Source organism: Fulmarus glacialis, unplaced genomic scaffold, assembly GCF_000690835.1.
Source record: "Fulmarus glacialis isolate BGI_N327 unplaced genomic scaffold, ASM69083v1 scaffold10969, whole genome shotgun sequence".
NCBI lineage: Eukaryota > Metazoa > Chordata > Aves > Procellariiformes > Procellariidae > Fulmarus > Fulmarus glacialis.
Genome location: NW_009231401.1, coordinates 6,284 through 74,255, shown reverse-complemented (window position 1 = coordinate 74,255; position 67,972 = coordinate 6,284). Strand labels below are relative to the sequence as shown.

Genomic DNA, 67,972 nt, shown 5'->3' with positions numbered 1-67,972 from the left:
GGGAAAGAGGCTAAGTTGTTTTCTTTCTTTCTTTAACGCTGTATCTGTTACCTTAATAGCAAACCCTGTATTTAACACTGCAAAAGTAAGAGACGTCAAAAGTAGCATCTTTTGGGGAAAAAAGTGAGTTATGATGACTCATGCTGTCAATGCTCCTGTGTCAAAATTCGGATGCACCGTTATTGTTCATAATTGCTGTGTATGCTTCAGCATTGTAAAGGTAATCCACAATGTATATTCGGAGCTAATGCTTTTCTCAGGCTGTAGTTTCTCCTGCTAGGTTACTCCTCTTTAAGCATGTGAATATATGCAGTATTTGGACTTAACTTTATAGATGTGAGTAGACCTGTTGTGTTTTCTTACTGCCTACAACCATGATTTAATCATCTGTTTAATTTCAATTGTGAATAAGGATTTACATAAATAATAATGAAATGAGAGCAGGCATAGTGCTTTCACGTGATGCTTTTTTTTTAAGATGGCGAACATGTGAAAATTGAGTCTTTTTTTCAATTACATGTTCCCTGTTTCCATTTCTGAATTTTGTTCATACTTTCACCTTTTTTCACTTTTTCTTCTCATATAATTTTTAACCTTCATTTGCACGTCAAGTGACAAGATCATTTCTGTTAGAACTTCTTATCTCCTCCTTTTCATCTCAAGAGCAGCACTGAAATTATCTATTCTAGTTGGGAAGTCCCTAGAAAGGTTCATATTTGCATGTTTGTATGCTTTTTTGCTCTCTTTCTCCCTTTCTGTCTTCAGTCACTCGTAAGGCTGTGGCTTAATCCCTCAGATGAAACGGTACCTTTGGGAATTTGATCAAAGTATCAAGGATATGACTTATTTTGCACATGAATACAAAAGTAATTCCTTACCCTGTTAGGTCCAGAAGAAGAAACAGGGAAGGGACAAAAAGTTCATTAACTCCAGTGTTTCACTGAACTGGAAGGTGTTAGGCTCCTAGCTAGGGGTTATTGCAGAAGTCATTTACCAAAAGTACTGTCAGACCATTTGAGAGATCACATGTTGGGTTGATATTTTTGATATGTTAATTCTATTGTATTAGATGCTTTTGTAATAATTTTGATATGTTGATCTCTTAACAAGATAGGAATCAAAAAGTTTGTAATAAAAAATGTCTGTAGAGGAACTGATTTAATCAGTTTTGTGTCTAGGTAGGTAGACAACTTTGTGTATGTCAATGAGCATCTTTATGTTCTGAGCTTTTATGATGTCTGTAAGTTGATAAAATATGCTTATGAGATAGCACTGTATATATGTAATAAGGTGATTTTTGATGGAGCTTGTTTGAAAGTTGCTTCATTATAGCTTTCTATTTAGATCTGAGCTTCTGCAACTTGTTTTTAGAATGAGTCAGAACCATAGCTTGCCTGAACAATTGAAATGGAAAAAAATGCTGTAGAGTTGAGAGTTTACGTACAGCGTTAATAGTATAACTAGAATTGAATTGTCCAAAATCATAAAAACGAAAACACAAAATAGGTAAACAGCCAGGACTTCCTTTGTTGAAACACACCGCTGACTCTTGTATATTGCTCGTTGTTACAGATCTGTTGGTTATGTCAAAGCTCTGGTGTTAGATAAGCAATTGCTTTTAATGTGGGATTACAGTACTTTTCATGATTCAGAATCCTAAAGTTCTTTCTGTTTTTGTTGCTAGATCAGATTTTCTTGCCAGTTTTTTTACCAGTTTCTTGCCAAATACACATCTTTCTGCATATTTCTTCTTGTTATGCGGTATAACTAAAGTTTTAGTCTCATCTTGTTTTTTTAATTCAGACCTCACAAGTTTTTCTTTTTGAGGGTATGAGACAGATGGTAGCATAAAGTGTTAAGTGAGTTGCCTTTACAAAGAGTCTTGGGCAATCTGATGTGCTACTTGCAGATAAAATGTATAAAATACACATCAAAATACAGTTAGAATAAAGCACAGAGGTCTCTCCCGTAGCATCCAGTTTTATGTTTCCTAGCACGTGCAGGGCCATGCGCTAGGCACCACTGCTGCACTGTGGTTGTGGACCAAGCCCTGCAGCTGTAGGGTGGTGGAGGAAAAATGTTGGGGAGGGAGGAAAAGAGAATGAGAACTGGCTTGCAAGTATTCGATGCATAAAGCAATTAATTGAATTAATGAGTACATTTCTGAAGAAAATGAGTAAAATACACTTTCAAGCAGCTGGTCGTATAACACAGAAACTAGTCTTATCATCATCTTCTTAGCATGCAGTTTGAGACTCTGATGAAAATAACGATGCAAGCCAAAATACTCTGCCAGATTTGTGAAATCATTCTGAAGGTCCTATATCATCATATCATCTAAAGATTAAAGCCAGATAATTTTACTTAAATTTAAAAAAGAACCAATCTTTCAAATAATGAAAGACTTCAAAACCCTTTTGGAATTTGCCTAATTTTTAGCAATCTGGAAAAAAATTGCCGCAAAGAAGTGCTAGGAAAAGATTAATTTCAATTGTTTTTTATTTCTGGTGAACCTGGATAAAACTTGTTTACCCTGGAGAGTGTGTTTCGATAAATTGTTTGGGGCAATTTTTGAAGAGATAGGAAAAGTAAGCTGAAGTGATTTAGAATTTTTTAAAAACTTTTTATCCTTTATTGCTATGTCTGAAATCAGATTGTATAAAATCCTGCCTTTTTGTTTGACTTTTTTTTCCAGTGCTTTGGAAACTGTGGAATGGTCAAGTTAGGAAATGTAGTTTTAGGGCAGTAAATTAGCTTTATGGTGTCTCAATGGTATATCCCATCCTGTTTGACCAACACAAGACTGTTGAAAACACACATCATTTTACCACTCAGGCCAGTTACTCAGCTGAGGCCTGATCTTACATGTGAAGCTACCAGGGCCCTTGTTTTTGCCAAGGTCACACGTGGTATCGTCTCATTAATGCTACTGGTAATTCCTGTACGCTGGTGTGTAACACCAGTGTTTCTACTGTCACGTTGGCAGTGAAACCTGTGGCAGACCAAGTTTTACTGCTGTGATCTAGAAGCTGTAGAAGCTGGACCCTTCTGGGAATGAGAGCAAGGTAGCCAACTGCCCTGACCACCATCATTAGGAGGGAATTTTCCGAGTCAGTTACAGACTTGGCAAAAAGCTGCATACCGAGGTTCTGAAAATGCTTTAATTGTAGCAAGACTTCAGAATTTCTTCAAAATGAACTACATAACAAAATCTTATAAATATTCATCGTATTCAAACTTGCCCGATTTGGCAGGATTAGTTCTTAATAACTTGGTAGCACTGATTAAATCATTGTGGGTCTTTGTGGTTGGAGCTTTTGTGTATGAAGTAGTATGCTGAATTCCTGATGAGTTTAAAAGTGATAAAACATGTTAACATTTTGAGTAGTTTATCTACTTATGCAGTCTGTCTGCCTGTGTATGCAATCAGATTTATTTAGATTAGCATCAGGAATGTGTCGGGATCTTATACATTCTCTAGCTTCGTGACAAGTAAATTCACAGAAGATTGATGCTTTATGGATGTTGAATAATGTGAACTGTTTTAATCTTTACATGTGTAAAAGAAGGATTGCTAGGTTTCTCTATTGATGAACCTGTAACCTGAAAGAGTTATGGATAGTTTCCTGAAGTATCCTTTATGGTAATGGTCACCTGAGTTGATTTAATTTAGATTTGGTTTTTTTTTTTTTTTTTTTTTTGAGACTGCTCTTTCTCTGCTCCTTTTTTTTTTTTATTACATTCTTGTTAACAGAACTTTGTAAAAAAATTTGTCTGATTTTAGGAGAAAACCTGTACTGCCTACAGTTTAGTCTAAAAAATAATTTTTAATTATAACATATAAATGAATCAAGAAGTTAAGAGAGGAGGTAGATTGTTGGTTGACTTATTGGTAATGTCACTGTTACACATACAAGGATGTCACAATGCCATCAAATTCTACTGCTATCATGAGGAGAGGTAGTGCACGAGACAAAGAGGAGGGGTGAAGACCTGTGGAAGAATGAAGCTTTATTTTATAGTTGCAAAGTCACGAGTTTGCAGCTAAAAAAGTTCATGGACTCCTCCAGAGTGCTCAGTTCAGTGCTATCATCCCTGTAGGAGAGGTGAGATAGCTCTGGCTGGTAGTTCTGCAGCACTGGGCCTCCTGCCGAAGCACACGGCACTTCTTTTGCTCCAGGCATTGGCAGCTGAAGAAATCTTCATGTAAGTTACTAAGAACTCTAAACCAAGATGGATTAGTAAATACAGAGAACACGTCATCAATGCTAGCTCCCTTGCAGGGCAGAGCAGAGAGAGGTTTTGGCTCCACAAAGGTTTCACTTCACTCTGGTAAATGGTAGGCAATTAAGTTTGGAATTAAAAAAAAAAGAAATTTAAAAAGAAATGGATATAAATAAAATACAGAACTTGGAACAGGTGCAGAATGTGAGTTTGAACGTTGCTGTGGTCTTTGTATAGTTTCAAAGATACACTTAGAACTTGAATAACAGTTGTATTGCAGTCAGCATAACATATCAAGTGTATTCAAAAGACAGATGAAACGAGTTGAAAATGAGGAACAATTCAGATCCTGGTATATACAAGTGTAAACTTAAAGTGAGTATGTTGCAACACCCACAGGTGTGTCCATAGAAGTAATTTGGGTTCAGTTGCATAAAAGCTTCAAGCAAACCCCAAATTTTAAGGCAACTGATATAAATTGAAAGCAAGCATCAAAATCTGCTGAGCTGGTAGTTTGTTGCGATTCATCTGGTTACTTCAAGCTGATTAGTGTTTATAGCCATTCATCTGGCTCAGACCTTGTACCAGCATTTGACTTAAATATGTGCAGCCTGTCATGGCAAAAAAAAATCTTGAAAAGTACTTTGGAGTTTGTGCTTCGGGGGTCATATTTTTATTAGCTAGTTACATTTTGCATTGAAGCAACCCTCAGGAGTTTCTGTTAATTGGTTTTCAAATATGGTCCTTTAATTGTTCAAACATTGAACTAAGACTTGACTACACTGGCTAATTTTTAATTAAAGTGAGTTTACTAAAATAACTTTGAAAGATTAAAATAGTTAGGCAGAATCATATATCACTTAATCCCACTCTGTAATACTCTGTTTGCAGGTAGAACCTGGCATCCCCAGAGAGCCTCGCTGGTTCCAAGGGACTGCCTGCCTGGAAATCATTACAAAAATGGGGCCTCAAAGAATAGAATATAATTTTACTTCAAAGTGCTATAGTTTAAAATTCAGCATCTGTTTTAACTGATACTTTTCTTGTACAAGTGAAGTAATTTTGATGAGGAGGAAGAATGTTTAATATTTCCTAGTGCTTGAATAGGGAGTTCAAACATCCCCATTATTTTTTCTTTTTCTTTCTAGCTCTGTCATCTTGCCACCTGTAATTTTTGAGCCAGCGGAGGAATTCCCAGTGCCACAGTAATGCTTTGTATTTGTTCCTGTTGTGTTTGCTTTATTGGGTCTTTCTCTGTTGCTTCTGTTTTGTGAAAGTAATATGACAATATTTCTTTTAATGACGTTTTTGTTAGAATATTAGCTCTGCAATAAACATAGTATCTAGTTTGTGGTTGAATTTCTTTGCTACTGACCATCAGCATTCAATGCTCACTAATGACAGCATAGCAAGTAGATCTAGCACATGTACTTCAGGACAACGTCTGAACACGACTTTAGGAATTAAGCTACTTCTCAAAAAACTACAAGAAATATAAGATTCTTTCTGTTTCCATTACTTTTTAAACTATGGTCAAAAGCAGTTCTGTTGTCAAAAAGTGGTTTGTAGTGTTTCAGGATTCTTGTGTGAAAGAATGGAACATGGTATTGTTATAAAGATTGCACTTAGAGAACTTAAAAGTTGCATAGAAAAGCAGTCATATGAGGGAATGTTTAATGTTATGTCTTACAGTTTATCCTTAAGAAAAAGTCATTGTATAAATACTCTATCTTAAGTGAAATATTCTTTTCTAGCTGTTGTACTGTAATAACATAGCACCAGGAGGAACAGTGCTAAAGCTGGAAGGTATTGGTCTTATTGTTTTGACACACTGCTTTCCGGAAGTATTGCATAGTTGATCTGCTTTTGCTTTTATATAAGTTGTCTGGTACTACAGTTTAGTTTGCAGGGAAATAATTGTGGGTTAATCGTGCAAATCCATTTGAAGTTGAGAGTGTTGTATTCACAATGCCCATTGAAATAACAATGAAGATGGAGATACAAGTTTAAGTCCTTGGTTTGAAGGGTTAATTACTGATTTTGACCTTTTGAAAATTGTATGTTCTCCCTGTACTGAAATTTGACTACCAAGCTGGAGGTAGCCTATGAAGGAGGCAGAAGTAGGGAGTGATAATAAAATGGAGGTGTACAGCTTCACAAAACATCAGTTGAAATCTCGTAAGATTTCACAGAAGCTGCGTAATTTGGTGAATCACATTGGAAAGATGAGTCATCTGAACAAACAGTAAAGTTCTGTGACTTAATGATGTGGTGTAGAAATAACAAGGAAATATCAGACGACAAGGAAATTGTATAACATTTAAAAAAAAAAAACTCGCGAAGTTCATAGTATATATGCATCTTATGATAAGCAACTAGTATCTTAATGAGATGGAATATTTTAGCTGAAAACCCAAGTGATAGGTGTTCCCTAGCAGAGGTGAAATCAGGAGATTCAGAGACCTCCTTGCTCTCCTACATACTTATATTTGTCAATCTAATAGAATTGTGTGCAAGTGAAATGCAATTAAGAACAGTTTAGTTACTGATTTTCATCTATGAGAAGTAGTATCTATTCTCACTTCCTAAATTTTACACAGTATCTTTAGTAGAGTATTTCTACTTAGGTCTCTGAAATTTGAACAAGGAGGCATTTTTTAAATCACAAGCATGGATTATATTAGTGCTGTTGATGCAGAGGAACATAGATGTTGGTGTACTTGGAATATCCTTTGGTTTTGAATGGTATCTGCTTTTTTTCAGAGGAAGGAAGCCCATAAATATCCCAAGCAGGATTAGCCTGAGTACAGTGTTAAACTATTGGATAAATGACAGGTTTAAATCAGAGTGTAGACATTTAAATTTAAATTCAGCATTTCAGTTACTGTTTAGTGATTACGTTTGAATGCACTTTTTTTTTTTAAAGTAATTCATAGAGTGAGAACCACATTTTACTAGTGGAAGTGTTTCCTTCCAAAATGCATTGAGCTGCACATTTAAAAAAGTTAGTTCGTATTGTTTATGGCTCTTGCTTAGAGACATTCAGATTCTGATTATTCATTGATGCTTTCTGTACACAGTGCTTCTATTTTTTATTTGGATTATAAATCCTGTTTGTAATTTTGCTTTCTTCCATATAAGGGTGTGTTATAATTTAAGTCTATTTAAAAGTTCAAAAGTAATCTTTTTACTTCTTTCAAAAGTATTCAAAGATCTAATGCTTACTTTACTGGGTTTTTTTACAATAATATCTTCTCCAGTTAACATATGTATCTCCTTCCTGAAGCATAAATCCAGTCTTATACAAACTTTCACTCTGCTACAGGTAAAATCTTGATTTTGTGTTTCTGAAACACTGTTTTTCACTGATTCTACTGTAGACATTATGTTCATAAACTTTCTATCCTTAACATGCTGTTAATAATGAGCTCTTTATCAGCCTCATTATAATATATAACACCAACACTGATGACTGTGCATCTGCTGTCTTCAAGTCGGCTGTTGTTTTTAGAATCATAGAATCACATGAATAAATGGGAAGGAGATAATCCAGAGGGACAGTAGCTTGCAGAACTGCTTCCCATTTTAAGAATGATACGGTATTTTAGGAAGGAGATTTTATTAGCTGACTCCCTTTTTCATTTGTAATTTTAAACTGTAAATAAATATACAATCAGATTTTCTTTTCTGAAGTTTTCTGTTGTGTATCAACATTGAGTATGCAGGTGATTTGCTAGCTAGAGAGTTAGTTAAAATGTCATGACTGACGACCTGAAACAATAATATGTTGAGAACTGTGCAGTCCTTCATGTTCCACATCCCCTAAGGTCTTAAAGCTTGTATGTAGTCTTAAAACTTGGATGAAGATCCTTGAACTGTACAACCTGAAAATGGAAAAGTAAATACTGTGAAACTCCTTGTTATCTATGTGATACCGACAGGACCATACAAAATTTCTCATGCCTCTGTGTATGTGTTGTGGTGGGGAGTTAGTCTCGGATCTGGTTTTCTTTGTAAGTGAAATTTGTTCAGCAACAACTAATGAAGCTCCTGTAGTAAGTTACTTGGTAATATGGCAAGCAACATTTCACCGCAGGAAAAGATTGAATTTGGTTGGTACTATATATTTATAACAGGGCCCGTTCTGAAACCCTTCCTTTAAAACAAGGTTAGAATTCAGTGGCTGTTACATACAGAAATATACCACATGATTGGCTCAGAGCATAGCTCTCTGATTTCCCGTTTCTGGGGTTTGCTTATTTTGTTTGTGTGTGTGTGGTTTGTTTGGGGTTTTTTATGTTGGTGTTTTTTGTTTGGGTTTTTTTTTAGCGTGCAGCCAAGTGGTTCCACTCTACCTCCCCAAATATCCAACTCTGAATGTCTCATCTTTTCACTTGGCATTTAAAAAAATTGAATAACCAGAGTTTATAATTTCAGAATCACACTTCTTAGCATTTCAAAATTGTGCCGTTAAAGAAGCATGTCTCGTAGCATGTCTGTTAAACTAATAGTAGAAGTTTAAACATGTGAGACAGTCTATTCCTGTTTATCATGGCAATTCTGCAGTGTGTTTGTATTTTTATGGCAATATTGTAAATGGTGTCACCCTTTCTTGCTTGAGTGTACAAATCCAGTGGTTTATTAGTAAAATTTTGTTTATCTGACAATTGCAAAGTTACAACATTCATAATGTAACCACCAATTCAGATACATGAAATACTTTGCTGAAGCCTGAAAGTATACTTGAGATAGCAACATATGCTTCATTTCATTTCATTTTTATCATAATTGAATAAGGGGATGATATTTCTTTACTAGGTTATTTTTTTAATTACTATTAGTATGAAACTTGAAACATTCAATTACATGATCTACAATTTTATCATGTTACTTGGTCTGAGGATTTTTTGTTTGTTTGTTTTAACAGCAGTATCTCTCAGGATCTGAACTATACTTTTAGGCCAGTTCTATGAGTTTTGCGCAGAACTAAACTTCTTGCTGTCAATATCACCCAGTATTCTCTAACATAATATTAAAATATTAGCAGGGCTTAAGTAAAAACAGTAAGTGAAATTTATTCTGTTTTCTTTAAGGTTTCAGAAGGAGACAAATAACAAAATGAACAATCCAGCTATTAAGAGAATAACAAATGAAATTATCAAATCACCTGAGGATAAACGAGAATATCGTGGACTGGAATTGGCAAATGGCATTAAAGCTCTTCTCATTAGTGACCCTACCACAGATAAGTCTTCAGCAGCGCTTGATGTGCACATAGGTATTTAATGCATGTTGTGTTCATTATGTCATTAATAAAAATGCTTTAAGTTTTAGTGTCTTAATTGCAAATAAACTGACAAGAGTGGTATCCAGTTGGCAGCCTAGCCTTTTATTGTGATTTATAGTTAGTTTAATTCTTTGACACATCAAGTTGAAAATTATTAGAGCTAATTAAATTCTCTTACTGCACTCTGTTTACTCAAGTGTAGCTCAGTCAGTAGAAAGACTTCTTTTAACCATTAAGTTTCATGTTATGAAAGATCTTTTGTAAGCAGAAAAGGGGCGGGTGTGAGTGCAATTATTTCAGACAGCTCCATCTGTCATGTCAGACTTTTTTTTTCTTCCCCCTCCATGTTAAGTTGTTGATGTGTAGAGGTGAGAAAATGCTGTAGTGCTGGAAGAGTTGGAGAGGCACTCTGCGGTATTTCTCAAGCTTGTGTAGTTGCTCAGTTGCTTGGAAAGTATGATGCACGCGCACGTTACCTAAGCATCCTTACTCATTACCTAAGCATCCTCTTGCCATGTTTGTAGTTGGGAGCTCTTGCTGCTGTTGGTGTTAGGACAGAAGTAGTAGAGTAACTTTGAAAACTTCTGTCCTTTTTTATTATGGAGATAGCTGTGACAAATCATCTAGTTCAGAGGATCCCAAATGTGGTTTTGTCAGGTACTGTGACAGTAATAGCCAACTGCAGCATCCAGTTCCTGCATATGTACTGGAGTTGTATCTGTTGCCTTCATCTCTACTCTCCCATTGCACATTGTTGCACACTCCGAAGCAGGACCGCCAGACTCAAACTTCTGGCTTCCATTCTTGGACATTGTTACAGTCTTTTAATCTGTCTGCCCTCACACGTACTAGCTGGTCATCAATAGCTGCTTGTGTTCAGGCAATTACAGGTTATCACTCGTCCTATAAACCACAGGATAAATAGCTCATTAGTTGTTGTTGGCAATTGCTGCCTTTTAACACAGTGCAGATGTTAAAGTCAAGGTATAGAAGTCAGAACATTGTGATCTGCCAGGTGTTTACAGACTATGAGTCATGGACTTCAATTGAAAAATTGTCTCTATAAGGCAATGTAGGCTGATCTGGAGAGGCAATTTGAGACACTAATTGGTTCAGTTGCTCATTCTAAATTTTTTTTTTTTTTTTTTAAGATTGAGTTTAGTTGGCTATAGCTGCACAAGTGTCTGCTTACATCTACAGAATTGATATAATTGCCTGAGGCAACATACTGTACTATAAAGCACTTTAAAAGACTTAACGTTTTAGTATTACTTTTTATGAATGGTTACATGAAACTTTTCCCTCTGCAGGATCCTTGTCTGATCCCCCCAACATTGCTGGGCTTAGTCATTTTTGTGAGCATATGCTGTTCCTGGGAACCAAGAAATATCCAAAAGAGAATGAGTATAGCCAATTTCTTAGTGAGCATGCTGGGAGCTCAAATGCTTTCACGAGTGGAGAACATACCAACTATTACTTCGATGTGTCACATGAACATCTAGAAGGTGCACTAGACAGGTAAATGCATTTTTTTTATATTTAATTTTTTGTTATATAGTTACTGTTTGAAACTGTACAAGTTTTTTGATGGTTTTATCATTATGGTACTAAAGAAAGGGTTGAGAGCACTATCTTTTGTTAAAACTGATACCAGATATTTTTCGGTTCAAAAGTTTTGTTCAGATTTTTTTCAGCTGGCAGAGTTCTTCACTGAGGCAGAATTTTTGAAGTTCAAAGGTTGTGTTTACACTGAATATTTTTGGAAATGTGGGGCACAGAATATGATAATGACCTTATGCATTGTGCAAATACTCTGATTGTATAATCAAATACTATGCTTCCCATAGGATGTTTATTTCATTGATAGCACAAGAAGGATGAAGTCTAGAAATATATTAGGATGCCTTTAGTAAAGGGAATTCACTGAAATCTCTGCCTTTTGTGGGAGGGGACAGAAATTGAAAGGTGCGTAGTCAGTGAGATAAAGAGTGGATTTTCCCTTTGGATTTTCTCTGGAAGTCTGACATGACTGATTTGATTTGCGAGATTAAGAGTCTCTTGCAGCTAAACTTCAAAACAGTAGAAATTTTCAGTGTGTGAATTATGATGCAAGGTTCTAGATCCTTGTTGTACCTTATATGAGGAATATGTTGTTGCCTGCATTTATAGATAAAGAAAATTGAGAAATAAAGATAGTGAATCAGTGTCAAAACTGTTACAGAATTTATAAGTTCTGCATTAAAAAATATATATATTCAGCTGTTTTCAGGAGGTACCAACTTTCATACTTTTCTGTTACCATTTATGTACAGTACTCTTGACTTGAATTAAAATTTTTCTGTTTAGATTTGCCCAGTTTTTCCTGTGCCCTTTGTTTGATGAAAGCTGCAAAGATAGAGAAGTGAATGCTGTTGATTCTGAGCATGAGAAGAATCTGATGAATGATGCCTGGAGGTTGTTTCAATTGGAGAAGGCTACTGGAAACCCCAATCATCCCTTCAGTAAATTTGGAACAGGTTTGTCCAGATATAATTATCCATGCATGGGAGTTCTGTGTAACATACATAGTATTATTGTATATATAAAATTGTTAAAGAGAGACTGACACAATTCCATTTTTTTCCTCTCCGTACATGTTTATTATGGTGCTTTATCACATTTTCCACATCATAGACCAAACAGAGCTAAACAAAACATAAGAAACAGAGTGATCCAAGACTTGCAGTACAGCGATGAAGCATCCTTTATGATTTTGATAATTACTGCAGTGAATGCTGTTTTCCAATTATGGGATTTGTCATAATTTGGTACTGTTAAATCTTTGTGCATAACAAAGTGAATGAACTGTGTTTAAATTGTTGTTAGCCACATGTTCTTTTTGCTAACTAGTATTGCATTAGGACTAGATGACAGTGACTAGGTTCAATCAGAAAGATCAGCAAAGTAACGTGAAAATTACTGAGTAAGAATATAACACCAAAATCTTAAGCATGAAACACAACAGTAGTAAATGGATAGATAAAACGGTCTTGGACAAATCCCAGGCTTTATTATTCACAGAACGCTTAGTAACAATTTAAAATAAACACCCCAAAACCTCAATTTAAAAAGCATTAAAGTAAGATACCATAGTTATGGTCAAAACCACAAATGTTTGATGCTTTCGCAGAAGTTTAAATGCTTTTTTTTCCCCATAGAAGTTATTTTTTGCATGTATTTATTTTTGAAACTATCAAAGTAACAGGGCTATTAATTCATGCACTGCACTGTTTAATCCTTGAGCGTGAATGTGTTTTGTGGCTGGGTCAGTTTGCTGGATGAATAGTTGATGCAAATATTGGGTATAGTAGGATGATGGGAGGGCAGATAATGGGCTTTAAGGACTGGTTTCTTCCTCTGTCTCAAGAAAGAGAAGAATATTTTTGCACCTGTTGGTGGAGGGCACAGTTGAGGGGCTGGTAGCCAGCTGCTACAAGAGCATGTATTGCTCTGTTCGCCAATAAAGAGAGGTTGTCTGAAACGGGGAAACTACAACTGCATTCTCCAAACAGGTAAATTTGAAAATAAAGTCTTGGGAACTATATATAGATACTCAGGCAAGCATCCAAAGCATATCCTGTAATTTCTGCTATTGAAGAGATTATTTAATTTTTATATAGCACTCCGAAAACATAAGTGGAAGTTGCAGAAATAGTTTTCTACAATTTAAGAAGGTTTTATAGCTGGCCACAAGTGAAATGTTTTCGTGGGGAGAATACCCGAAATGTGATCAAATTCAAAGCAGTAGTCATACTCATCTCTTCTTAGATTAGGCTCTGATCCTGAAATTAAATTATAGCACATAGCCTTCCTGTAGATCTGACTTTGCAGAAGTAGAGCCCACCTTTGATGGTTTTTATTTACCCAAAGAGATGACAACTGTGATTCGGTTTTCATGACAATTGCAGTTGACATCCTCGTTATTGTTTCCTTTTGATCAGCTGAGATGTTAGTCTAGCAAAATACAGGAACGACTCCATTTGATGCTTCAGGTCACTCCTCGTTGCTATGCAGCCTGTTTTGCCAGCAAACCTTCTATTACTCTTTGTCTGTCCAGAGAAACAAATGCACCTTAATCTTTCAGTTTTCTAGGATGTGCATTTTGTCCCCAGATACCCTTCACTCATCTCCCTGAATTCATGCCTATGATGGTAATTATTCTTCATCAGTACCCGCAACAGTGTCAAGTATTTTTCCAGGCACTTTTGCATGGTCTAGTGTCCATTTTCCTACATCTACAAGGTGTCTTCTGACTGTTGCCTCTTAATGTACTCCAGTACTGTAACAGCACAGTTACTGAGCCAAAGCTTTAGCTTTATTTTATTTTAACCAATGTATTGATTCTGTGGGAATAAACACAGCAGGGTATCTAAAACTTCTGCATTTCATTTGTCTGCAGATGGTGAGGAATATAGACAAAATATTTTAAACATAATACCCTAATTATCCTTTGTAGGTGTCATTAAGAATCCTTGCTTTTACTCACCAGTGAACTTTGAAAATTAAAGCAATATATTGCTTCAGGCAGCCTCTCTATGATAATTTGTGGACTGTTGCAGTTGTAATTAGAGTTGTATCTGATCACCAAACACCTGGACAATAAACTTGTCTATTATTTATGTGGCTAATTTTGCTTCATTGATTTGTATTAACTTGTATCTGTGATTGTAGAATTTGTGCACGGGGCATGTATATATGCATAGCAGGCATGCTCTCCCAGTCTTTTCTCTTTTTCTTGCTGTCAGCTTTTCTGCTACATTTTCTTGCCTTATTCTTCCTCCTCATCCATTGCTTTCTTCTGTACCTGGTCTGGTTGTGGCTTAAGGGACTTACTGATCTCAAAGTTAACAGACAGAGTATTAGTTTGTAGTTCTGGTCTGTAGATACTGCTGACCATTTTGTGTGTCCATGTAGTAATGGGAAGTGGAGTTGATTAAAGTCCAGTGTGCTCTTCGTAGACTCTAATTTTTCTGTTGTTTCAAATTCTTACTTTCACTAAACACGAGTTCTGCTTTGACTATAAACGTGGAGTGTGTCCTTAGAGTAAATTATTGAAAGCTTGATGTTGATGTAAAGATTGCACTAATTAACAGGAGAATAACTTAATGGAGAAAGTTTGGTATCTTCTGCTTATGGGCTTATTCAGGGAGAGCTGTAGTTCTCTTCCTCTCTAGTCCTGTTCCTCTACTGCAGCAACAGCTCGGCTGTTTATGAAGCAGAAGCTGAACAGTCAGAATTTACAAATCATGTTTGTAAATTAGTAATTATTTATTTCGTTTAATATACTAGGCTGTAATTTGTGGCACACAATGCCACAAATAATTTCACACAGTGATTCCTATGACAAGAGTATATGGGAGTAAAACCTACTCCAAATGTGCCAGAGAAAAACCTTTCTCCTGAGTTAGAGCATTGCTTTGAAATAACCCATTCAAATTAAAAAGATTAATTTGGAAGACTAAAACATCCTCGGTTCTTTAGGAATGTGCAAATTGAGAGTGGAAGTATTTATTGTCTCTGATAAGCTGAGACAGTATTGATCCAGTTTACTTATTATGCATAGTAATTATTTTTAAAATTACTAGCCATCTGAGGAAAGCAGATTTATTAATTTATATTTTTCTTTTTGATTTGTAAATCCATAAACATCAAGTATTGTTAACTTTTTTTTTTAATGTTACAGGGAACAAACTCACTCTGGAAACTAGACCAACCAAAGAAGGAATAGATGTAAGACAAGAGCTATTGAAGTTCCATTCTACTTATTATTCATCAAATTTAATGGCTATTTGTGTATTAGGAAGAGGTGAGTTTTGTTCTGTTGGTTGAGTAAGACTTTACATGTATTTATGCTTGAAGAAAATGAAGTGTATGCAAGTGTCTGAAAAGCTACGGAAGGGAAAAAAGTAAAACTTTTACAGTGTGACCAAACATAATTTTATGTTTAGTGAAGTCTCCAAAGCAACTTGCAATGTATACATTTATGTGTTTGTAAGCTTACAATAGAAAAAATAAGCTGAAAATTTTATATCCATTATCAAGTCATCAGTTGCTGTTATTGTATGTTTGTCTTACGAAGACTGACACCTGTGTGGTTTCAGATGTTGGGAGCACTTTTGATACTGTTTTCATATTTTAGACTTATACTTCCACTACAAAAATTTCTGTATTATCAAAGGATAAATCTAACCTAACATTTAGATAAAAAGTTTACTTCTGAGTTAACTTAACGGAGGTTCCAACTGCTTAAAATCTTCCACAGTCGAGATGATATTTTACATAGGTTTGCCAAAAGCTTAATAACAGTGTGTTGAAAACTGTTTGCTTTTTGAAAATATGCTGGCAGAGTGGTATTTGTGTGGTGTTTTACAGTAATGCTCGGATGGTGAGTACGAATGGAATAAAATTCATTAGCAAAGTGAAATCTTCCTTTACAACTATCCATTTACAGGATGCTAAGTATGAAGCCGATTAACAAAATGTACCTGTTTAATTTCAATCATAGCATATATATGAATCATTTTTTCTTGTAGATTTTTAAGGTGGGCAAACACAGTGAGGATTATACTTTTTAACGGAATCGCAAGTTTTGTGCATATATTCACTACTGAATCAGTTCCAGGCTCCCTAATTCCTTTCAATTCAATTTATTATTATATCTCACCTGCTGTAACATCACATATTGATTAGAATATGGTGAAAGGTTTTTTCACTGTTGCAAGCTGAACAGTAAAATGTATTAGTGTTTGGGTTTGTTTTTTGTTTTTTTTTTTTTTTAAAAGGTGAGGTATGAGATGTGTTACTAGTAGGTGTGTAGGTAGAACCACTAGGGCTTAATGTATCTCATGTGTGAAAATGCCTTGCTTATTCTCCTGGTAGCAGTGGAAACTTTCTGCAAGTAAACACTATAATATTGATGAAGATAGCTTGTAAATATTTTTCAATATTGTGAATTTATTTTTATTGCTATTTGAAAAAGGTGCTTCCTCCTTCTCAGTTTTTTTTTCTTCTGTTTATTTTACCTGAGCAAAATAAAAAAAAACCCACCCTTTTATTTTCTTTAAAAATATTTATTATTAATTGAAGGTAAATAGATATTGATCAGAGTTTAAAACAGTTGAATTAAAATTCTCTTCCTCATTTAACAGTTCTGTTTTCAAGGTTTCCAGGCATCTTTTTTTCTTTAACTAGTTCTTTACTTTGCAGGCAATATTCCAGGACAGACAAGATCTGCATTTCAAATATCAATAAAATGTAGAAAATAGTCTTAAAATCTGTTACCTTTCACACATTTCTGCAATTTGTATATATGGGTTTTTTTACTACAAAATACAAAAATTATTCTTGTTAAAATCCTGAATTTAGGTGGTTTTACCTGGTCACTTTCCACAGTCGAATTCTTTCAGTGTGAGTTGCCCCTGCAAATAGTTCAATATTTAGAAAAATTAGGAGCCTTTGAAACGTTGATCTTTGGGATTTTTCTTTTCAATCTTATAAAATAAATAAATAAATTTTTGAAAGGTAACTCTCAGGCTTTTTGTTCGTCTGCTTGTATACAAAATGCCATACAAGTACAGTTATTTGTCATATTTAATAGGTAGTTGTCACTGTAATAGTGAGGTGCTATCTGCACAAAAGTTGCATCTTAATTTCTCTGAAAAGACACATAGCTTTTCTCACTCTGTTATTGTGCAAGCAGGAGAATTATGCAATTGCTTTCCAGAAGGCTTTATATTAATGACTGATTTGGCTATTTGAGGGCTTGCCTCAAATTTGAAAATTTACAAGTTCTACGTCCTTCCTGGTTTGTTTTTTTTTTTTTTTAAATTATTTTCAGGGAGCTCCACACATAAAAAGCAAACTGCAGAAAACGAACCTTGTTAGCATTATTCCATAAATTCTTTGCTGAAATACCTTGCTGTCAATATAGCAGTACTGCTAATTAATACATAAATAAATAGTTAGAAATTCTATAACATAAAAATATGTTGAGTTACACACTGCAGGTCCCCCATGATCTCTCTCCTCTTGTGCATTCTAAAATAAATGTACAGCCTAGTAATTCTCTGACTTTCCCACCATGTTATATATGTAATGTAAAACAAATAAAAATATATGTCAGTAAAAAGTGGTGGGGGAATCAGAATATAATTTCTCTAGTAAATAGTAATAAATATTCAAAAGTTTGCTAAAATTAAATAATTAAATTCAATTAAATTTTTTACCTAATCAGACGCGAAGTTCACTGAGTAATCATAGAACGGCTTTAGTACAGCAGTTCACACATAGACTTTTAAATGGAAACTTTTTCAGTAAGAATCATCCTGGCAGCTGGAAATCTGTCCTAAAGAAAACCCTCTCAGTAGTTGTAAAGCATAAATGAATGTGTATTTTGCTGATGTGGATAAAAAATGGTGAATTAATAGAATTACAGGCAGTTCACAAATTTTATTATACAGTGACCCATTTTGGTTTGCATTGGTTTTTTTTTTTTTCCCCCTGCACGGTTCTCTCAGTGTAGTGTAGGAGCACGCATATGTTGGGCAGGAAAGATTCTGCTTTCTAAATCTAACTGGGATTGTTTTGACTAACAAGGTGACCGCTTTTTGAAATCTTTCAAGGATTAAGGTTGTACTTTGACACATCCAAGAAACGCCCATTTTTTTCTTCAACACCCACCCTTGAAAGGAGTGTGCTAAAAAACTTGACAGATGAGTCTTTCTTATCTTATTCTCACTTTGAGAAGTGCTCCAAAATGCATTTCTTTTAAGCAGATAGCTATTTTGAAGGCAGTATTTCAACAGAAACTGTATAGGTCAATTTAGGTGAATTCATGCAGAACATCAAATTCTTTCCGCAAATGGTCTTTCTCTCGTTTTTGGAGAGTACTAGAGTCACAGACTGGAACTAGAATGGATGTAAAAGTAGAAGTGCTTAAACAGGTCACAAATGTGTGTGAAATTTTGGGGCGCTGAGGACAGATGACCCTGGCTCACAATGTACATGAAGTACTGGAGGTGAGCTGAGGCTGAAGAAAATCCAAGTTTTGGCAAAGATGCTTTCACTCTGGAAAATTTGCAGCTGTAATTCCCTTAAGCTTTTTGTGGAATGTTTATTTTTGTAAATGTTCAATATCTGGTGTGTCTTTTTTTCAGTTCCAGATTAGATTCATCAGTAAAATTTAAAAATGTTTTTTCTGTTCGCAGGATTTATTTTAATCATGGTTGAAGCCTTCTTTTAATAAGCATGGTGCTTATAGCATGTTATAGTTCAAAACTTAAGTATTAATACAGATTTCCTTTCTGAAATTAATAATCATCATACCATTAAAACTACTTTTCTGTATAATTCATGTTTCCCCCAAAGAATATACAAAATCCAGATTTGCCAGAATCTTCAGATAATTATTATGCTTTTTCTAATGTTTCTTTATTCTAGAATCCTTGGATGAGCTGACTTGCTTAGTAGTAAAGTTATTTTCAGAAGTAGAGAATAAAAATGTCCCTATACCAGAGTTTCCTGAACATCCTTTCCAAGAAGAACATCTCCGGGTACGTTATAGAGATACATCTTCCATCAAGAGTGTATACCTTACATGATTTTTTTTGTTTGTTTCAGTATTACATTGTGCACTTCAATGCTTTTGTATCAGTGTCCCTGTTAAGTTCCATATTTCTTTCTTAATTTTCCACCCACCTTTCCATGCTGAGTATAGTATAGTTTTGTATAGTTTATAGTAAAGGTTGTACATTTGGTTGCAGCTGTAAGCAACTGAGAGATAATTAATTCTCTTTTTGTTTGGATCGTGAATGGCTAAAGTGTTGCCCTAAGTTTTACAGACCTTTACTTTTGAGATTTTGTTGATTTGTTTGTAATAAAATGTGTATGTGTGAAGGGAACATGGTATGTGCTCCTGAGACGAATAAAATAATGAGAGTTTCCTTTTGTTTATGGAGCTCCTTGTTTATTTTCCCCCTCAGCAACTTTACAAAGTGGTACCTATTAAGGACATTAGAAATCTTTATGTCACGTTTCCTATACCAGACCTTCAGAAGTACTATAAGTCAAACCCTGGCCATTACCTTGGTCATCTGATTGGGCATGAAGGCCCGGGAAGTCTTTTATCAGAGCTTAAAGCCAAAGGTAAGTCCTTTGAAGGTAAAGAATTAAGAAGTAATTTATTACATGATTTTTAAAGCTTAGCTACGTTTCATTTAAAATTGACCTCTGTATGTTAAATTTAAAGCCCCCAACTGTTTGAGTAATTTGAATTGTAAGTCATTTTGCACTTTATTTTTGTTTCTGTGGTGGGTAAAAAGAAATAAATAACAGGCACTCTGACTACTGAAGCTAGTATTTCTTCCACTGCCCTTTATCTACCCTGTTTAGAGAGTTATATGAACTTCGACATAATGATCTTGTCTCTATTCTGTCACTGACTTAGAGACTACTGTCAGGTCCCTTAATGTCTGGAAGACTACAAGAGTGTATCTTTTGCTATTTTTCTTTATATTACTGTGTTCCAAACAGAAATAAATTACCCAGTAATCAAATGATCTTGAGTTTGTCATATCACACTGAGCACAAAATCAGGTACGTCTGACTTGTGTTATGTTTAATTTGCACTGTTGCTATAGGCATTAGGGAAGAGAAGGAGAACATGTAAAGTAGTCAAAATGTTAAAAAAGAAAAAAAGGTAATTTAATGTTGCTGAAGCATACAAAAAGTAGCAAAAATTGTTACAGATTTGTTTATGTAATATATTTTCATTTTGATTTCGTAGGATGGGTAAATACTCTTGTTGGAGGACAGAAGGAAGGTGCTAGAGGTTTCATGTTTTTCATTATTAATGTGGACTTGACAGAGGAAGGACTTCGTAAGTGAAGCACTGTGTCTGCATTCCATGTTATTCCTGATCTGATGGGTTTGTGTTTGTATCCAAAGAGACTGTGTTTATAGCTTGAAAGCCAATTTATTTTAATTAACTGGTTGTTATTCTGTGTTTAGATCCTCTCACTGTGCTAACACACTTAATCTAACATAAGAAACCAACTTATTTGAGGTTATATTAAATTGAAGTATTTCATTACATATTTTAAGGTAAATTTCTTTAAAAGAAAAGCCTTTGTGTGCTACTTATTCTTACTATTTAGACCTGAGTTAAATGATATTATAAATCAATATCTTGTGTTAAGACATGTTCAGTGCAGTTCTCAGAATTGGCTGGGGACCTAAACACTTACCTTAAATTCATGTCTGAGAAAAACATGTTTAACTTTGCCAGTGGAATTGCATAGGTACTTAAATATCTTGATGTATCAGGGTGTAATTAAAAATAAAAACGTACCTATTTGTGTTCATCAGAATTTTTTCTTTGTGCAGAACTCAGTGAATTATTAAGCAAGTATTTTTTTCTTTCCAGTGCATGTTGAAGATATTATTTTGCACATGTTTCAATATATTCAAAAACTACGTACAGAAGGACCTCAAGAATGGGTTTTCCAAGAGTGCAAGGTACAGTGATTGGTACTTGAAATATGTGGTGGTTGTATTTTTACAAATTTTTGGATTATAAGTAGAAACGGATTCATTGTCTGTGGAAGTAGCTTTTAATAATCACATGATAATTAAGTTTATTAATTTTAAAGGTGCCAGCATGACACAGATGACAAGTACATTCAGAATATATTGTCTTAATGTAGATGTGAAATACTCTTACAGAGCTGTGAGTTGACATTTTATGCTAGTATAATGGAGGTGGAGGAAGAAGTGTCTTACTCTGTCCACAAGGATTTTGCATAACCTTCCTTAGTCTTCACTGAAGGTGGAGGCAGGGAAGCATTTGCTGTGAGGGGTAACATTGAATTGGAAATTCAAATGGCTGTTATTCTACCCCTCTCTTCTTTCATGTGTCAAATTGTATAGTTGATACTGTAAAAGCAGTAGGACATTTAATCTGCTGTTTGTTCTTTCATGTTTTTGAGAGGTGAACTAAAACTTTTCATGGAGTACTTTGGCTTTGAACCGTTCATGGTTCTTGTAAGTCTGTATGGTTCTGTGTGCACAGAGCAAAAATGTAAAGTATCCTATTAGAATTAAATAGTACTGCACTTCTCAGTGACAGTGTGAAATAACAGTTTTATTTGTATGTATAGTCTCATTGGTTCACTACAAATACTTGGGTAGAGATTTCTTGTTCCATCTTAGCTTTATTTGGTGAAAACTATTGAGTCTCTTCTGTCTAAGAGTAGAAATTCTGCAGATGCGTTAACTTTATTTCTTGCATTTTGACACTGTATACCTGTAAAAGAAATGTCTTTACCCCCTGCTAAAAGTCTCAATGGAATTGTTTCACTGTCATTGTAACCAAATAGAAGATTTGAAAGAGGTAGTTCCATCCTCCCATCTCATCCCTATGTCTTTCCCTTGCTCTTCTTGTATCAGCCCCAGCACTCCTGAGGCTGTGAGGTGAGTCAGAAGAGCTGGCAAACTAGTTTGAAAAGAATCTTCTTTTGAGTTTATTTTCAGCTGAATTGTTGAATTAACCAGACTCTCTCCATGGTTTCACAGAAGGATGGACTGTCCTTTTCATTGGCTTTATAGTCTTAGGTCTCTTTAATTCACTCTTGCCATTGTATTGTAAGAATGATGTGTTCTATTTCTGTGGCTAAGACAGCATAAAGAAACACACTTTTTCGGTTTTTAAACTCACCTTTTGTATGGCTGAACAAAAAAGGAAGAAGGAAAGGCTTCAGTTCATTAGCATACAACGAACATTGCACTGGAACACTGTGCATTGGTTGTATCAAAGTTAGTGTGTTTTCAAATTATCAGGAAATTTAAATATATGAGCTATGGGACAAATCTCTTACGACAAACAGGACTTAAAAGACTTGTATAACGCTTTACATTGTGAGACTATCCGAAATTGCTTGTGAGTTTTGTGCAATTTATGTTATAAAAAGGAATTAAGTAGCCAGTAATTATTCTTAAAATAGTCTTTAATATATGCTTTTCAACCCTTCCTACATTGTTTCCTAGGATCTAAATGCTGTGGCGTTCAGATTTAAAGATAAAGAACGACCACGAGGTTATACATCAAAGCTTGGAGGAATGCTGCATGTAAGTGTGTGTGGGTTTTGGGGGTTTTTTTGGGTGTTGTGTTTTGGTTTTGTTTTTTTTTTGTTTTTTGTTTTTTTATAATATAGTAATCATGTATGTTTGATTACATATAGTATGTTTGATTACACTCTTAATAAACAGAAGTACTTGCAAAGGTTCTTTGCACTTCTTGAGCTGAGAAAGCTAATATCGTGCTGCATAGATCTTAGTTTGGGCAGTCAGTAAGTCACATTTCCTTCATACTCTACCATTTTATACTTTTATACTTGGCAGGACTGATTTTACAGTAACTCGAGTTGCTATTTGATCTGTTTCAGTGTATCTTAAGACGTATGTACCTTGTCATTCTGTGTCTACCTGATAGCTAATGTTCTCTAGGGAAATATTAGAGAAATAATATTTTATCATAAACACAAGCACTATGTTTCTCAATGCTTCCATAGTTAACAATGTTGAAATACTCCAGTAAGCAGAAATGTTCGTATTAAGATAGCAAATTAGAAATGTTTGACTCTACTAATGTGATTACGTATTGGTACTGAAAGAATCATCATGTAGCTTATACTTAGTCTTTATACTTCTTGCAAAATTCAGTTCCCTCATTTTGCACTAAAGGAAGATATAGGCAGTTGGGTTTTTTTGTCTAGTGAAATTCATGCAACTTCTACACGTTGCAGCCATTCTCCATTGTACAGCTAACGTCTACATCTACTCAGAGGCATTTTTGGTTTCTTTGCAGGAATTCCTGTTAATGCTCCTACACCTTTAATTTCTAAAGTCTAAAATAACGATCTTTAATTTTAGAATTGTTTTTCTGTTTACTAAAAAGCATTAGACTTAAAACATTTAAATGGATATTTAAAGGAGCTCCTATTTGTGATGCTGTCTCTTGCTTTTGTTCTGTCAAAAGCATAAAATCTCTTTAACAAATGGCCTTCTGACTTCTGAAACAGACTTTCAGTGGTCTGTATTTGTTGGATCATTCCCGATTACAATTGCTGTCTCCAAAAATCAGGCCAGGAAGTTGCCAGCAGTGTTCCAAAGAGCAGGGTATTGATTCAGGGCTTTTTTTTTCACTGCTTTTCTTTTGCTGTGCTTTGCAGTATGAATAGTAATTTTGATTCTGCTGTTAGTTGCTTAAACACTAATAAAAAAATAACTTTTCTAGTTCTCTTTATGGCCTCCGAGTCATACTAAGTTTATGCTTTGAATTAACCAAGCTAGAACTGTTGTTTGCTGATTTCATGCGCTTACAAATGCTATCTGTTTTTCATAACTTGGAGAAGAACCCGTGTATAAGTTAGCATGAATAAATGCAATGTCGTAAGTTGTTACATATTTACCAAAAGGATTTAAAAAGCCTTTTTATTCAACAAAACAGAAGTTCATCTTTAAAGCACGTTTGTGCTGGTCTAAGGAGTCACCACTAAGGTCTTGCTGTCAAATTACATTTCATATTTGTCAGGTGTAGGCTTGATGTTTTCCAGGTAGTTGTTCCCTCGTTTGCAGTGCGCTGCTTCTTTTCTTTTGTTTTGTCTCCTTAATTGTATAATTTTTAAAATTTCATTTTAATCTGATTGTCATATGTAGATTGTTTTAGTCTGTTTTATTCTAGTTGCATTATGCTCTGACCTTGCTGAAAAGTAATCACAGAATCATAAAATGGTTGAGGTTGGACTGGACCTCTGGAGGTCATCTTGTCCAACCCTCCTGCTCAAGCAGTACAAAAATAACAAAGTAACCAAATACATTTTATGTTCAATTCCAGTTGGTGGGCAGACCGTGGCCTGTGTAAAGGAAATAAAGTGTAGGCTGTTGGTCACTAAATCTGTATTGCCATGGTAGAAGTGCACAGATTACTTAAAACGTCTCCTTCAGGGTGCTTAGTCTGCTTAGCCGTTAATGTAGAATGTAGTTAAATGAGTGTTCTTCAGTATACGATGAATCTTTTGGACATAGACCTTTCAAATTCTGAATCTTTAGCATTCACATTTGAATTTTTTGTAACACAGGTTTGGTTCATTGTCCTTGGTCTCCAGCCCGACCCCGGCCCTTTCTCTTTTCTAAAATCCTTTGTGTGAGTTACTCTGTGTTCTGGAAGTCGTTCCACTGTAGTTTTTTGTATAATGTATGTGATTCAAAAAGCCATTTTATAATAATTCTGTACATTTGTATGGCAAACTGCAGGTACTTGGTGCTTAGGTCACCTAGTTTTTTTCCCTTGGTAAACAGATGTTTATCAACAAAGTTTTCCTGTCAACCACACTGATCATTTTCAGAGGAATTGTAACTGTTTTTTCTTCTTGAATTGCGATGTACCTTAAGAGATTTTCCGTTTGATCCTAAATAAAAAATGTGAGAATTAAAATTGTGTAAATTTGTATTATACTTTTAGATAATTGAAATATACTTTTAAATTACTGTAAATAAAAATGGAATTCTTAGAGAATGCTAAAAACCTTAGTGGGTAGGGGGTTTTTTTTCCTTTGTTATGTTTTGTTTTTCCCAAATGCACTCTAGCGAGTACTTGGTGTTCTTTTAGCGAGTACTTGGTGTTCGTTTAGTGAGTACTTGGTGTTCTTTTATCTTTAAAAATATCCTCCAGGGGTCAGCATTTACCATGTGATTTTTGCTTCAGTTGCTTCTAAACAGTATTTAAAGGTGGGTGACTTTTTATATTGAGCCATAAAATATTTCAAGAGAAAAGAATGGTAATATGCAGTGTATAAAATTACCTAATGCAGGAGAAATATGATTGCATAGTTAGAATACTACTCCAACTTGTTTAGTTTTAAGAGAAAGATTTTAAGACATCTATGCACTACTGATTTGAAATTACCAAGGTAGTAACAGATTCAGTGACCAGAAGTATGCACTTTTATTTTCTTTATAAAATAGTAGTTTTTTCATGCTTAGTTTTTGTTTAATTCATGTACCTGTTTCTGGGCTTTGTTTTTTAGTATTATCCTATAGAAGAAGTATTGGCTGCTGAATATTTGCTTGAAGAATTCAGGCCTGATTTAATAGAGATGGTACTGGATAAATTGAGACCAGAAAATGTTCGGTAAGTTAAACTGTAATAACTTGTATTTTAATCCAAATATAAGAAAGCAGATGAACTAATAGAAACACAAATTCTTAGGTGTCTCTTACAGCTCCAAAGTGAATGTCACTGAAAAAGAGCTAGTTGTTCTGTGTGTTAATGTCTCTGCTCCCCATTGAAAATAATCACTCTTAAGTGCATGCAACTCTTCCTGTTCAGACAGAAACGTCCTTTCAGTCCTTTCTATGCAGGATGTCTTCCTCAGCCTGAAATAGTTTTTAGGAAGATACTTACTCGGAATAGCTCAACTGTTACTGAGAAAAAGCCTAGTAAAGTTATCCTGCCTCACTAAATTCTTGGGACATTTTATATAGAATGCTCTAATATTCATAATTTGGGGCTAGGTCTGGAAATCTGTTAAGAGGATGGCTTTTATCTGCTGTATGTATTTTATTTTCCCTATGGAGAGCTACGAAACTTCATGCAGATTAGCAGACCCTCTGAAAAATACCAATTTATGTGGGTAGAAAATAGCTATGTCTTTAGCTGCTAAAATCTCTCAGACTTCCAGAGCATCTCTTTCATGTGAGTGTAACCATACTGGACATGTGCTTTCTTTGCAGAGTGAGTGTGCTGCAGTACAAATTTCAGGGCTCAGTAATTGGTCAGACTAGATGTTGAACGGAACGGGGGAAGCCTCTCTCTCCTGTGCTTTTGAGGATCTTCTGTTGGCACCCAAGCAGGATACAAAAGGGAGGCTGAAAGAACAAATGTACCTAATGTGTACTTGAATACCTAAAGAACAGTAGTGTGACCATGATGAGGGAAATAATACTTTGCTGAGATGATGATTTACAAGTGAAGGAATCTGGAAGACGTAGAGAAGAAAATGAGGGCAGGTGAAAAAAGGGCGTATTAACTGAGGAGGAGGAAGGGCTGGGCAAATGATTAATGAAGGGAGGAAGAGCCTGGGACAAGAGAGCTGGCAAAGGACATAATGGGAGTAATTTCTAGGGGGGATATTGGTAGCTGTGGGGAACTGGTATCTCAGACAAGAATGGATAGAGAGGCTGACTAGTGGAACTTCTGGGGATGACTAAGTGCAGATTGGACAAAAAAAATGAGAGGGGGTTAGGGATTGGGACTAGCAGGCAGAGTGGAGGTAAGAGAGCAAGTCTAGAAGAAAAGATTATGTCAGGCTTAGCAAGGATATTCAACGGAGAGTCCTGAATCATGGAAACAGGGCAAACAGAAGAGGCAAAGAGGTCCGAGACAAGGAGTCTGAGGTAGGACAGCAGCAGAACTGATGGGACCAAGCTTGGAGGAACTGAGCAGAAAAGCCTGTGCAGACTAAGTGCAGTATAGTCTACAAAGGGCAAAGAAACAAAAGTTTGCCAAGTCTTGCTATTTTTGTTTTTTTTCTCTGCAAATGTATGCTTTTTTCCCTCTTTTTCCCCGTACAACTTCTGTTTCAGTTCTTACAGAATAAAAATGTTCTGGAATTACCTGATAAGATACCAGTACCATGTATTGCTCTGCCTGCCCTACTAATGTAGTTCCAAAGTGTGTAATGAAAGTAACAGGAATCTGCAGAAAGAGAAAAGTACAGACTCAAGGTTAGGACTGTTTAATGCTGCTCAGGAGAACTGAATTCCTTTGCTTTGTCATAAGCTTCCTAAATGGCACGAGACAAGCTCCTAAAACAAACTTTTCACAGCAAGCACTGTTTATCAGTGTTTTGGAAGCCAGGTATATGGTACAAAAAATAATGATTTTTTGGGGAGTCTGTTTCTGAATATGTTCCACACTGAAATTTTTAGATGGTGTTGGATATAGAAGGACAGCGAGGCATGCATTCATATATTTCTAGAGTTTATATATTTCAGCCGTCTGAAATGACTGTGAGTTACTTAAGTTTGGGCACAAATCTTCACTATGTTTGCTCATATGACAAAATCTGTCTTGTATATTCATTTAATTTAAGATGCATGTTACTCTATTTTCAAAAGATGGTATATTTCAAATAATTAATGGATAAAGTAGGATAAAATTGGATTATGAACTGTATTTGCAAATGTCACGGGATTCTGGTCTTTCTAGGGGTATACGAGTAATGATAAAATAAATGGAGCTGCCTATGTTAGTGACTGTAGTTGCCATAGTAATTAATGCCCTTTAAAGAAGGGCCTATATCTTTGTGTGTGGGTGTGCACCTATGTGTAATGTGTGTGGGATACTGCAACTGAATATTACGAGAGATCATATTTTGAACAAACAATACTTTAAAGAAAATTTCCAGGTTCTCTTTCTATTGTATTAAATACTTCTATTTTGAATGTATTTTCATGACTGCCCAACTTCTTGGAAATTTGATACAAGAACTTATCTTTAATATAAGGGCTGTTTTTAGTAATTAAAAGAGAGAATATATAATTATTTCTTCTCTGAAGAAAGCTTAACCAAATTCCACATGAATCTGAACTTCTAACAGGTTTTAGAATTGCTTGCAAGCAAAAGGTAAACCATTTTTTTATACTGATTTAGTAAACAAGCTACAGGTGCTTAATCAGGTCTGATGTTTTATTATAGCTTCACATAGCTTTGAAATGTGGCTCTTAACATTGCAAGAAAACATTGTCAATATTATCGTAAGGAAGAATACCTTTCGTAATGTAAATTGGCTCTTTGTTATTAGCCAGCGAACTTCCAAAGCATCTGCTTGCTTAAATTTTCAAAAATTGCTAGAGGAAATTAATACATGTAAGTACATTCATAGACTCCTTAAGCTTATGAGATGCTGCTGGATGCCACAGACCACTCATCAGTTTTCTGTGTTACTCCTGTTGCTGGCTATGCCAGCCTTTTGGCATTCCCTTCCGGTTGACAGCGCTTCAGAATAAAATAGCCATAATTAACTTGTTCAAAAGTTATTAGTGTGAGAAAGGAAAGTGTAGAGAAGGCAGGTAGAGGGAGAAAATTCAAGTCTATAGAATATGGTCAGAAGCACAGGAATAGTGGTAACAATTTTTAGAAGAATTTAGAATGTTACATGGTGTGCTTTTTTCAAATATGTAGTAAACATAGCTGTTTCACAATGTTCTTTTATTTTAGTTAATAGAAGCACATATTTGTACTTGCAGTTGCAATTCTGCATTCCTCTTTGTCCTCGGTTTAAAAAAAAAAAAAGGCAAGAAAAGAGCAAGATGAGCAAGAATCTAAATAGAAAGAGAGGAAAAAGTACTTCTAAAAAGACACGGGATTTAGCTGTAACTTATCTGAAGCATTAGTAACCAGGGAAAATAATTGTTTACTATTATATGTATCTTTTACTTCTAGTAATTTTGTAGGGTTATGTCAGTCGTCTCACATTTGACGAAGTGAGTTGCTGGAGATGGGAATATTCTCTATACTTGGTAATTGTGAATTAATTTTAAACTAAAAAAGGATTTATTTTTTTTTTTTCAAGATGGAACACATCTAGAGCAAATACTAACTGAAGATGATCAGCTGTAGTATTTGAAGCAATTGGGAAGCATTGATCCTTCAGATAATGGAGATGATTGTTTCATCTCAGCTTTTCAAATTCAACCTGTTTTGAATGCTGTGTATGTGACTTTTCAAGTAGCAAAGTGTAGTACATTTAGACTGGAGAGGCACAGTGGTGGGGGTGTTTTGGAAACTAAGTTTGATAGAATAGGTATGCTTTTCTGTACAGGAGGGTCTCAAAGTTTTCATAATGGAAGAGTGATGGTGGCATAGTGACTGAATCAAGAAAGCTTGTGATCAGAGAGGGATGGTCATCTAGTAACTTCTGTGTATGTGGGTCTCCATGTAATCTTGGGCTTTAAATGTCTTAGATCTCATCCTGCTTTCTTCTAGCTTGTTGTTACTGTGCTTTCTTTTTGGATGCTGGAAGAAATATGTTGCATTTAATCTTCCCTCAGGACTAACTACATTGTCTCTTCACTTTACCTGGCTTAAGAAATAGATTATAATGATTATGTTATTTTAAGCATTTGAATAAAAAAGCTAAATATTGGTAGATAAAGGGACTTTCAAAACTGGAATATACCTGGCCTTATGGCCTCTTCAGTTTATTGTTAAAGAAATTATATATTCTTTTTGTGGCGGAGATTTTAATAGGGCTTAAAGATAGTAAATAAATGTAGGTTAGTTCTCTGAAGCTTAAATACAGCTGTCCTGTTAAGGCTTAAATATAAATACATACATGCAAACTAGAGAGTGACCAAAGACTGATTAAATGCAGTTCTAACAGTGGAATTAGCAAAGCACTGATATTCTAACATAGATCGAATGAGGCCTGCAGGAGGCCTATAATGATGTAGGAGCAGGCATACTTTGAGTTTGAATGGTATATGGTCAAAGTAATGATAAATGTATTGCTTATTATGTGTAGACTAAAACCATGCTAGCGTTTGCTATTGCCATAACAACGATATATTCACATCTTAGTTCTCTTTATGTTCAGACTATTTGTCCTCTCCAGAACTATAACTTATAAAAAGAAACCCAAAACATCAAACCAAATTTAAGATTCTTAAGTGTTGATTCATGTTGCCTTTCCTGCTTCTCTAAATGATACATTTTTTCAGCATAGACTCAGAAGTTGCAGTTGTGCTTCTGTGATAATACTGCAAGTTGATTTTTCTCAGATGTAAAAGTATAAGTCCTTTTATTTTTTTTCATCTTTTACTTAACTAAAATACTTCAAAGTGTAGTAAAATATAACAAGGAGTATAATTTTATAGCATCTTTTATTTTAAATTGCTGACAAGATAAAATATGTTGGTGGGGGGGGAACTTAGTTAAATATTACTAAAAGTGATTTCATTGTATGTTACAAAGATTCGAGAAAGCCACTGTGGATTTGCATTTTTAATGGGCTTTCTTGAAAGAATGAGTTGAGATTATAGATGCTAATAGAAGTGTCCCCTTGTGGTTTACTTTTTTTTATTACCTCTGTATCTATATGCATGTAGTAAACTATGAATCCAGTAGCTCATTTCCTTCTTTGGTCTTTGCTTGAGCAAATTGTGTATACTAATAAAAAACTGTGGACATGTGCTTTTAAATATCTATGTGTGTTCTGGTTATCCACCATTTACTGATATTTATGCTCATGTTTACCTTTCTATTCTTCTTTTTTATGAAAGAATTAGTATGTGCCACATCATCCTAACTTTGCCTGTTGTTTTTTTTTCCTGTTTTGTTTTGGTTTTTTTCTTTTTATGCCTTGCATAAATTGTGTCTTGCAATGGTTTTGTTTCCATTGATTTGAATTTTTCTTTTGTATCGTGGTTTTATTTGTAATTTCCTTTTCATAACCCTATTGGAATTCACCTACACTAAGGATTTTTCTTGGCATATCTATATTGGGGTAGCTGCATTCAGAGTTGGAGACTACTGTTCAATATCTTTTTAAAAAGGGTAGCTTTTCGACTGTTATTTTCTTAAGAAACTGTGTTTTTAAAAAGTATGGAAAAATATCCATACTCACAGATGGTAGCAAGTATCCATATGTGCTTCTATTTGACTGAACCATAACAGGAAGTTTCCATATTCTCCTCCCTCCTCCCGCCCCTGCACACTACTTGTTGCGTTTAGTGGCTTAATTTCCCTAAGAGAGAAACCTTTTTAAGATGTAAGTAGCATTTTTACTTGTTCAGACTGCATTGGGTTTTGCCAGCCATCTGTGAAGATAAGGGAATAGACTTGGCACGTGTTGCAATCTTAGCTGAAAAATGTAATTTTCCCATAATTTCCAATACAATTTTTTCCCCTCATCTGCAGAATAAATGCTCTTATTAAAATTTAAGAAGGTAGTGACTCATCAGATTAAGCAACTAAAGAACATTTTCCCTTAGATAGTAAATGGACTTTTTTCCTCTCTTGATATCTGAAGTGCAGCACTAGTACTATCCTAGAGGGAAGAAAAATAAAATGAATGCCAAAAATGTTGATAGAGAAATTTTTAAGGGCTGGAATTTCACAGATACTGAGCGAACAGTTATTTCAATGCAGTCGATGATGCTCATCCCTGATGATAAACATGTTACAAATATGGAATGTATGTGTTGATTTTTTAATTGCATTGTATCTGAGTAAAAATTTGTTCACTTACTTGCCCCCAGAAACCATTGTGTTTATAGAGACTTAGTTTTATTGAACCCTAACAAATAACTTGTGCTTCTGCAGAATTATTAGAATGCTGCACCCCAGCAACATCTCTCTGCATGTAATTTCCCCTCTTACTACTCTGTTTTCTAATGAGATTTGTGTGGAAGTGGCTTTGAATAGCCTATATTGTCTCACATTGGTTTTACTGATGGTTTTGGGGGAAGTTATAAACAAATCTAGGCTTTTGCTGGTTTTGTCTCAATCATGTTATTTTATGCATTTGAATAAGATACGTGTAAATTTTTCAGTTGTTTGACAATATCATCATTTGAAAGACGAAGTTTAAATTAGTTCCTAAAAAAAGCAGTTGTTCCTTTTTAGGTATAAATTCATTTTTTTGCAACCAATTTGCTTTGACGTGTCTGTTACTAATACCATAAATACGGTGGTCTCAAAGTCTATTACTTTTTCACCCTTAGAAGCTTGAGTTTTGTTATGTAAATCTGGAATATAATAGTTACTTTCCTGGAAGTACCTTCGTTGTAAAGCACACATTCTTTTCCCAAGTAACACCCTGCTTTGGATCTGTTGCTTGTAGCTTCATTTTAGATTTCAGGAGAGTGAAAAACAAGATGGTATCTAGTAAATATGTATCACGTTACAGAAATTGTGCTTGGTTTTGAAAATTGACCATAACTGAGGACTGCAACAGTTTGCATGTACAAGAATGTACATACAGAAGTAAATTGCATTTATAGTTTCAGCTCTGTTCCATGTTCATGAATGGCTTGGAAGCCTAACTGCACTGGTTGAGTTTAAATATGTTATAAGCAGGTCCTATTAAAGATTTCCTGATTGCCTGTCTTGCTTTTCCAGTGCATTTCAATTCTGTTTTAAACCACGTGGATGTTCATAGTGCTATACAGCACAACACATAAATGAAAAGCAAAAGTAACATTACATAACTGGTATCTTTAAAGATGCATCATGATACTTTTATCTGCATGGCATTGTATTTCTACCTGTGGTGCTGTTTTTCCCCTCTTCTTTTCCTGCCCTGGTGTTCATTGCTGTTGGTGCTTGTATCTTGGTTTAGGTTGTAAGTCTCAGGCAGATTAAGTGCCTTTTGGTTTATTTCATGTGGTTGTGGGTATGTTTCTGAGAGCTAAAAATGCAAATAATCATTCCAGTAGTGATTTGGGGTATAGGGAGGGCAGGAGGATCCCTTGAAGCAGAACTGCTTGAAGAATTGCAATGCTGATTTCCACAATTTGATTTTCTATATGTTGAGCAGACAGAATTATTTTTAGCTCTTTAATTTTAGTATGTTCCTACGGCAGATGTTTGGGTGCTTGGATTGTCACTACTGCTTGACCATCGGTATGTTCGAGAAGTGTAGAAGGAGTGAATGTCGAGTAACAGAGATCTGTGTATTATAGTATGAAACACTTCTGTCTTGTTGCTCAGACAGCATGATTATTGGAATTTTATCAGGATAATCTTTTAGCTTAAGACTCATCTTTTTTTGGTTTTTTATTTTTAATTTTTATTTAATGGATGGAAAGGCCTGGTAGGTTGCTCTGAAATTCTAATAGACTTTATGATTTTTATAGTCTCCTAGCAACTTAATTTGTACATGATAGAGCTTTTGCTCACCAGCTGTCCAAGTGCAAAATGCAAAACATAATAGAATATTTCTGCGTCTCATTTTAATAACGTCTCATTGTAAACAACAATCTCTCTAATAGATTTCACCTTGTTGACTGAGCTAGTGTCTGCTGTGTTGCAAGAACAAATACTTTCTAGGATTAAAGTGCTTAGTTCTTTGCTGAATATTTGTTTAGTATTGTTCCTTTTGTGTAAAAAATGAGATAGATGTGACATGCAAACAGATATGAAACCATTTTGTATGAAGTCACAATAAAAATGTTAGCCATTTCTATTGCCATTTGCAATGAGAGATGAAATAATGTATCTCTTAGAGATGAATATTCTTATTCCGGTTTGGATATTGTGTAACTTTTACAGAGGAGCAGGGGTTGTTTTGTGTACGTGTGTGCGTGTTCATGCTAATCATGTGGTTCTTTCAAAGGTAGGGAGTAAAAATTTCTCCCTTCCTCATCCCAGAGGAAATCTGCATCCCTGAAATGTGAGATTTGATTGCTCCTCTTTAGTGTGTATGATTTAAAATATTGTCTCAAAATGACACAGTCTGTAGCGCAAGTTCCGCTTCAATTTTTGAATCTACTGCTAGCGAATGTGTCTTTACAGTCCCATGTGACTCTGAGATGTACTTGTCGTTTATTTAAATGCATCTAATGCTAGCTATTTACCCCACTGTTCTCCTGCTACTTGAACTGCAATGCACAGATTAAATTATTAATAATTTGAAAATCTTCATAATAGGGGAATCTAAAACTAAACACAGCAGAATCCTATTTTCTTCAACCTTCTTGGATCATTTAGTCATTTATGTGTAAACATTAGATTAAAAAGGAGGGATGAGGACATAGGCATTTACAATATTAATAGTCCACATATTTAAACTTTTCAACGTATTGCAAAATTCATCCCAAGAGTATTCTCCAGTAGCATATTTGTAAAGTAAAATACTATAGTTTGAGGCACATCCATATGCCTGTTTTGATTTACGCTCCACTTTGCCATGCACATTAGAAATACACAACAGAATGTTCCTGGCCTGAAGATATTGTGATTAAAAAAAGAACACTTACATTCTATATATTTTTATGTTTTAATGTGCATTTTAGCCTTCTGCACAAGATTTGACAAAGTTCGTTACTGTGCTATTCAGCATCTAGGGATTGTTAAATATATGTTGGAGATAATTGTGCTACTTCTTTTGACCATTACAGAATTCTTATAAACATCTACTTACTCTTAAAGCTAGCTACTTACTTCCATTGAATACTCTTTTGTGTTGTAGGTTGTTAAAAAGAATTAAAGGAGTTTTCTTGATACCTGTTATGAAGACTACTGAAAAAATACTGATAGTTTTGTAATTTTCTTTATTCTCGATTTCCTCTTATTTAGGTGTATTGTTTAGTTCAAGGAGTGTTTGGACGATGCTCTTAGTCATATGGTTTAGTTTTAGGTAGTCCTGCAAGAAGCGGGGAGTTGAACTTAATGATCCTTACGGGTCCCTTCCAACTTGAGATATTCTATGATTCTGTGACTTAGGTTTCTAATTGAGTATAATTCTGTGATATTGACTGTAAAATACATTAATCTTCCTGCTTTTCTTCCCTTCTCCTCAAAAAAAACAAACCAAACCAAACCAAAAAAAAAGGGGAGAAACAGGTATCAATCTGAAATGAGAATATGAGAATGATATGAAATGAAGAAACTCTCTTACTATCAGACGATGAATGGGAGAGTGAAACTGCAATAACATAATCTAAAACACTAGGTCTGGAATAAAATTTCTGTAGTCAGTATTTTCACATATCAAAGTGTTGATATAGGTGGTATGAAAAATCTTGTAGTCACTTCATTAATTTTGTAGAAGATTTCAAGGACTGCTTTCTGTGTTTTTTGTGGAACAAGGACAAAGTCTAAAAAATAGAAATTGCATGCAACAATAATTGTGTGTAACTCTAGGTTGTAACCCTTCAGAAAAACAGTAAAATTAAATGATGCCGATAACCTGATTTCATGGTCAACCCTAGAGTGTAGTTCAGTATATGTATATTTGCTATTCAAATGTACCGTGTAATTGTCCAGGGACCATTTCCAGAAAGAAATGCATTTTAGTGATGGAATAGAAATAGTGCTCTGAATCATTTCTCACAGTCTTTTCTCAGTCACATTCATGACAAAGTGCTTCGTCTCTTTGTTTTCAGAGTTGCAATAGTTTCCAAGTCTTTTGAAGGAAAAACTGATCGAACAGAAGACTGGTATGGAACACAGTACAAGCAAGAAGCAATTTCTGATGAAGTTATTAAGGCAGGTTAAAACTTTTAATATATTCTAATATCTGCAAGTGAAAGACAGTGGTAAATTCTTTGTCTAATTTTCCATTTAGTTGAAGGGAGGACAAATCTGTTGCTCTACATAGCATGGAAATTGTACAATGAGTCTGTTAATATTAAGAGAAGTAAGGATCTTGTGTTAGTCTTCAGATTTCAAATATTTATTACATGGACAGATACATTTTAATGGTTTTAAACCGTGTTAAGTACATGGAATGTTATACCATTTTTGCTATAAAAGATCCATAATATGCAGTGGCTATTTAAAAATGTAAGCATTAACTTTTTAAAACTTAGTCTCTATTAAATGTTAATGAACTAATCTGTTCTTAAGAAAGGAATCTTCTTACAACTGCTATATGTAACTATTTCTGAAACTGATTTTTGCAACTTAGAAAATGAGTATATTTTGCCAATTAAATGAGCTTCTAAAAATCAAAACTCCAACAAAGGCGGTGGGCAAATCCGTATTGAAACTTGTTACTGATCTATTCTTTTAAGAAGAGATGACTGTAAAATACAAGCTGGAGCTAAATTGGACCTGCCGAGCATGCTTTGAACAGACATTGCATAGGAACACTTCACTTACTTTAAATGTCCGTACCTATGTTCTTGATTAGAATTCTTGCTTATGTAGTTAGTTTAATATCTTCATTTAGAGTTCACAGTAGCAGAAAAGATGAGACATAGAACCACCTTGTACTCCACTGTAAACTTTTGAAAATTATTTTTTATCTTTTGTCTTCCTCCTTGGACCACTTCATCCTGTTGATAGCCTACTCCAATTTGGTTTCTCCTGTTATCTTAGTAGTATTTACATATAAGCTAGTGGAACACATTTTAAAATCTTTTGTAACAGCATAAAATAAATAAGTATGTATCCATTAATTAAGCAGAAATTCTACTTAGCCTCATTATTTCTGCTATTTATCTAGAAATGGCAAAATGCTGACCTGAATGGGAAATTCAAGCTTCCAATGAAGAATGAGTTCATTCCTACTAACTTTGAGATTTTGCCATTGGAAAAAGATGCGACACAGTACCCTGCCCTTGTCAAGGTAAGCTATCTGTATTTGTTCTGTTTGCTAGCTAACCTTCTGGGAAGTTAGCGGTTAATTCCTGTGTGTTTTTAAAATACAGATCATGTCATATTCTGAGGTATAATAAACAAAAAAGTACAAAACTTAAAGATACTGCTAGAAAGACAGTAGAAAGTTCATTCTTGCTAAACTTTGGATTATGACTATTTGGCTTCCTATGAAAATGAATCTACAAACAGCTTGAACTCTCTTTGCCCTTTTGAAAGTGTGTTAACAGTTGATAGAAATAGTATTAAAGCTGTTTATTCAGCAGAAGGGTGACTGCCACTCTTGTGGTTTTTTTGAGTAGCGTTCAGTAAGTTGGGGGTGTAGACAGGCTATTCTTTTGTAACTGTGAATGGAAGAAGCTTGTGATTGCATGGAGAAAGGGAGAGAGAGATGTAAACGTGTAAATAAACATCACTCTCCAGTCTCCTGGAAGCATCATTTAATGATCCCAACATGTTTAGCAAATCTCAGTTTTTCTGAGTATTTAAAATATGCTAAAGCGTAATTGTCTTTGCTAACGCTCATCTCTGTTCGAGGTTTAGTTGGGGGATAAATAGGAAAAGTCTTCTGCAATTACATGTTGTGCTTCAGCTTGAATACTCAATTCAGGAATACTTTTTGTACGCTAGATTAGTATGTCTACTTCAGTGCAAAGACATCCTTCAGGAAAACATACTTGTTCTGCACAGGGCATTTTAGGTATATACTTGAAGCAGTATTACTAACAGAGGAGGACTTTGAGCCTATGTTTATGTTCATCCTGAATGGAAACCCTAAACCTCGGCAGGGACACATACTACAGCTCTATTAAGTAACACTAATTGGTTTGCTACAGAAACTTGATGGTCCTTCGGTGTCTCTGTAGCAACTAGGCAATTGATCCACACAAAAGCTTTGCTTTAAGGCATCATTGCTGTAGAAATGTATTTGCCTTTAGTTTTTGCTTTCCCTTTAAAATACGTTTTCTGAGGGAAAATGTTTTTAATCATCTGTACTTGATGAAATAGACATTATCTATTTCGCCTGCATCTCTTCTACTTTCTCCCCACCTGTATGTCTGTGCCATTTTCCTTTTGTGGGCCCTGGCATTTGTCTGACCCCACAGCAAAACATTGCAAGAAGTAGATCAGCAGAGATTAGCTGTCCAAAAAAAGCAATTTTTCTGCTGTTTTGTATGCCTAAGTGAGCTTACTATGGACTGGACCAGTGTTGTGGAGAAAGGGAGGGACAGGAACATAAGTGCAGGAACAGGATGGCCATTTTCACTGGCAGCATGTCACTAGGTCACCTCTGTTGTAAAGGCACATCTTGTCCTGAAAAACCCTCAGGAAAGAGGGCAGTTAAGATACGGGCTTTGGCCTGAGGGTCAGGTTGTTACTATGGACTGCAGCTAGCGATCTCCAGCTATTGGATCAGGTCTCCAGTACTACAGACAGGCTCTACTGTTTATCATTCTGTCCCTGATGTAAGATGTATTCTGAATTGCGTAGTAGCAATTTAACAGAATAAATATTCTGTTGTCTCAGAGAGAAGCTGTAATTTGGCTTTTTAGTATGAGTCAAATACTGTGTAGAGGAAGGTGTGCTGTAAGAGATGAGACTTACTTCTTTTATGCAAAAAGGAGGAGGAAAATACCATGCCAAATCCCTGAGAAGCAAAGAACATCTGCTCAAAAATATGAGAAAGAGAAGTAATTTTACATTTAAAAGTTCTCTCTTATTATGTATAGCAATTTAAAGAAAAGGTGTTGGGGGGATAAAGTTAACTAGAATTGGAACAGAGAGAGAGTATCTATTTCACAGCTTTTGTGGGAGAAGAAGCAATAGGGGAGGTTGTTTAGATTCTTCCCTGTACTAGGAGATTATTCTAAAAAATTCTGGTGACAGATCTTTTAGCTAATTTCAAACTAGTTTCATTACTTTTTCTAAATGCGTATGTGTTTTTTATTACCAATGTTACTTTAAAACAACATACAATGCATTAATATTTTTTACTAAAAGCATTAAATACACAATTATATTCTTAGTCTACAACATGTAACCATATGCTGCTGTAATGCTCCATAATGGCACATCTTTTAATGCCAGCATTAGCAGGGAATTTTGTGACACTAACTCTATATTTGTCTTTGATCACTCCTGCTCTAGAAAAGTAGTTCCCATTTTGATCATAAACTTGTTCACAATGCTGCAGCCATTTAACTGCTTGTTAAGGTGACGTATGGTAGGTAAGAAGAGAGTCTCAGTAAGGATAGATAGATGTATACACAAATGTATATAGCAAGAATATGAATTTAAGGGGACAACACTAAACTGAGATTTGAAGTGGTGAAGAGATTTTTTAAAAATAGCGTAATATATTGCAGTTAAAATTTAGGTGACTTAACCTCTTTTCTTGACACAGGACACTGCTATGAGCAAACTATGGTTCAAGCAAGATGACAAATTTTTTTTGCCAAAAGCTTGTCTCAACTTTGAATTTTTCAGGTATGCAATGTTAAGTATATCACATAAATTGCTCTCCAAAACTTTCTTGTTTGTTGGGAATCTGCACTTCTGTGGCAAAAACTTTCTTGCATGTAATGAGGCTTTAAAACGTTTGTCCTTACTTGGGAATATGCAATAAAATACAGGTAGCAGGAAGGCTCATATAAGTTATGCAGTAGTTGAGTTAACAAGCGGTTTGAGGTGCTCCATCTATATTAACAGGAAAAATTTATCTAAAAATACTTTTAAAACAAATTTTCTTCTATGTTTTATATGCTACACCTGAAATATGCCTGCCTATAGGACCTACTACATACTGCAATATACCACTTTAAAAATGGGTGTGTATTGGTTTTAATTAATGACTAAATCGCAACTATTCTAAGATAGATTTCTTTATATAATGCTATTCTGATAATGGTTTTAGGTTCAAATTCTGTTTTAATTTGCATAATGCAAGGCAGTATAAAATTCTAAGTGCTTAAAATTGTGGGATTTTATTTAACTGACACCACCAACTGATTTTTTAATTTTTTTTTTTTTAGAAGAAAAGCGTCTGTATTATCAATGAATGTGTGATTCTCACCTCAAGATGCGTGATAGTGCTGTAATGTTAATTCTGGTCTTGCATTATTTTTGTCACAGGAAAATTACCTTTTTTTTTTAAGTGAGCATGACAATGATGTACCTTCTTAGTGTTCCTTTCAAGTAATAATTTCTAACTTTTGAATTAAAAAAATACTGCTGTCTTTAGAGTGCAGCTATTTCCGTGCTGGACTACTGAAAGTGAAAATAATTTCAGGAACTCCCCTCCTTTGGCCTAATTAAATGATTCAGTGATATTGCTGGAAAGGCTATTATGTGGGCTCTGATAGATACTCATAGATGCACTGTTGAGTCCTTGTTTTGAGTAACCACTTGAAATTTTTCTTGGCAGAATTTTAGATAGAGGGTTTTTTCAGAGAGTGTCTTGGTACTGGTGTTCGTACTAGTTGGGGAAAATAGGTTACCTGGGCATTTCCTCTTTCTTTTTGCATTTTGAAACCACAGGGCAAACATTCAACTGTTCCAACTTCGACATATCAGGAAATGGAAGATCAAAATGGTAACTGCCCATCTCTTATTCAGAGAACAACTGCAATACTTTGCCTTCTTGTTCATACCTGGTGGCTTTCCCTTGTACTATGTTTGGCCAAAATCCAAAATAGAATTTTATCAATGGACACTGAGTTTATGTTACACAGTTGCGGGCTTTTTTAAAATCAATTCCAAATGAACTATGAGTGATCCAATCGCTATACCAGTTTGTGAACGATTAAAAGATAATAATTGATTTTATGTAGAGCACACAAACGTGTAAGTATGCGCACATACGCACAATATCATAGAATCATAGAATGGTTTGGGTTGGAAGAGACCTTTAAAGGTCATCTAGTCCAACCCTCCTGCAATGAGCAGGGACATCTTCAACTAGATATGTGGTGATAGTCTTTCCCACTTAGATTTGTACTTTCATCTCAGTAAGTCCTTTTAAAAAGCCAGGAGTACTTGAGCTTTGCTGACTAATGTAATGGAATGATTTGTCTCTTTCATGCTAGGAATGGTTACAGGAGGAAAGCTGGCTTTTTTCTTGGGGTTGGGGGCGAGGATTCTTTCCTTTTCTTTAAAAATAAGATGGTAATTGTATATGAATGGATGCAAGGAGATTTTGACAATATTGGGTACATCATCTCCAAAAGAAGTTGTGAGCAGGTTTGTCTGGTTTTGATACTTAAGAAAAATTCTTAGTGAATCTCTCTCTCTTTTGAGGGTGGTCATGCTGATGATCGTTGGAGGAAATGGTGAAATGTATAGTGTTTATTCATGAGACTTGATGAAATTACCCATATCTCTTGTGGCCAAGTGAATTGGTGAATAAAGCCATCTTAATAAGTGGGTTTTCATAAAAAGGTTTAGCCTCAATTCTAGATCAGAATATGGCTATGCTGCCATGTAGCAGATTACAAGAATTTGTTCACACTACAGACTGCTTCAGTAAGATAGAAAAAACTAGGAGGATTTCTTCTGCCTGCAGCCCTGATCATCACAAATCATTGGAAGAATTCCTGACCCAGATGTTATAGCAGCAACTGTTGTGTTGATGAATTAAGAGGAGGTTGATGAGGGTGGTTTCTCCTCAAACATACAAATCTAGTAGGAACAATCTGAGTATATGAACCTCTTGAAGCCTTGTTCCAAAACTGAAAATCCTTACATGGCACCAGTCTTGCATTAAAGAAACACCACGGTAAAAATCTCTTGACACGGGACTTATCATCCGGTTTAAAGGATGATGATAAGCTTTTGCTTTTTTATGAATTATGACGTAAGAGCTCAACAAGTATCCTTTTTTAAAAGGAAGCAAAATAACAGTGCAATGTGCTGTTGTCTTGAAAACTTTCTAAAGGTGGTTATAAACTCTGCACTTCAAGTTTCCCAACGTTTAGAGAGACGGAGGTTAAAAATACAATGCTAATTATTTTTTAACTGGATGCTTGCTACCTTCCAGTTTAAGAAATATTTCAAGCAACTGGAGTAGCTCATAAGGTAACCCAGGATCAACACTTCAGTGTTGATTCCAGCTATGTCACTTACAGCTCCGTTTGAAAGGGGAAAAGACTTCAACATTTTTCAAATACACTATCAGTGATTGAGTTGTTCTGCTTCCTCAAGTCTAGTCAAAAAAAGGTAAACTAGAAATAAGCATTTATTTACAAAGTTGTCAGTAATAGAAGGCAATTCCCAGAACAGTGTTACAATAATTGTTTTCTGTTATTTTTCACTTGAGGATTAATGATTTAGTAGTCATCTTTATTTTCAAAACTCCCTGTTGGCCTTTGCCAGCTAACTGAGTATACAGAAGTTGTAACTGATGTGGACAAAGTAGTCACTCAAACTGCTTAAGTCTCTATTCTAGTATCAAAATGGAAAAGAATATAATGAGTTTGGAGGAAGGTTTATGATAACATAGGATTGACCTACATCTTGGTTTGAATTCAGTCTTAATTAAAAAATTCAATATTAATTGGATTTGCATCATTTGGCATATTGAAATTGGCTCAGTTTTGGGAAATTCTCATTGTAGAGAGAAATGCAAATAGCAGAGTCTTTTTTTTTTTTTTTTTTTGCCCTCCCCCCCACGCCCCAACTGACGTGTTTGCTTAAGTTACACAATCCCAAGCCCAGAATAATTAACCCAGTGGTAATAAAAAAGCGTATCCTAGGCTAAGATTTCAGACTATAGTAGGCTCTGCTTCTCTAATAGAATTTTTTTTTTTTTTCTTTTTCCTTTCTCTTCTCATGCTTCCTTTCCTTAATTTAAAAGGAAGGAGAAGTCAAGGCCATACTAAAAACTACTAGGAACCTTCTTAAAAATACCTTTGCAATTAATTATAAAGTTATCAGCATGTGTGTTGTGGCAATGTGATCTTTGTTTTACTACGTTATTGTTGGTATACACTGTGAAATACCATGCTATATAGGCGTAAACATATATAATAGCATATGACCATTAGTAACTGCTTAGGGAAAACAAATGCAAATGGTGTGGTTTTGAATTATAAGCCATATCCTGACAGCAAATTGTTTTAGATACTGCTGATTATTTCTGTGAAATTGATAATGCATTTACATGTGCTTCAGAAGCTTTAGAAATAAATATTCAATCATAGTACAAATAACTTGTCTTGACTTTGCAAATCTTTAAAACACAGATATTTAACAGCTAGCGCAGCTGAAACATGGCTTGAGTCTTTGAGTTGCGTTTCTCTTTTTGAGAAATTTGCGACAGTATTATATGTGATCAGATGCTTCAAATACAACAGTAGAGCTTGTATAGTTGTTGCCATTAAAAAGATAACACAAAAAATTACAGTGGTATGATAATAGATATGCCAAACTTCTTTCCTGAGCTGAATTTACCATGTACTGCATATTTTTCATACCGCAAATTGCTAATCTCTTAATTTTTGTTATAGAAACGACTTCATTTTCTGATAGTGTAGAAGTATTAATTAAATTAATGTTCAGTACGTGGGCTTTCATTTCAGTCTATTAAATTATGTTGGTTATTCAGGGTGTATTTAGTTTATTTTACTGCTGGTAAATTCTGACTGTGCAGGAAAGTAAATACAACTTGTCTTGATTTATGAGCAGAAATAAGAGATTATCTCTGGAATCTTCAATATATTTAAGCTCAAACCATAAGCAAGCTAAAAAATTATTTTCAGATATGTTCGTATTTGGCTTCAAAATAGAAACCCTTCATAACGGGATCCATCAGCATACTCGCAGTAAATATTGTTTCCTTCAGATCGAACTTAAAAGGCCAAAAGAAACTGAGAAATAATTTTAAACTGCATATTTTACTTTCAACATTTTCTTCCAGCCCATTTGCTTACGTGGATCCCTTGCATTGTAACATGGCCTATTTGTACCTTGAACTACTCAAAGACTCCCTCAACGAGTATGCATATGCAGCAGAACTAGCTGGCTTGAACTATGATCTCCAAAATACCATCTATGGGATGTATGTAAGTACCCAAATCAAGGAAAAGCTTAGAGCCTTAAAACTACTTCCACTCATCAACATTTTTATATTGATTTGCTGGAAGGACTTTTATTTTAAAAATGGGTCTAAGGCTGTTACTCCTTTTGATCTTGGTTATTAACCATCCTTTCTTTAATTTGAATTTTAAGTTGAATTTTGTTCAAAGTCTTCAACAATCTTTCCATTCATAGTAAGCAAATTTTCTTCTTTATTTTTATATCATTCATGAAATTAATTAGTTGTAAGATTTGTTCCTCCATTTAAAAAAAGGAAAAAAGCAACCCTAATCCAAGCTTACATATTTATTTCAGTTTGTCAGATATCTACTAAAAACTTTCTGACTGATGGGGTAGAAGACCCCTTTTAATGCTATTAAATAAATGGTACACTTCAGCTTTCCTGTTCAAGAACTACTGATCATGAGGCTGCATATACATACTCTTCAGTCATGTTTCTTCATCCATTACTTTGTCACTGCTTGAGGTATCAAAGCATTTCTTTTGTTTTTCTTTTTGTTAGTCGCTACATTTATGCTGATCCTCTCCATTGCAACATGACATACCTGTTTATCAGGTTATTGAAGGATGATTTAAAAGAGTATACATATGCAGCACGCCTCTCAGGTTTGATCTATGGCATTGCATCAGGAATGAATGCAATACTTGTAAGTAAGAAAAAAACGCAGGAAGAAATGAAACAGCTTGGGAGTTGTTGAGCTTGGAGAAAACATTTGACTTCTGCATTTCTAAATGAGATGGTTAATGTTTTTTTCCTTGCATATTTCTCATGAATTAAAGGCAAAGCAAAACTGTATTTTAATGAGTACTGAGTGACCTGTTTAAGATTGCAGTGTCTTGTGAACATGTGTGCAGTGCAATTGTTGCATTCTAGTTCACATTTTTACTTGCTTGCATGGTAATCTTGAAAGTACTATTGCTGGTTTCTATATAAAAAGATTAACTTTTCTGTTGAATGAATCTCAACTTTACAGATCTTGTTACAATTTTTTAATTCTGCTGTAGTGAGCTGTGGAAATGGATTGTGCATGTGTTCATTAGAAGGCAATGCTGGATATTTACGGCTTTTCCTTAGGGTTTGTTTTTATTACATGTTTTAAAATCTGTTTTAAAGTGCTGACAATACTTACTTGATAAATACTGATATTATGATAAACAGTTATTTCTTACTCAGCTTCTCCTATAAGATTTATGATAAGAGATTTTAATAGTCTCTCTTGAAGTTCTGTTTATTAACCATCATTTTATACCAAAATGTGTGTTGAAATTTCCTATAGAAGTATTATTTTCCAAAGCATCCTAGTAAGAGAATATACTGTATATTGTCTTTACATTTTCTGTATGAAAGAGAGTGCTGCAATTTCTTTTTTTATGCAATGCAAATCTCATTTCCTGGTAGCATTCACTTAACTTACTGCAAACATGGTTATCTATTCTCAAGCTTGCTGATGTTTCCACGGTCAGAGTTAATTCCTTTAAAAAAAAAAAAAAAAAAAGGTTGTGTGTGTAATTTTCTTCATTTTCAGTCACAGTTTAGAAGTTTAGAGTTATTTTAAATGTTTGGGTTTTGTAGGGCCTTTATATTCTACTGTAGAGATTCTGGTTTTGCATATTAAAATCAGTTTACTCCATTTTGATATCTGGGAGCTTCTGATATTCTTTTCTATATTGTGAGAAGTTTTATAGTCAATAGGTGTAACTGTACAATGTTTATACTTTAAGCAAGGACAGATGCTACACTGAAAACAATCACCATGGGTTCGTACACTAATTTAGGATATCAGCCTTTGTCGTAAATCCATTTATGATAGCTTTTGCTTCAAAATTCATGGTTCAGATATGTTTCAGCAACTATAGAAGAAAAAATTCTTTCTGCTGGAAAGTAGGAATTCACCTGACCTGTGTGTTGGTTTGTGTCCTAAAATTTAGTTTTACCCTTAATAATTAAACTGCACAAATCCAATTAAATTCCTGTTTCAAGATACCAAATTTTGAAGCTCCCCCCCCGCACCCCCCAAAGGCCTTCTAATGCCTTTTTTCACTAGACAAACTTTCTGTAGCTTGGTGCAATCACATAGTCGTTTTTAAGTTTCTATGTTGGTTTTTTAAATTACCAAGTTTATTTCATGTATACTTTCAAAAAGATGTGTATGATCAGGCCAATATCTCATTACGATTGTAGACGAACAACCTTGATGTTTCAGCCCAGCACCCTCCTGGTTATAAATTCTGCTGCTGTTGACAGTACCCCTTTTCTTGTAGTACTGCTTACTTCCACTTACGTAAAATATTTTTTTGAGCAACAAGATAAACATGAAACAAGGTTAAAAGTAAAATGGAGAGAATATTTAAAAAGGCTGTGAATCTGGATTTCATTACTAAAATGAGAAACCTAGAGTAAAACTATTTCAGTACTCCAAATGTATAGTTAACTGTACTCGATACTCATAATTAAAAATCTGTATTCTGAGTACCATTTGCTTACATCAATACGAAATCACATTAATTCTCTGCATTCATAACTCCTGGGCAAATATGCAATATTATATTTGTCAGTTAGGTATTTTCTGATGGTTAAAGGGATTTTATTTCAGAATGAGTTAATGTTGAATTTAGAGTAAGTGTTGAAAAGTGTATTGTTCATTGAAGTATACAAGACTTGGTAATTGTTTTATTCTTTTATCTTCCACATTTAAAGCAACTTATGCACTTTTTCCATAGCTTTCTGTAAAAGGTTATAATGACAAGCAACATATCTTGCTTAAGAAGATCATTGAGAAAATGGCTACTTTTGAGATTGATGAAAAACGATTTGAAATTATCAAGGAAGCGGTAAGCTACGTGAGAAATTTGCATGAGTAATTTAAAATTGAATGCATTGACTTGAAATGAAATCTTAGGGCTGATTATCCATGGAAATACAGAGTGAAATTCTGCCTCATTGGGACTGCAGAAGCTTTTTTCTTTTGTCTTTTTTGTGGCCATGAGTTTCCCGGAGCATTTATGTTACATTCTTTGGTTAAAAATAGCCGGCCCTGGAATCTTCTTTCAGTCGGTCTTTTTTAAGATTGATCAAGGGATTGCAACTCGCTTTGATAGGAGTAGAAATCTAAGAAGGGTGACGGGGGAGGAAATCTTAACTTTATATCCTGTTTTACAATTTGGAAAGGCCCCAGTGAGATCTAGCAATAAAAAAAGGGGAAAATGGATGAAGGGGGAAAGGAAGTGTTGAAAAGATTTGCAACATTTCTTCTCCCCAGATGTGAAGAGGAGCTCTGCTCCTGGGCCAAGATCCTTTGGTGCAAAAGTAACCAGCTGGTTAAGTATATGCTGACTTCTGGAAGTCTCACTTCCTAAATTTAATGACTGATCTATATATATGGAATGTAAGTCAGATTTTTTTTTTTTTTTTTAGCTCCTGAAGTAAGTTCATGAACGGTATTATATTTGCTAAGCCAAACAAGATACAGAATTGTTATTCTGGTGCTTTCTTTAGAGCAAGACAGAGGTAAAACAAAGGGAATGAACAAATCAGGTATTGGCACTCACAGCAATGACTTGTTGTGGAAGCGAGTGCACAAGGATTACACTGGTGTTGGGGCACAGGATGACTTCTGGCCCAGAAAGCTTGCAAATAGTCTGCAGTAGATGAGAGAGCTAGGGCTGCAGGGAAGATCACTCCATGCTTGCTCTGGTCTTTAATACTCTGCTGCTGGTAATTTTTGAACAGGTGACTGGCCTAGACAGACACCAGGGCCATCTTTAGTTCATTACTATTTAGTAGGAAATTCTAAGTAGGTCGACATAAAACATGAGGTAGATTTATTATAATAGCACTTTATTTAAGACTCTGTGTACTAAGATACATTGTCTGCAAAGTTTTAACTGGACAAATGTTAAAGTAAAAAAACCCAACCCACAGGTCTGTGAATGACCTGTTTTGGATTATTTTCTTTTAGTTTAAGTTGTTTCACTGATTGTCTTTACAGTTCACTTGAACTTTGTCTCTGTATTATGCATGTTTTGTCATTTTATAGACCTTTGTTACTTAGGCCTTTTGTGTATGTAAAATAAGAACAAAATACAAAAAAACCCAGACAGGTGGGGAGATTGCAGGTTTTCCCCTCATGTCTACACCTAACAGATCAGGGAGATACCAGCTTCTGGCTTCTGTTTGGAACAGATAGAAGGATGCAGCCTCAGCAACTTCATGCTTGCTGTTTCTCACTCATGTGCCCTGAAACGAGTTACTTTTCTCCTGTACTGGAAATTATCCCAGCTTGCCAAAACTATTAGTTTGCATTTTCCAGTTCCTTTGGTAGAGGAAAAAAGTTTTGCTTGTTTTGTAAAGGTGCAACTGGACTAGAAAGGCGTTTCTTTTGGAGAAGCTCACTGATTCTTCTCTCATACCTCCTTTATCCAGGCAAAGAATGCAAAGAATTTCCCAGATGCTCTTGTATTTTTCTAACCAAGTCAGCCCAGGGAAGCAACTGGGAGAAAAATACATTTTCTATTAGCGACATTCCCCCACTCCACCCCTGGACAGTTATCATAGAATGCGTATTTCCTGGGTAGAGCAACTTGATCTAAATACTTATTTAGGTCTAACTGCAATAATTTAATTTCCAGTCATTAATTTTATGGAGAAGTTTGATTTCATGCTCATTTCAACTATCGTAATGGTTACTGCTTAATCCATAGGCTCAGAAACCTACATTATTACTAAGTTAATTTAACACAATTTTTTAACAGGTCTAACAAGCAAAAGAATGTTCTTGACATCTGAAATGTATCTTTTTGATGGTACACAAAGTTGAGAGTACAAGCTTAATATTTTATGTTTAGAATTAGAGTTCTATAATTTGAATTTACTTTTTTTGTTTTAGTACATGAGATCGCTTAACAACTTCAGGGCTGAACAGCCTCACCAGCATGCAATGTATTATCTCAGACTCCTGATGACAGAAGTTGCTTGGACCAAAGATGAATTAAAAGAAGCTCTAGATGGTAATGTTCTGCCAGTTTTAAACTTTATTATTTTTATTTTTCCTTATGGAAAATGTCTTGTTACTAAACTAATGAAGGTACCTATTTTGAACTCTACCCATTATTCAAGTGAAGCCCCTGCAGTGCCAGACCTGAGCTGATGCTAGTGGATGTCGATGCCTCTGCACTTGTCCTCCAGTTTATAGAAAGTATAGTATTTCAGGTAAAAGGCCTCAAATGGCAAAACTTGCAGGTAAAAATTCAGGCAAAACTTGAACAGCTTTGTGGACATGAGCCTGGGTATGGTGAATCCAATGCTTAACCAACACTGCTAAAATCATTTGGCTCTAGTTGACATCTTGCAGACACATTGGAGTGTATCTGTGTTGTACTTCCTGATGTGCATACTATTTTGTTTTTTTCCATTATCAGGGAATCCTAACTCCTATTTCTGTAGATAATAAAGAACTGGAGATAATAAAGAAAAAAGATATAATTTCTGTAGATAATAACAATAATAAAAAATAAAGAACATTGTGGTTCTTAACAAAGAGCAGGCACCCCACTATATTTGGAGGAAGAAGAAATTCCAAATTAACAAATTTAATTGATTTTAATAATAGCTGAAGAACTCTTCCCTACCTGTATCTTACTGTGTTACAACAAAAGGCTGTTACTGGGACAGTTTGAAAAATATTTTCTAATATCTTCTTGGAATACACCGAGACATTCTTTTCAAGAAGAATATCTGGCTTTTGTATTTACTTGAGGGGGTGGATTCAGAATACATATCCGTAGTTGTCAAAGACTGATACATACTATACTGTTTGAAGTTGTGATGCTGAAAACTGCTTCATTAAGATAGACTCTATAGATGCCCTGAGCCAGCTGCACAGGGGTGTGTGTTTTTTCTACAGGATGGCTCCAGGATAGAAATATAAATGTATAGTTGTATAGTTTCTTGAATGATTGCAGGTATCTCTGAGATTAGCAGTGGTGCCAGTGCTGCCTGTAAAGTCGATGACAAAACTAACACTGATTTTCATGGCAGTGGGTTCAGCTATATGTAGGTCATTCTTTTTTTAATGACTACTGAATTTTGAAAAAATAAGAGATTTTCTGATCCATGTGTAAGTTGTCTTTATAAGATTAATGCTACTGTATTCAGCGTAAGAATAGCTAAAAAATGGAATGCTGGAAAGGAATGCTGTCTACTTAGCACTGCAGGATATCTGCTTGAAGTACAGGGAGTTTATGCGTAATTTTTTTTTTCCCCCTCTGTTCCTCTCTCACACTCAATGTGACCGTAATCTTTTACACTATTAGTAAGCAATTCTAGAGACAAAAATTAAGGTTAGGGTTATGCAACAACAAAAGGTTGATTTGGAATCAGGGAAAAATGTGGAAATGAATTTTTTACCGGCGGTCAGTTACCTCTTTTAAGAGAGGGAAAGACTGATAAGCACGGTATAGGATTTTCTAATACAAATACAAATCTGTTAATGTATGCATCCCCCACAGAATAACTGAGTGACCCCACAATCTTAATTGTATTTGTCTTTTCAAAACTTTTGCGAAATACACGAGTATTGTTAGTTTTTATTTTAGTTGAGAAAATGACAAAATGAGAAATTAATGGATTTGGTGATATAGTGTGGGTATTCTTGTAGTGTCAGGGAATTAAGAATGGAGTTGTTGACTTTGGGATGAACATCCCATCCATTCAACCATCCTTCCTTTCTTATTCCATTGATTCTATATGTTAAACTACACTTTGCATTATATATGAAAACCACTATGCAAAGACAGGCTAGCATGGAACGTGTGTGTATGTGTATTCTGGGATATATTGCAAAAATGCTTTTCTTGTGTATTTTTTGTTACAAAGATACTATCAAAACACCATATTTAAGTTGAGGTTCTTTTTTTAGTCTAGATGGTAAATGCACAGTGTGTCTCTCGAGCGTTATGAACTACATGGTGCTTGTTTAGTTAATAACCAAGGCTTTATCTTGGAAGACCACCTGAGTAATTGCAACTGTTTTCTCTGGAGAATGAATGTTTGTTCAGCATGATTGGAAAGAAGGCTTTTTTCTTTTTTTTTTTTTTTTCCTGTTTGGTATCTGGGTCAGACGGTATGTGAATTCTAAGTGAAACAAACTATATGATAAGTGCTGCTATTTAGACCTGGAAACTTTCCAATGTTGCATTTTTAAAGAGAGATTCACTTTTTCATGATGATGAGTTTCTCCTCCTCTAAGAAATGCACCATATCTAATGATGAGTTAGGTACTTCTTAATATAAAAATGCATGTAATTGATTTAACTGTCTAAATATCTGTTCTAGATGTCACTCTTCCCCGCCTCAAGGCCTTTATAGCTCAACTGTTGTCACGGTTACACATTGAAGCTCTTCTCCATGGCAATATAACAAAACAGGTTGGTGTGATACTTTCTTTAATAAAACAATTTTTATTTAAAAGCAGCATAAAAAATGGAAGACTAGTTTAATCTTCTCAGATCTTAAAGCAGTTTTGCCAAATGTGATTTCATAATTTGACTTTGTACATTTTATCTTTATGGGAATATCATAGTGTCATTTTTTCCACTTCAGATTTATTAGGCTAAGTGCTGCCCTTGTATTGCTCTTGGAAATTTAATAAAAAACAACTTCTCATCTAAGTATTTTAAAGTCTATGTTGTGTATCATTACTGTGATGTGATCAAGCTGCATAAGGAACAATGTGCTGCAAATCCTGCTTTTCTATTTAAAAGTTTCAGGCTAACTAGCAAAGATTTAAGAATCCAAGATCCTTCCAAATGAAGTACTTTGCACAAAGCTAAACAGGCATGGTGGGCCATAAAAAAAAAAAGTGTCAGCTCTCAGTTTCGTCTTTTTGGGAGTAAAAATCAGAAAATGTTTGTTCTGTCTTCCATTAAAATAGTAACGGTTTGTATTTGCCTAGGAAATCTAACCAAATATTTGAATATATGTACCAATACAAAATGTAGTACCTTTCTTGTACATTTTTGCATTCTTTTTTTCTAGGGCTGGTATAGCAGTATTTCTGTGTTATGCCAGCTCTGTGATACGTTACTAGCAAGAGATATTATAAACACTGCTAGTGACTGCTGAACGTATGGAGAAGAAAGTTAACTAGTAAGGAGGGGGAAAACAAAAAGCTGAAGGACCCAATAGCACTGGATGCACAAAGTTTTCTTTTTCAAGGTTGTCTCAAATTTTTTTTTTTTTAATTTTATAGAGTATTTTTCATGTGGAGAAACGTAAAAAAGTTTCACTTTTTTCCTTCCTTATTTCTTACGCATTTGTATATGAAAGTTCCATCTGAAATATAACTGAATGACCAGATTTTTTAGATTTCCATGATGATGCAGTCATAGCAGAGAAATGCATTCTTTAGTTGGCATAATGGGTGGCTATTGAAGAGTCCTGCAGCTAGAGAACTGGGAAGGATGTACTGTTAACGCCCGTAGCTGGGTAATGTTTAGAAATGATCCACAAACCTCCCTGAATAGATGTGGGTAGGAAAACTTCTCTGTCCTTCAGTGCCCATGATGTGATCATCACTGACAAAGCTCAGAAATTTTAACCTGGCTCTAAGAATTTTTTCCAACTAAAATTAAATCAAAATTTACATACTCTAGTGACACCTTTCAATACTGAAAAATTTTTCAGTGAATCTGTACTTTTTGAAGAATTAGACCTGTCTAGCTGCTTAAAATTCCCATTTCTTCTTGAATTAATTTCATTCTGATACTTGTTTTTTGGCTGTTCCTTTTATTTATTTGCTGCAAGTGGATGAATAGTAAACTAATCCTGTTCAGAACATCTGTCTGAACAGTTTTGTTGTAAATAGTTTGCTTTAATATGGTGACTTGATTGGAAGAATATATAGTATTTTTCTCTAACCTTTCAAACTGTGTTTTGTTAGACCTCAGTCTTTTTGTCTTCGATATTGGGTCGGGTTTTTGGGCGGTGTTGGAAAGGGGCACATGTTTATTAAGTTTTCAGACCTTTTGCATGTTTTTTATAAGATCACTTGTGTTGTGAGTTTGTGGCAGCGCAGACTAAGAGATTTTGGCTTTCAGACAAAACTGCTTTGTAGCAAGTTACTATAATTTCCAGTATGCAGGCTACAAGAACACATAACCCTTAATAGGTAAACCTTTTGAAGTTAAATCCTTGAATGAAACTAATGATTTTTAAGTTTTTTTCACTACTTACGATTTTTTATTATTATTATTTTAATCCATCAAATAAAAGAAAGTATCCGGGCAATAAGTCCTCATACTACCAGCACGCCAATGGAATGCATGTTTGAACTTAACCATGAATTTGTTTTCTTAAAATTCCACCTGATGAGGTGTCATTTGCTTTGCAAACATACATTGTAGGTATCTCATTTTCAAACTTTGAAAGATGAGTACATCAAAGTGGTGAAGGGAAAGGGAAAAAAAGCCCGTTGAACTTTAATTTCAACAGCGTTGGGGAGGAGTAGAAGTAGTTAAACATGTAAACAAGACAAATGTAAAAAAAAAACAACAACACCCCCCCACACACACTTCCTCTCATCTACTTAACTTCTACTGTATTTTTATTAAATTACAATATCCCTACTTTCTATTCTTGATTTTTTTTTTTTTCTTTTTTCTTTTCTCTCATGTCACCATCAATAATTGGAAAGTCTTACCCTGCTGTTAGGTACAGAATAACTAATGATCGTTAAAAATCCTCTTACGTTTTCTCTTCCAGGCTGCGTTAGGAATTATGCAGATGGTTGAGGACACTCTCATTGAGCACGCTCATACAAAGCCACTCCTTCCCAGTCAGCTAGTGAGATACAGAGAAGTGCAACTTCCTGACAGTAAGTTAAATGATTTATTTACAATTTTTTAACATACATTAAATTGACATTCTCTGTTTGCTATTGGTATTTTAAAATGAATATTTCTTTGTTGCTAGGAGTTTGTTTCAAAATCAGCCTTACTTCAAATTATTTTAAACTTTTAAATTTAAAAATATAATTAAGATGTGGTTTTGTTAATAAAATTATACACTAATATATCATCTTTCTCGTATACTTGAAAATGAACTTGATTTCATCTTTTATCTGTGTACGTAAATTGGACTTCTTGGGCGTTGGAACTAGATGACCTTTACGTTCTCTTCCAACCCAAACCACTCTATGATTCAAGCCTAATTCACTCGGTACGATTTATGGAAATAAAATCCCCGTCCCACTCTGCTACACATAGTATACACATTTGAATAAGCACCATTCTTTGAACACTTTTGAGTATTAATTGACCATTCAGTGAAGGATTGTCCTAAATGACTGTTGCTTTTTGAGAAAAATAAAAGCTCTTACACAAGTAACTTTGTTTTTTTCTAATATAAATTCTTTGGTCTCATAGTGTTTGTATATGATTTTACTTCTATTGTGCAAAAAAATCTTTTATATAAGAAATGAGCTTCAAGGAATTGCTGGGAGTTATACAGGAATTATGACATAGTAGCTATACGGCCAAAGCCAACTACCCATAGCTGATCACCAGCCTGTGGAAACTGCCATATACCAAAGAAGCTGTTGGTATTAAATGCTGAATTATTTTTAATGTTCATAAATGTTTCTGACAAATTGTCTTTAGAAACTATTTACAGTAGAGGCAATGCAGAATTTCACTCCAGTTCCAAAAATACTGGCTTGAGGAGAAGCAGCCAGTTTCAATTTACTTGCTGATATGCTCAAGCTATGGCATTTTGATGTGTTAAAATAATCTTTTCTTTACTTGCTTCATGAAAAGTATACTGTTAGTGGAAATTCTGCTTTAACAGTCCTAAACTGTTAAATTTATTACAATTCCATTCCACAAGTGATAGACCATTATCTTTTTAATTGTGGACCATAAGAATGTACATTTTTATGAACTTAAATGTTTTAACTTTGTCTTTTAGGAGGTTGGTTTGTATATCAACAGAGAAATGAAGTTCATAACAATTGTGGCATTGAAATATATTACCAGACAGACATGCAGAGCACTTCCGAGAATATGTTTTTGGAGCTCTTTTGTCAAATTATCTCGGAACCATGCTTCAATACTCTGCGCACCAAGGAACAATTAGGTAAGTTTTCCCATAGTGGTTATGTGTCTGTATACACGCATGTATACTCACTCATTTACATGAGACATGATGAGGTGTTCTTTCCCTGCTTGGTGAATGCCATTTAAAGGGCGCTTGGTGAATGTAAATAATTTTAACTGCTGATGACTCAAAGGAATGTTGCTGTGCACGTACTGTAAATTGAGAAGAAGCAAGTGTAATTTTTAAGATGTCTGAAATACCTGAAACCAACCCTGGCTTAAAAAAAAAGTTTGATCACTGTACAGAAAATTTCATATCTCAAATTTTTACCAAAAGGAGATGAGATCAGTTTCCTAAATTTTAGATCATCTTAAAGAATCAGTAGTTCAGTCTTTCCTACTTGTGATCCTACTTCCAGGTGCACTTGATGATTCACAAGCCCTAGCTTAGCAATACTGCTGTATGGGTCATGGTAAGCTGCCATGCTAAATACATTTCAGGCTTTTTAAGAATACAGCTGTTCACCAGTAAGTACAAATAGTTGTTACCTGAACCAGTAAGACTGAGAACTGGTCAGGTTATTCCTGACAGGATAACAAGGAGAGACAGAGACTTTGCCTGACAGTTTGCATGATAGAGATACTGATGATGAGGAGTACAGTTTTTGCAAAGGTGAGAGGCAGGGAAATGTCTCAGTGTGATGACTAGGAACTACCAGGGAGATCAGGCAAGGTTAGACTTTTTGTGAGCAACTAGCAGAATCAGCCATACCACATTGATCGTAGGGATTTTAACTATCTAGGTATCTGTTGAAAATAGGGCAGGACGCAGGTTATTTAGCAGGTTTTTGGAATCTGCTGGTGGCAGGTTTCGTATAGAAGTTGGAGGTAACAGCTAAAGAAGAGGGGGGGAACCAGTGAGGAAGAGCTGTGTGAGCGTGTCCAGCACTTGCATAACTGCCAAATGATACGGGTTCACAAGATTTAGGAGGGAAGACAGTAGAAATACCAGCAAAATTCAATAAACTTCATGGAATTGTTAATAAGATCTCTGAGAAAGCTAAGGGGAGAAGCAGTTCAGGAGTTAGCAGTTTGCTAAACAGTAGAAGTAGTAACAAGAACTCATTCAATAAATACTTTAGCAATACGAGAAGGAGGAAGAGAAAAGTTGTCAATGGTGGGGAAAAAAAAATGTCAGAATGTTTTAGGATGGCTTTATTAGTTTTCACTTAAAATGTCAACTGTGACCAGATGATTTCCAAAACAAATACCAGTGATCAAAGTCCAAGGCTTTGGAAAATAAGACATTAAAGGTTGTTCAGGTAAATTAGAAGCTTTTAAAGAGTTCAGGCATGATGAACTCTACATTACGTTAAAAAAAAACAAAATTATGAAATCCTGGAATTAGAATTCTTATAACTGAAAATTTGTGGATGATAGATGAGGTACTGGAAAAATAAACACGGGTAAATGCTATGTTTCCTTGAAAAAGGAAATAGAAGAGCAGGGAAATCACAGATCAGTCAGCTTAATTCTAATTCCTGGAAAATACGGAGTAAGTTATTAAACCAGTTTAAACTCTCAGAAGATAACCGAGAGACTATTACTGGACAAACTCAGGTCAGGCTAACCTAAGGTTTTTTTATAGAAATAGAGTTTGGCTGTATGGATGGAAGTGGTGATGTCGTATGTCTCTTCTTGATAGTATGAAAGGCGCGTAACATTCTCAAACAAGCTAGAGAGAGCGCCTAGGTGGAAGTGCTACACATTTGGATGCAAGACCGTTCGGAAAGTCATGACTGGAGAATAGATAAGAATAGTTCATTAGAAAAACGGTGTTCTACAGAGCTGTATTGTGATCCCATGCTATTTAGTATTTTCATCAAAACTCTGGGTGATAGAAGTGTGAATATACTTACTAAATCTTCAGATAATGCTAAGCTGGGAGAGGCTGCAAGTGTGTGGGAAGATAGAATTAGGATTCAAAATTAGTTTGACATTTTGGAAACATGACTTGAATGAAGATAAGATGCAATTTGGTAGGAACAGTTTGGCAGGAATAATCAATAGCACAGATACAAGCTAGGAAGCAACCGGCTAGGTAGCAGTTACATAGAAAACAATCTACAGGTTACAGTGGATCAGAAGTAGTACGTAAATCAGTAGTGTCATGCTGCTGTGTAAAATTCTGGGATATATAAATGGGAGCTTCCAAGATACACACACAATAGTACTCCTATATTGTTCAGGTAAGGACTTTGAAATACTGTATTCAGTTTTGACATGAGCATCAAGGAACGGTTAGAGGGCTATAAAAAAACATACGAAAGACTGAAACGTGACAGATTTGTTTTTAAAAGAGGGGAAAAAGACTGAAAAAAGGCTTGGGTATTCAGATAAGCAAAAGCCGCAACAAAAAAGAAGGGAATAATATTTTCTTTGTATCTAATTGATAAGATGAGAAATAGTGGTTTTACATTGCAGCAAAGAAAATTCAGATTAGACGTTATGAAAAAATAATAATGAGTTCCTAATGTTGAGACTACAGCTTAATTTCTGGTTACTTAATCCTGATGACAGAATTCCTTTTATTCTGTCTTGGTCTGCCTCATCTCCTCCTTGCTCCTCCCCTGAACTCATATTTACCTCAGTGAAATAAAGATGTTTTAAAAAAATACGGTGGCATATTTTGAACACCTGCATTATTTCATTTATAATACAGAATTAAAACTTAGCATAAAATTGCATTCCTGTCAAACACGCCATGTTTGGCAAACTTAATGCTGGAACAAGGGATTTCTTTTAATTTGTGACTATTCTTGTTTTGCCAAGGTTACATTGTGTTCAGTGGTCCACGTCGGGCAAATGGCATACAAGGACTGCGATTTATTATCCAATCTGAAAAGCCACCGCACTATTTAGAAAGCAGGGTTGAAGCGTTCTTAAAAACTATGGAGAAATGCATAGAAGACATGACAGAAGAGGCCTTCCAAAAACACATCCAAGCTTTAGCAATTCGTCGTCTAGACAAACCAAAGAAGCTGTCTGCAGAATGTGCAAAATACTGGGGAGAAATCATTTCCCAGCAGTATAACTTTGACAGAGGTAAGACAAATGATGATTCCTCATTTGTGGAGCCTGTGCTTTCACTGCTGTGGGAGCCATTAGTAATAAGAGGATAAATGTGTTCCCTGATGTTCACCATATGATGGGGGTTGGTGAATGCTTCATTGACCTTCCGTTATTTCCCTTAAGGCTCAATGAGACATAGAGTAGGTCAAGGATTGGAAGTGGTTTGAATGCAAATGTTGGTGTCGCATAAGCTCAAATTTCTTTCTGTGATGTTCAGATGTCTGTATAACATATGTGCCGAATACTTGACTGAGATGCATTCAAATACAGTTTGACATTTCTGATGGTGCACACATTCATACGAACCCTATTCCTCTTCCCATTGCACAGTTCTTTTGAGGGAGCGATGGCAGAGGCAACAGCAGGTATCTTAACTAACATGTGACCTGTCTCACCTTAGAGTAGGCTTGACGAAACATTCATTTTTTTGTTTTTTATCCATGATACTTTGAAGATTATGAGCTTGTAGAAGACCAATTGAGATCCAACGTCTAGTGTTATTACTGAAAATGGACTGACAGTTATTTATGTTGTGATCTTACATAGTATTTAGGTTGTATTTTTCGCTTTTTCATCATTGTTTGAAGATTTTTAATCCAAAATACTGAGGTATATTAGTAATACGGTTTCTGACATTAGAAAAAATGTTTTAGGTACAGATCAGCTTTTCCTCACGTTTTCATGTCTCAACTCTTCTTCACAGCTATAATTTTCCATCTTCCATGCATAATATGCTTCCTACGTAAAACTCACTCTGTATCTTGTGACTTCTCTTCTGTTTTACATGCACAGTATTGTTCTTCCACAATAGCAAATACAGTCTTTTTGGTCAACAATGACTAACTGAACTGTTTTAATAATGAAGAATTTTGAATTGTCATTTAGCTTGGTCTCAAGAGAATGAGAGCTACTGACAAGGTTTCATGTCTGAGTATAAGGAGTGGCATGGAAACTTGTCCCCTCAAGTACTTTTTTTGTGTCTGATGAAACACTTTAATTTTTCTCTGCCTTAAGTGTTTCTGGTTTTGCCATACTTGGATATATATTATCTCTCTGGAATTTCTTACTGCTAGCTGTAGCCATATCTTTCATATCTAAATCCCACTCAACTTACTATTTCCCTTGACTTTTATATCTCTAATTCCCCTCTACCCACTAGTAATTTTATTTCATTAATGACTTTAATATGAGTAGAATTGTCAAAATCAGAAATTCATATTCCAGCCTTAAGAAGTGAAAGTGTTTTTTCTTCAGGTTTTTACATTTTTATTATTATTACTTTTACTGTTTTACTTAATTTAAAAATTTTCTCCCAAATGTCATCTAGTTTTCCAAATTGTGTTTTGTTGATTTTTTTTTTATTTCCTCCATGTAGAACTTCATATTAATTACTTACAGCCTGCCTCACAGACTTGTTAGCTGCATATTTGTTCTCTTGTACACATTTCTTTCTTGATCTTCCTGCTAACCCTAAGAAAAGCAAGCATGCCTACAAAAAAACCATGCCTGCTTATGCAGCAATGATATTACATGATTAGTTCATTACAATTTAATTTATATGAAGTGATGTAGCTACTGAGACACATTGTCCCCAGATATTTTAAAGGTGATTATTCCTTAACAGGTATAATGTAGGCACCGTTCCTTACATTTATTTAAAAGTACATCCTACCATCCTGTCTCCTAACTGTGCATAAAAGCCATCTATAATCAGTCTGCATTAGAAGTATGTAACATTGATTTGAAGATAATACAAGAAGTAGGCATATCTTTTTTAGCTACTGAATAACATAAAGTGCAATCAGTATTCTTCAGACATGCATTTTTTTAGTAAGTCCAATCAAATGAACTTACTGAAGTACAATTTTCTGTAAGCTTCCAGTGACACTTTTAGTGATGCAAGTATTAGCTTGAAAGAATGAAAAGCATATCATTTGCAGTCAATTACAGCATCTGAATTTGAAAGAAAAATACTTTGAATAAGTAGTGTGCTAATAACCAGCTATGATTTGCAGACTTGTCCTAATTTTTACTATTGTTGTGCAGATAACATTGAAGTGGCTTATCTAAAGACTCTGACCAAGGATGATATTATACAGTTCTACAAGGTAAGTTAGTCATGCAGTTAAAATCTTACTTGGAAAGAGATGTAGATATAACTGGATGTTATTTGTGTAGACTATGAAAACATATACTTACGCCTGTTTTAGGTAGATGATACGATTGATGCAGATACCTTAGTAATAATTTTGTTTCCTGAATCTTACTTAGTTTAATGGCAACTAGCATACTATAAAAATTGTGGAGAAGGATTGGGTTTTGTTGTGGGGTTTTTTGTTTTGGTTTGGTTTTTTTCTTCCCCTCTAACCAGCTCTTATTCTCCTCTTGTCTCATTTATAGTTTGTTTCAGAATAAAAAATGTGCCGCTCTATGACCAAGCTTGGCCAAAGTTGCAATTTTTGTTCTTTTATTTTTTTTTCTTCAACCAGTAAATGATTCAGCTTGGTTTGTGTGCATGAATTGTGAATGAAACAGATATTTTTAAAGCTTTGTTCACTGTAAATCAACACTTTTTTTTCTTCCTTTCATAGTTAGGCAGAACAAAGGAACAGCTTAATGATGCAATAATTGTACATTGCAACTCAGCATGAAGTTGCTAGATAGATATCTAATATAAGCAATTGAAATACTAGTGGGTCTCGTGGTGTGTCCCCCGGCCCCTGGAAAAAAATAAAAATTGGGCCTCGTTCTTTCTGTTTTGTAACAAATTTCATAGGCAATGATAATTCATTATATTGCAAAGTGTACATATTGGTTTATTACTTATGGACCAGCTAATAGCTCAGGGAATACTTTGAAAAATAACATAGGTGTATGTCTTTGGAACTTATTATTGGATGGAAAAATTTCTGCCCATGAGGAAGCATGGATATGTGTGTATCTATATGTTCTTTTTTTTCCCGTTGGGGGGGGCTAATGTCTTTCTTTTTTGTACTCTGTCTTATCCTTTTCACTATCCAAGGTCATTTTTACATTACTGTCTATTTTTATGAGATTTAGTCTTAATGCTTAAAACTGGTTATTATTTACATGGCACAGTGAACACTAACATCTTTGTTTTGGAGTTTTTTTTAATAGTATGATAGCATGGGTGAAGATATGCAGCAAATACAAACTTAGTAAATGGAATTTCAGCAGCTATTGTTTAATAAATGATAAATTGAACAAGTATCCACATTCTGTTTTTGTAGGAATCTACTATTTTGCTTACACCAATGCTCAGTACATGATTATCCAGTATTCCAGAGCAGAAATAATTGGCTAGATTGGTGAGCAAGTCCAGCTGAGTTTAATAATTGTGTTCAGGGTAATGTGCTTCCAGAAGGCTGCTAGGGATTGAAAATTCTGTGGAGATTTTAGGTTGCACTCCTGATACTATGATAGTTAATGGATGAATTCTTATTACTTCCAGTTTTTCTGAGTCCCAAACAGTACATGAATTTCTTAACTTGATTGTAAAATGATTCCAAGTACTGTAGGGATGACGTTTAATAATATTTGAAGGGACATCCCAAAATTTATCCCTCATTTTTAAAGCTTAAATTAAAATTTTAATGCTCTCATTCTTTTACTGTTTTATAAATATAATGTATGAGTGATACTTCCCACACCTGAAGGACTTGATATTTTTTACTGTAGGTGCTGTTGGCAATAGATGCTCCCAGAAGGCACAAGGTATCAGTACATGTCCTTGCAAGGGAAATGGATTCCTGTAAGTATTGTGCTGAATATAGTACTTAATCAATTTCTGTTCAAGCAAGACATAGTTAAAGACAACCATGTTACATGATACAAATGCACTATAAGAAAAACTCAGCTCTGGAGATTATATACCTTTCAGAGGAAAAAGTATTTCTTTTTATTGGTTTTCTTCACATGGATGCTTCAAATTTTCTGATGAATGTTTGTGGCCAAGTTCTTCAGCCATTCTGAAGTATATTGATATTAAAACAATATATCTTAAAATAGCACTTCTTTTTTCAACAGGATATTATAAAATAAACATAAAACCCTCTAATAGTCCTCTAATAGTACAGGGAAAAACAAAATTAGGATTTGCAGTTATGAATACAATGAGGTTTTGGGGGTTTTTTGCTGACAAGCAGTGAATGTCCACAATTTTATTCAAGCACTCTCAAGGGGGGTGGAGGGGAATCAAACAAAAAACAACCCTCTGGGAATCTCAGACATATATTTAAACTTGAGAAAGTCAAAGCTTATTTAGGTTTTATTTTCAAATAATTTAGATTAGCTGTGCATTGTAAACTGTGGTGTTCCATTTTAGAATTCAAGAAGGAAAAGGATAAAAGTGTTTCTGGTTAATATAAATAGAGAGGAAAAACTTCTATGTTGTTTTGTGCGGATTTTTCACCAGTTTATACTGGACTTAAATTCCAACATGTAACTGGTTGCAAAATCAAGAATATTAAAGGCTTGTCTGCAGAGCAGAAAGAAGCACATAGCTGTGTGACTGTCATGAAATTCCTTCCAGTCTCAGAATGATTGATTTTTATGGTACCGTGGAAATTGTAACTCTGCAGCTGAGTAAGGAATGGTATCTTCCCGAGACAAGGGTGAGCATGGGAGACAACCTAACAGGTGGTTACTCTTGCAGAGATTATAGCAAGGTATTCTCTCCACATACTCCCCAGTCCTAAACCATTTAATCTGGCCTGTCTTCTGCCATGAAAGAGAAATTGGGACTTCAATGCATTTCCCGTGAGTCCAAATGAGCATTCTTCCAAGTGCAGGTGCCCATCCTCTAGAGAGGAACACAAAGGAGGAAGGCTAAAAAGCTTCCCAGAGAGAACCCTTCCTCCTGGAGGCAGACACACCATTTTCTCTGAGAGTGGAAAAGAATCGGAAGCAGTAAAGTAGAGATCTGGGATTTTAGGAGGGGGAAGCACTTGAATTCGCAGGGTGAAGGTTAGGGTTGAAATTTGAGTATGGAAATAGAAGGGAGGTTTAAGGAATTTAAGACTAGAAGTTCTTAAAGACAAGTGGATTGGATGCAGGAAGAAGTTTTGGGGGGACTGGAGTAGGGCATGCATGGGGACAGGCAGGGAAGACTTGAGGTTGCTATCCAGAATTTTGGTACATGGAGTAAGCCCCAGCCCTCCATAGGCATGTCCTTACTAAAAGATGTGCTCTTGTTGCATATACCACTAGCATTTACTACTGTTCTCATAATTTGTACTGGAAAACAGTTTTAAGTATTCATTGATCAGTAGATTAGCAATTTTTATTTCTATATTCTCTTTATGTGTAAGTAAAATGAATAAAAGCCGCTGCCTCAGTGCATGTTCTCAAGTCAAATCATGGATTAAGCTCTTTGTATTTCTAAGGACAACTGTGGAGTATAAAAGCAAAATGTTCAGAAAATCTTATTTAGAGATACTTTAAAATTAATAACCTATTCCTGACTTATAAGAGAAAACAGTTTATTATGTAAAAGGTACTGATTAAATTATGGTCCTGAATTAATTTTGATAATGTTAAATAGGCCCTGTTGTTGGAGAATTTCCATGCCAAAATGATGTGAACCTGGCACCAGCACCACCACTACCACAGGTAAAAAGAAACAATACACAAAATATCCCAGGCTGTATTCTTAATATGGAAGTTTAGTATCATTAAGTGTAAGTTTTTAGGGAGAAACAAACTTCTTAAAATTCATGCTGTTGTGGGGCTGATGTTTCAGCTCTTTTCCACATGCATTGTCATCCTCAATAACAGGGATATTTCCTGATTTTTTTTTCTTTTTTTCTTTTTTTCTTTTTAACAGTCTGTCCTGTTATCTTTGTTCCTTCTATTCCATTGAAATAAAAGCTAATAGTAGTAGTAAACTCTACTAAGTATCTACACTATGGAGTAAAATACAGATTATTTTGTCCGAAAATACTGATTGTATATGATCGGATGTATCAAGTGCCAAGAGAAAGATGCATATGCATCAACAAATTTATCATCTGCGGGGGGGGGGGGGAACTCAACCCTAAAGCAGCTACAACAAAACCAACTACGTGGTCATTATCTTAAAGCCTAAAATAGTAATGCACATTCCTGTCAATGTGTAACCTGTGAAAGAAGCAATTTGACAAATTCTATTCATACAAGTATTGCAGATTTCACTGTGTGGTTAGATATGATAGCACCGGGTCCTTACTGGACCTTAAATGAATTTTCTTGAAGAAGGATGGTAATGTTTGTCCTAATAGATAATTAACTTTTCGCAATGCAGTAGTAGATCTGTGTTCTTATTCAGTCCTTATAGGTGAAATAATCACCATGGGTGGAAATTTCTATATGATAATTTCTGTATATATTAGCCATTATGACTGAAATATTTAAAAGTTACTTTGTTACTGCAACTAAAAATAATAGCTCATTGAATTGCTATTGCTTTTATGATCTTACCTCTGATATTCAACGGATAGATGGGATGTTCTGAAGTAGAATTTGTAAATGAAAAGACAAGCTCTGCGTTTACTAAAGATCCTGCCATTATTAGTAATGCAATTACTGCATTATAGCTATTGTTTTAAATTATCTAGAGTAAATATGAAACCATTTATTTCATAAGAAATAACACTATATTTTGGGGGATCCTGTAATAATGAAATGTGAATCACTAAGATTGTAGAAAATAGCAAGAAAGATGTGTTTATATGTAGCTGTAGCAAAAGTTAAAATGAAAAGCGAGGAATTTCTCACTTTTTTGCGTAAAGATACTGAGCAGACTTTTTCTTGCGTACGCTTCTTTGCAGCCAAATGTGATTGAAAATATGACAGAATTCTCTCTTTCCACTGGTGAAACCACATATCAATTTCATGGCTGCAAAACTGTGAAGAACCCCAATGGATGAAGAAATGCAAATGATCAGTACTGACATGGTTTCAGGGGACTTCATGATGAACAAAATTATTAAAGATCATTAGGATAAATGGTTCTGTCCGTTACGAAAGTCCCGAATTCCTTCTTGGTTCATTTGACATTAGCTGTGTGTTAGGGATAGAGAGTATATAAAAATCAGTTGTGGTCATGTGTCATTTATATTACAGACAACCTGTTGAAAACCAAAATCAACTGAAACAATAATAATAAAAACTTGTAGATGCAGTATATTTTTGAAGTAGAATATCCCTTCAAATTTTCATTTTGATAAAATAACCCTCCAGAGCAAACAAAATTGCTTCAAATATCCTTGTTACTCCTGAAAAACACCGTTTAGTATCCCAGTAATTATCTTATTGGGGGCTGAAGGGGGTGAGAAAAGTAGGTTCTTTTTGGGATGGGGTCAACAATTTTTCTTAAAAATAGAGACTTTCACATTTTTTTGAAGTGATGTGTTGAATGGTACTTTTTTAATTGATCCTTAATGCAACAAACATATTTTCTATTTAAGTTTTATGAAGACCGGGAGGGGAAGGAAATTTGACAACACAGTAGTAAGTGAGAGAATTGTCTTAATGAGAATAATTGAAGATACAGGCATGATTTTAATCTTTCTATACAAATTTGGGGACATTTTATATTAAAACTAGTAAAATGCTGGAAACACTTCAATAGTGCATCTTATTTTTGTTATCAGTTGTCCCAGTCTCTTGATACTGTCAATATCCTGTTCAGTTTCTCAGTGTTACTGTGAATTGTTTCCATTTGGTATATAAAATACTTTATTTGGTGTCATTTTTTGTTTTCAGTTGCGCATGTGCTGATGGAGAACTCAGTTTATTTTGCCCCATTTGTTATGTTAGGTCTCAGTCCAGCAAAGTACTTACTAGTGCAAATAACTTTAAGCACACGTTAGTTCTTGACTCAAGAATAGGTGAACGTCAAATATGAGCCCTGTAATGAATCAGATACATCATTGTTCTGATACATGTGTGTGGGTCCTTCTTGTCCTTCAGGAAGGCGTTTGGGACAGTGCAGTACGGGGTTAGCAGTACTGCTATAGCACAGGGTATGGTTCAGGTTACATCACAAAATGTTTGTTCCTACTTCTTTTAAGGCGGCTGCGTAAAACCCAGAAGGCTCAAGAATTATGCTGATACACTATATGTATATATATATATTCCATAATTTAGTAAAATGCTAAACCAATATATGGTGTCTAATCTTCACCAAGTTTACTGACTTCTGCAGAGTGGTCTTGTGCCTGGGACAGCCTCCAAATAGAAAAAGGTAAGGGAGCATCTTACTAATTATGAAGTTGTCCTACTGTTTAATGCATAAAATTGATTGTAATTATTCAGACAGGATAGAGTATGCAAAGCACTGAAGATAAAAAATCTGCTCATCAGGGGTGTTACTAAGAGTTTGCTTCTTATTAAAAGAACCTGAAGCTAAGACCCTGATGTGACATGCATGTTGTCATACGTCAGAATCCTGGTATATTCGATAGAGCTGTTCTTGTCATTGAATCGATGTTCTTTCTTACACTGGCTCTGAAGCCACATTAAATGAATGCTTGACAGGGTAAGGGCCTTAAGTTGTGTTTATCTGAGAGTCTCTTCTAAATGAATAAATATAGTATATTTAAAAGCCGTTTGAAAGGTTAACAGTACATGTTTCAGCATCTTTTTAATAAATTTGATGATAGTTTGTGATGTAACCTGTTGCTAAGGAAGGCCACTAGCATTTTTTTTTCTAGCCTGAGGAGAAAAAAAATTAAACATAGTGTAAGCAAAACCAGTAAAGATGTCTCTGTTCACCACATTTTTCATGGATCCTGCACATAAAATGGGCTTTTTACCCTCTTGCCACTCTTTACCACTTTTGTTTATAGTTTTCCTTTAGTAAAAGTATTTGTATTATATATATTAAAAGTTTTGACAACATATTATAAAAATATATTTTTTGGAATTTAGTATTTAAACATACCACTCTTACAGTGAATAAAATGAAATGCCTTCTATCATGTGTAAAAAGAAATAGAGAGATATATATTCATGGAAGTACTATCAACTCTTAATTTTAACAAATCATATAAATAAATTGGAATAGCAGTGTATTTAACATAAGCTCACAAATCATGTTTTCCAGAGGAAAAAATGTAGAATTTCAGAGTTCTGTGACTGGATGTGGAAACCCATGTAGTTTTCCAGCAACTCTCAATTGCTTTTAAGTGTTCTCCAGCATTTTACAGTTTCTGAGTTTGATATAGCAGTAAATTTTGATAAACTCAGGCATACTAACGGGTTCATTTTAATGGATCCAAAGCTGCAGTGTCTACAAGCAATAAAAAACTACCTAGAATACACTGTAATTCAATTTTAGTGCTGGTTAATTAGTTTATGTAAGAAACCATAAATTATTATTACATAACTGTAATTTTTGCAAGTGCTATTTTAAGCAGTTGATGTGGAATTGGGTGCATGTGTCACAGCCAGTATGACAGAGTGCTAGAGTTATTCTGTTTACAATAAACAATCTGAATTTAATGTTTGGAGTTCTTAATTTGTTTCATTTTAATTTTTTGCATACTAGTAATGTTACATCTATCAGTCTGTGCATGTTTTTTATTATATGTTAATTGTTATTTTCTGCTATCCAGTTGCCTGGACTACTTAGGCTGAATAGCGTTACTGGAGAAGTGCTCCCAGTCACTTCTAGGGAAATTTCAGAGGGCTTCCCACACCTTTTAGGTAGATCCACCTCTGTT

The 67,972-nt window shown here is 34.9% G+C and overlaps 1 protein-coding gene across 1 annotated transcript; it reads left to right on the top strand.

Annotated features, from left to right (window-relative positions):
- Positions 1-8,296: 8,296 nt before the first annotated feature.
- On the top strand, positions 8,297-65,325 carry IDE (insulin-degrading enzyme). Its single transcript, XM_009584561.1, is given in 26 exon segments — positions 8,297-8,340; positions 9,318-9,502; positions 10,822-11,029; positions 11,858-12,027; positions 15,234-15,356; positions 18,989-19,101; positions 19,531-19,693; positions 20,334-20,426; positions 20,973-21,064; positions 22,592-22,672; positions 25,633-25,736; positions 35,717-35,819; positions 36,781-36,903; positions 39,337-39,419; positions 43,846-43,990; positions 46,746-46,856; positions 48,911-49,031; positions 51,358-51,449; positions 53,785-53,896; positions 54,988-55,155; positions 57,948-58,220; positions 60,294-60,355; positions 61,947-62,019; positions 63,811-63,878; positions 65,075-65,103; positions 65,105-65,325. Coding segments are annotated over 26 exon segments (2,991 nt in total). The 3' UTR covers positions 65,157-65,325.
- Positions 65,326-67,972: the final 2,647 nt, after the last annotated feature.